The sequence below is a fragment of the Oryza glaberrima genome, chromosome 9 (assembly GCF_000147395.1).
Source record: "Oryza glaberrima chromosome 9, OglaRS2, whole genome shotgun sequence".
Lineage (NCBI taxonomy): Eukaryota > Viridiplantae > Streptophyta > Magnoliopsida > Poales > Poaceae > Oryza > Oryza glaberrima.
This window is the reverse complement of record NC_068334.1, coordinates 18,217,124-18,278,071: the sequence shown is the minus strand read 5'-3', so window position 1 is coordinate 18,278,071 and position 60,948 is coordinate 18,217,124. Positions and strand designations below refer to the sequence as shown.

Sequence of the window (60,948 nt, the reverse complement as noted above, 5' to 3'; positions counted from 1 at the left end):
ACACTTCCTTCAAAATCATTAACCGAGTATGACAATTTTTGGATGCAAGCAGAGTGCTAACTGCTAAGAAGTTGTAATCAGGGCGTGATGTTTTCATAGGAGAAAACATATCCTCCATTGCTGGAGTACAAAACTGGATTACCTTCCAAACTTTTCCCATAAGACATAACAAAAACCCATGAACCCTTCCCAACAGATCATTATTTAACGAACCCCAGCAGATTAGTATTTAGCATGACAAGAAAATGGAATTCAGTAGCTGCGAATGGGGCACACAAGAACAAGCTGGTCCAATGGCGTATTCACTGATCCTAATTAAGAGGCACAACCTGGGGGTCAAAGCTACTACAACAATGCACTACCACTAACAACCATATATGCTCCAATGCATCTACACCTTTCAGTCAGTATTGGTCACAAGTGAGACAATGCTTATCACAATTACCAATTTTCAGTATAGTATGGAACTATCAATCAGAAGTTGACAAGCTTATGTGATCTCCCCATAGCAATAGGATACAATGTAGTGAATCATATGAAGCCAATGCTGATTATTGCTTGTGCAACTAAAAATGCAGAAAAAAAAAGGTAAAAGCTATCTACTGCTGTTCGATTAGACATCTGTACGATTCCACGGGGGCGGCAATTGCAGTGTTATTGTTCAACATCAGGTCAGGGGCGATGGGGATCAGGGTGACGTACTCAATCCTCGTCGATGAGGCGATCACCGGCCGCGGCGTGATCTCGCGAGGTGATCAGGCGGGGGCGCGCGCGCGAGGTCGATGCGGTGAGTCCTCATGGTGGCGATGCGGGAGGGAACGGTGGCCTGCAGGTTTTTGAGGAGCCAACCTTCGACTTGCGGCGCGCGTAGCCTCCGATGAGGCGGCCGACGCGGTGGATGCTCTGGGCGCAGCGGCGAAGCTCCCGGTTGGCGTCTGGGTCGCGGAGGTCGTTGAGGAGGAGCGGGATGACACCCTCGCTCACGACGGCGAGGAGGGCGTCGAGCTTGGACAGGTTCTCCACGAGGCGGAGGCCGACGATCTTACACCCATGGTCGGACGACGCGGACTCGAGAAGGTGGAGGAGCGCGGGCGCGTGCTTGAGCTCGCGAACGGCGAGCACCTTCACCGCGTGCGGGTGCGGCTCGACATTGCTGAAGAAGACGGGCTCGAAGTCCGCGAAGGTGGAGACCGCGACGGAGAGGACGGAGGCAGAGGTGGCCGGCATGGGGGAGCGTCATCCGGAGTCTGGATCTTCGTCGTGACGCTGGGGGCGCGCGCGGGCGCGACCGCGAGCGAGGCGGCGGCGCTCATCTCCATCGCGACTGCGGCGACAGAGGAGGTCTTCGTGGCGATGCTGGAGGCGTGCGCAGGCGCGTCGGCGACGGAGGAGGAGGAGGCGCGCGCGGGCGAGACGACGGCGCGCGAGGTCTCGGCCTCCCCGAGAGAGGCGGCGCCGCTCTTCTTCTTCATCGCGTCGAGGTGTGGGAATGGCGGAGAGGACGCGGTTGCGAGCCGGCATTTTATAGCCGGTAGGGAGCCGTGCTGGAGAAGAAATTCTGGAAAGGAGAAATCAAAATTTGAATTTCGCCAGGGGAGCACGAGAATATTGAGCAGTTGGCCCAAGTGAGCGGTTACAGCTAGGCCTCAGCCCAACCGTGCTGGGCAAGAATGTCCCCAGTGGCCCATTTTGGGGCAAAAAAATTGAGTAAATTGCGTTCTGGGCCACATTTTATTATCTAAGTTTCACTTTGGCCACCTTTAAACCTTCTATCTTTTCAATTTAAAATAGGTAAATTTGCAGTTTGGATCACCCCCAAACGATTTTTTCAGTACACATCAACGACCTTAAACACATCGGCTCTGGTATACGGGTTAACTCATCCATGCATGGTCGATGTATTTGCCAAAAAGAAAGGTAGATATGGCGAGAAAAGATGTTCAGGGTAATCCAAACCATAACAATGCTAAATTTACCTGATCCATATTGAAAAGATAGGTTTAAAGGTGGTCCAAAGTAAAATTTGGGTAATAAAAGATGGTCAAAGTGTAATTTACTCAAAATTAAGCGTGGGCTTCTATAGGGGGCTCGTGGGCCGGGCCTTGGCTATTTGCAACCTCTGCGGCCTGTACCGAGTTCGGTATCTTCCTTCTCGTCTCGCCTCTCCAGCCGCGACGGCGCCGGCCTCCGCCGCGCCGCATTCTTCCTCCTCCGGCGGCGGCGCAGACCGAAGCCGAGATCGCGCGCGGGTGGATGCCCTGGATCTCTACCCCCTCCCCGACCTCGCGCCTCGATCTTCGTAGGTAGGAGAGGGGCAGGGAGGAGAGAGGTGGGCCGCCTCGGGGTGCTCTCGATTTCCTCGGCTCGATCCCGCGTACGCCGCCATGGCCCTGCTCGCGCTGAACCGGCTCATCTCCATCCGGCGGGAGCGCCGTCGCCGGCGAAACAAAGCCCGCAGTAAGCGCTTTCCCCTCGGCCTCTCTGCACTTCATCTCTCCGGTGCGTTGTGTGTGATGTGCTGCTCGGACTTTTTTTGGGAGATTGCGGCCAGTATTTTTCCAGAATGGAAAATTGGATTGGTTTGGTGAATTGTTTCTCTAAAATTGGAAGAATTTGGTTTGGTGAATTCATCAGCATTCTCGCGCAAAAGTTGGATAAGGAAACATTTTGGATTTCTATATGACTCGTTTGTGAGGTTGAATCTGTTGTTCTCTTCTGTTAATGTCTGAAATTATCTATTACAATGCATGATATGCAGAAGGAGGATCAATTACTAAATCGGTGAGAAGGAAGTACTCACCCTGCCAACAAGATGATGATTCCCAGGGTGGTAAAATGATGACAAATTCAGGGGTAACTCTTCCAGAGGTACTGCACTGCATACACTGTTTTTTTAAAAAAAAAAATCTATGAATTAATTGGAACATTTCAAAATTCTACTATGCATTCCATTCTTAAGTATGTGCCCTTGCTAGTGTCCTTTTAAGACTCTAAAGAGGACCAGAGACCTACCTAAACTATATTAAACTACCAACACTGTTAAAGGAAAACAGCTCTACGCAATGCTTAATTTATGCGCCATTCTAATGCACAACATGCCTATCTAATGCAACGCACCTTGAGAAATCATGTGCAGTACTCCTGGGGTTGAAAAAAAATGATACGCCATATGGTTCTATTCATGTTTCTCTCTAATCAAAGTAGCCATTTAGGTTTATAATTGCAATGTTGAAATGTTATCCCATGATGGTGTCTGCAGGACATCTGGAGTTATATACTTTCCCTGATGCCAATGCGAGATGCTGCCCGTGCTGCAAGTTTGTCTCGTGCCTTCCTACGATCCTGGAGATGTCATCCCAACCTCACCTTTAACGAAGATGCACTAGGATTGAATGATAATGCTTGTGAAACAGATTTCACCAGCAAAGTTGACCACATCCTTAAAAACCACTCGGGCATTGGTGTGAAGAGATTCAAGCTTTCAGTCCACTGCAAGTTAGATAACTGTGATTATATCGATAGTTGGCTTCAGTTTGCCATTACACCAGGGATTGAAGAAATCACAGTTATGCTGTCTGGAAACAAGCCACAGTTCAACTTCCCATGCTCACTTTTCTCTGACAAGATTGCATACTCAATTCGGTGTCTTGAGCTTGGCAATTGTGCCTTTCATCCCACAATTGAACTTGGCCCATTAAGAAACCTCAAAAGGCTGCATCTGTCTTGTGGATGAGTTAGCATGCCTCCTTTCCAACTCGTTTGTTTTGGAGCAGTTGGAACTCAAGTACTGCAAAAAGATAGTCAGCCTTAAGATGCCTTGTGTGCTGCAGCGGCTTAACTGCCTGAACGTTTTGGAATGCAAGAGGGTTCAGGTGATAGAGAGCAAAGCCCCTAACCTCTCCAGTTTTTCCTTTAGTGGAAACAAGGTAAAACTCTCACTTGTGGAATCATCGCAAGTGAAGAATCTATACATGTGCAGTTCAAACATCATATGTTATGCTCGTTCAGATCTTCCATCCATTGTGCCAAATGTTGAAACTCTTGCCGTAGCTTCACACTGCGAGGTATAAACTAAACTTTCATTATTATAGACTATGCAAAATGTACAGTATATACATTGGTTATACCTTTGAGTGACTATTCTGAGATATCTTTATGCAGATGGTCGACACACCAATGCTACCAACCAAACTTCTGTACCTCAAGCATCTGACTATTTCTCTTTTTGCATGGACCTTTTCTCGAGCCTATGACTATTTTTCTCTGGTTTCATTTTTTGATGCTTCTCCTTTGTTGGAGGTATTCGTCTTGGATGTAAGGCTCTGTGCAACGTTCCCTTCATCCACAAAAATATATGTTACCACGGTAGAAGTACTGATTCAAGTATATGTCTTTTTTCATCTTCAGATATATCAGGAAAGCATGGAGCATGAATCAATCTTTGAGAGTTCCTCACATCTAAGACAGATGCCAGAATATCACCATGAACACCTCAAGTCCGTGACGATCAGCGGCTTCTGCTCCGCGAAGAGATTGGTCGAGCTAACATGCCATATTGTTGAGAACACAACGTCACTTGAGCGCCTTGAATTGGACACCACTCATGGCAATGCTAGGTGTTCTGAAGACAGTTCTGATGAATGCTTTCCTGTGAGCCAGGGTGTTCTCACAGAATCCCCTAGAGCAGTCTTGGCTATCAGAGGATACATCGAGGGGAAAATTCCCACCAATGTGAAGTTAAATGTGTTGGAACCATGCAGCCGGTGCCATGCTGGTGGTGGTTAGGTATTATCTAATCCTAATTACTAGCCATTGTGTAACTTTTTGATGAACCATAACCATTTGTTTTCTAAGTTATCACAGTAGTTATTAAATGTTTGACTCTCTGTAGTCAGTAGCACAAACCAAGTTTATCTAAGGCCCTGTTTAGATCACCTGACAGAACTTTTCACCCTTTCACATCGAATATTTGGATACATATATAGAATATTAAATATAAATGAAAAAATAACTAATTACACAGATCGCGTATAAATTACGAGACATCTTTTAAGCCTAATTGCCCCATGATTTGACAATGTGGTGCTACAGTAAATATTTGCTAATGACGGATTAATTAGGCTTAATAAATTCGTCTCACAGTTACAGGCGGAATCTGTAATTTGTTTTATTATTAGTCTACGTTTAATATTTCAAATATGTGTCCGTATATCCGACACGCCAAAACTTTACACCAATAGATCTAAACACGCCCTAAGTGCTAGTCAGTAGTGATCACCATAGACCAAGTACGAGTATTTGAATGACATTGGTTGCATCGGTTGATAAGCCATAGAAAAATAAACAAGACAATGGTGAACAATAATTAGGGTGGGGTCTTTATATTTTATTCTTAGCTGTTTAAAAGCCAAAGGTTAAAGAAAACAAATAATACCAAATTTAGTTTGAAACTTAAATTTTGATGATTGTGGCTTATAAGCTAACAAACAAACAAACGATGAGAGTCAATAAAAGACTCAAGCAGTACATCTATACATGCACAGTTGCACGCTACAAAATCGTATCTTATTCTGTTCTTCCAGGCCACAAATCCGTCGAGCTCACACTCACTGTTCGTCTCCCATCTCGACGATGATCTTGCCGGTGGCGTGCCCCGCCATGCTCCTGGCCCAGCCCTCCTCCGCCCTGCTCAGCGGGTGCCTCGACTCGATCACCGCCCTGAGCTTCCCTTCCGCCACCATGCCGGCGACGAGCTCCATGTCCTCCTTCGTCGGCGACACGAACAGCGGCACCAGCCTCTTCCTGGAGAAGGTCACCCTCTGCCGCAGCGCCGTGGCGAAGGCCGCGGCGCCCGGCGTGAGGTCGACGACCACGCCGGCGTCGGCGAGCACCGGCGCGAACGCGGACCACGGGAGCCCCGCCACCGCCGCGCAGTGCACCACGGCGTCGTACCTCCGCCCCGAGGGGCTCCGCAGCGCCGCGCCCTCCGGGGTGGCGTAGCCGAGCACCTCGTCGGCGCCGAGGCCGCCGACGAGGCCGGCGTTGCGCGCGCCGCAGGTCGCCGTGACGCGGTGCCCGGCGGCGCTCGCCAGCTGCACCGCGAAGTGGCCGACGCCGCCGGACGCCGCGGTGACCAGCACGTTCTTCTTGGCGCCGCCGCCGCCGCCGTCGCCGGCGTCTAAGCTGACACCGGCGGTCCTCAGCGCCACGAGCGCCGTGACGGCGGCGATCGGCAGGCACGCGCCCACGGCCGCGGACACCTCCGGCGGCCGCGGCGCCGTCCGCGACGCCTGCGCCACCGCGTACTCGGCGAGCCCGCCGCCGCCCTGCCATTACACGGATCACAGCAATATTATCACGTCGAAATCAACACAAACTAATCTACTCTGCCAAAACTCATATCATATAACTAACAATCTTACAGGGAAATTGATGGCGATGACCTTGTCGCCGACCTTGAAGCTGCTCACGCCGCGGCCCAGCTCCACGACCTCTCCGGCAAGATCATAAACTGTTCGACCATCCATGAATGCATCAGTGATTAATCAACAATTGACCATTTCAATTAGCAGTTGGTGTGCTATGCCAATGCCATGCATGTTTTGATCTTGGATTACTACTACCTGGGATGAAGGGGAACTTGTTGGGCATGAACGGGCGAGCGACACCTTTCTGGAACTTCCAGTCGACCTGGTTGATGCTGCCGGCCTCCATCTTGATCAGCACCTCGCCTTTCTTCGGCGTCGGGATCGGCACCTCCACATGCTGAAGCAGTAGCACCCACGGTACAAACCAACACAATCAGACATAATCACATATGCTTGATGCTTTGCTTAATAGCTAACCATGGACGTTAATTGAACGAATCATTGTATACCTTGAGTGCTTGAGCTCCACCGCCGTACTTGTCGTACTGCACGGCGCGCATCCTCCGAGAAGAAGTGGCCATGGCCCTTGCCCAGAGGTGAAACCGGTTACAGAAATTCCTAACCGACTGAGCCTCGTTTTCGTACGAGGGGTACCGTTCTGCGACTGAGAAGAGGGAATCGGGGGCAATTTGCGACAGTAGCTGCCAGGCGCGGCCGTACTTATGGCAGCGGCGGATCGAACTAGTCTACCATCGAGAGATAGATGGAGAGAGGCCATGGGATCGGATCGCATTGGCAGTAGCCTTTGTTTGACCGGCGGCTTGGCTCCTCGCCGAGGCGAGGCGGCGGCGGACGTGGCCGCGCTCCGCACCGCACGCCGGTACACTGCAGTAGTAAACTAGTAGTAGTACTTTACTGCGGCTTAGGCATTGACGACAATTCAGTCGGGCCAGTGTGTAGACAACTCAACATGAAAATTTCAAAATAGGAGAAAGTCCACGTAACCCAACGACGGGTCAAGTTTCGTTCGTTGGCGTCCCTAAACCGTAGAATCAGGTAAAAATTACGTTTCAACAATTCAACTTCTAAAAAGGATACAAATTAAGTCACTCGATACTATTAACAGCGGTTTCGGCTAGCACGACATCTACATGGCTTGCTGACTTGATTTTAATTCCATGTGACGTTTATGTGCACTTACATAACAATAGAAGCAAAAAAAATATCAATGGAATCCACATGGTGCCTCCTCACTCTCTCGCCTCTTATCTCCCTTCACCCATCTCCCCTCCTGTCTTTCTCCGGAAATGCTTTCTATTAGACGTCTGACGCAATAAACAAAAATTGGACGGGCAAACTATTACCTCCCTATCCACTCCATACATCCATACATATTATAATGATCTTCAAAATAATTTTTTCTTCTGATTTACTTATCCAATCTGTGATATGATCACACCATTATATTTGTTATAATTAAATCTTTATAACAAGATATCACATCATTACATTCCAATGAAAGAAAAATGTATGTTTCAGTCCGTTAAGTTTAATGTTTCAGACGCAGTAGCAATATGTTTCAACATGAGTTTTCATTGTGTTTCATAGAAAAGTTAAATGTTTCAATAACTGATTTTTTTTGTTTCACCACGTATAACTCAATGCTTCGCGCTGAAAAAATATGAGACACATATGCCTCCACTCTCTCTCTCGTACCATTTTATTGACTTTCTCCCCACACCATACATGCATATAACTATTTAGTAATCTTAAAAAAAATCTTCCAAACTACTTATTTGATGAGCGATTCGATCACACCGTTGAATTCGTTATAATTAAATCTTTATAACAAGATATCACATGATTATATTATGATGAAAGAAAAACATGTGTTTCAAACAATAAAAACGTAATGTTTCATACGTGATAGAAATATGTTTCACCATATGACTTTATTGTGTTTCACAGAATTTTTATATGTTTTAGAGGCTGGATTTTTTGTTTCACCATGTATAACTTAATGTTGCACCAACGGTCAACTGAAACATTTGTCCGTCCGATTTTTTTTACAACATCAGACGTTCGATTTGTAGCTCTCTGCATCTCTCTCTCTCTCTCTCTCTCTCTCTCTCTCTCATGTGGCCAATGACGTTGGAATGCGAAGGTGGTGCGGCGGCAACCCGATATGCTCTTTCCATCGGCAGGCCTCGTTGGGCTCCTCATCTGGCTAAACCGCTTGGATCTTCCCTGGGAACCTCGATAACCCTATAATTGAGGAAAGCGAGAAAAGGGAACGAGATGGTGTGGATGCTCTAGGCTTGGTGGGAACGAGAAAGCTCAAAATTGCTCTCGATACCACAGAGAGATTTGATTTGTACTAATTTTAAAAGTTCGTGGACGTTCTATAGCCTGTTTTATAGTTGAGAGATGCGAATGAAACTCAAGACACGTAGTTGAGGACGTGAAGTCGACCTTTCCCTCTAAAATAGTACTCCATCCGCCCTAGAATATGTAAGGTACTTTGATCGAATGGGACACATCCTAGCTGTTCAGATTTGTAGTATTAAGATGAGTCTCATTCGGTGAATGTACCTTATATTTTAGGATGAAAGAAGTATGAACGAGTTAACAACGCAAAATGGGCTTTATTTCATTCGGACTTTACACCATGGGCTCATTCCAACCATAAAGAAGGACCGGAAAAAGTACATTGAAGGTCCCTCAACTTGTCATCTTGTTACAAAATCGTCCCCAACCGCAAAACCAGATATCCGGCGTCCCTTAACTAATCAAAACCGGTCACAATTGGTCTTTTGGTGGTTTTGACCCCGGTTTTGTCTTACGTGACAGCTGAGTCAGTGTGGGACCCATATATCAGAATGCCACGTCATCTCTGTCCTCCCTGTTCTCTTCTTCTCTCTCTGCCTGCTGAGCGCGAGCGCGAGGCTGTACTGGACTGCAGGCGAGCAGAGGTGGGGGAAGACGTCGGCGCCGCGGGGGAAGCAACCGCTCCTGGAGCACCTCGAGGGAGGAGGGGAGCTCGACGGCCTCGAGCTCGCCGGCGGGGTCGGAGGAGAGCGGCGCCTCCGTACTCCGGCGGCGGCGCGGCCGCCTTCGAGGAGAGCGGCGCCTCCGTCGCCCCCATCGCCGTTGACCTCGCCCCCATCGTCAAGTCCCTCCGCGGCCTCGACGTCGACTGCCAGGACCTCCCCCGCGCCGGGCTGCCGGGCGTCGACGGGGCGATGTGGAAGAGGAGGAGGACGGCGCCGCAGTTTTTCTCTTGCAATCTTTTCTCTCAGTTTGATGTCATACGCAGTTGGCTCTACATTTAGGGATTCCTTTTTTGTATGAAGTGAAACTATCTGTTCCCCGTTTACCAGGTTCATTCCGAGTGCTCTGATCATGAGGTTTCAGTTGAAACTACTAAGAGCCAGAAGCATCATCTCAAGAAGGTATAGGTACAATAGAGATTTCGTTCCTAAAATCTGTTTGTATACTATTGTTCTGCGGTTTGAATGAAGTAAATATGCTCAGCAGTTTGTTGCAGATCAAGCATAATGATGTGATGGAGCCTGGCATGAGAATTCACCTTCCTGTTTCAGTGGCAGAGGGCGAGATTAGAGATGAGATTGAGAAGGCCTGTCATCCACAAGGTAATCAATTTAGTGTATTTTTTGGAGCTTACTGTTTTTAATTTACATCATTCAGAGTCATAATTGTATGCAAAATTTTGAAATTTCAGGATTCTGCTATACTTGTGCTTAACAAGCCCACGAAAGTGCCCATGAAGGGAAATTTGCCAGTACATAACAGCATGGATGTGCTTGCAGCAGCAGCTCTGTTATATGGAAATGAAGAAGGTTCAAAATTGGTGAGCTCAAGAGTCTGTTCATCATAGGTCCTCATGTATAACCATAAGCTTGCACTGAAGATTTTTCTCGATGGATTTTGTGTTTTGACCACAGGTTCATCGGCAGCGGGCGTCCCTCCTCCTCGCTACTGCTGAGCGGGGTAGCGACCGGCGCGGGGGTGGTGGCCGGGGACCTCGCCCTGCGAGTGACCCCCATCCCGGCGCACAAGATGGCTCCGCTCCAGGGCCTGCGCGGCGACCGTAACGGCGAGGAGAGCGACGACGGCGAGAGGAGAGAAAAGGAAGAAGGAGACCTGACCAGTGGGCCCAGCCTATTTATTATTATTATTATTTATGGATGAAACTCCCACGTAAGCACCACGTAGTATGAACACCTAGTCAAAGGAGGCACGTAGGCGCCAAGTCAGCAAAAACCGATAACAATAGCACCGAGGGATCTATTTTGCACCAGTTTTTGGGTTGAGGGATGATTTTGTAATTCAGTGACAAGATGGAGGACCTCCGGTGTACTTTTTTCCAAGAAAGACCATATGTCCTCAAAACCCTTAACAGGCCGGACAAACAGAAGGCCAATCGATGTCGCCTACAAGCCCAGCAACGTTGCCACTCGCCCCCACGTAGACGCGTGAGACAACATCCACCGACGCGTGATCAAGTCGTCGCCCTTCCTGCTGTCGTGCGTGCGTGCGTCGTGCGGCAGCGGACCGCGTCGATGGCGCAGTTGTCGGTGTTTGGTTGCGGTGTCCGTCCGTGTGCAGTGCAGCCAAAATGACGTGCGCGTCAGGGTTCACAATTTCAGTGGACTGATTGATCGAATACATAAACCACTCAGATTTTTAGGTTAGATTAAAAAAAATTAAACTGAATTTTAAAATTTTGATAGAATTTATTCAGATTTTATTGGTTTTTGTCGGTTTATCAATGGATTCAGCGAAAATCCAATGATACTTAAGGTGAGCGGATTTTGATCCGGTATCAGAATTGTGAATCCTATAGCCACGCACACTCTAAAGGAGGAAGGATGGATCAGAATTGTGAACCCTATAGCCACGCACACTCTAAAGGAGGAAGGATGGATCAGAATTGTGAACCCTATAGCCAGGCACACTGTAAAGGAGGAAGGATAAGGGGAGGGGGGTGATTTTGTTCGACGAGAAAAGGCAGGAGGACGAGGGATTGTGCGTTTCTTCTCGCTTTCCTCTCTTTAGCTGCATCATGTTATTCCTCCTACTAGCTACTCCCTCCGTCTAATAATATAAGGGATTTTAAGTTTTTATTTGTATTGTTTGACCACTCGTCTTATTTAAAAAATTTGTGTAAATATAAAAAACGAAAAGTTGTGCTTAAAATACTTTGGATAATAAAGTAAGTCCAAAAATAAATAATAAATCTAAATTTTTTTGAATAAGACGAGTGGTCAAACAGTATAAGAAAAACTCAAATCCCTTATATTATAGAACGGTTAGAGTAACAGTGCTACTGCCAAAAGCCAAAAGGATAAAGAAACAAAAGCGATGGAAACTTCCTACACATATATGCTCGTTGCACATTCTCTCTTCATCTAGGCTGCGTTTGAGCGCAGGAGAAAGGGAGAAAGATTGTTTTGTTTTTCGCGCACACGCTTCCTGAATTACTAAACGGTATGTGTTTTGTAAAAAATTTCTATAGAAAAGTTGCTTTAAAAAAGCATATTAATTCATTCTTAAAGTTTAAAATAATTAATACTCAATTAATCATGTGCTAATAGCTCACCTTATTTTACGTATCTTCCCAACCTCCTTAATCCCCTTCTCCTCAAACACACCACTAGTACACACCACTGTCAAGTGTCAACACAACACATGAAGTAGAGTACTCTTTATTCTTTGCACGGTTTTATGACAGCTCGCATCTAATTAAAACAATCCTTAAAAATAAAGGAGAAAAGGCCCTAGTGAAAAAAAGAGACAAAAACAATCGGTCGATTGCAAAGCCACCTTCACCAAATGACCAAAGTGAACTTCTCCCCCAAAACGGAGGATCCAATGACCCCTGAAACGAAAAAAAAAAAAGTAGGCAAAAAAAAAAACAGAGGATCCAATGCACAAAAGCAGAGAAGGCAATGGGCAACGGCCAATGCCACAGGTAAAAATATACAAATCCACAGGCTTTCCCTGTAATTTTCACAGCCTTTCCCTGTAATTTTCTCCCATATCGCCTTTCTCCTCGCAAGCATGTGTCTCCTCTCCACTTTGCACTTGGCATTTGCACCCCAGCTTTGCCTCTACCTCACTAGTAGTAGTAAAAAAACGTTAATTACATTGTTTACTCGAAAGCCCACAGGATTAACCGCTTAACCCAATGCAACCGTTGTCAAGGCTAACCCTAAACACTTTAATTTAAAACTCCTAGTTAAACCCCCCTTCCAGAAGACATCCCGCTCCAGTTTCCCACGCCACCGTCGAACACCTTCACCCATGGCGTCCATGGCCGCCCTCCTCGTCGTCGTCTTCCTCGCCGGCTGCCACGGTGAGCGCCGCCGCCCACCACCTCCGCCTTCTCGTGTTCTGACTTGAGATATGGCTAAATGTTTTTTTTAATTTTTTTTTTGGCTGGGGGTGGGGGTAGTGGTGGCGCAGGAGAGGAGCACCGCGGCGGCGCATGGCATCGGGGTGAACTACGGGAGGGTGGCGGACGACATCCCGCCGCCGGCGAGGTCGGTGGAGCTCCTCCGGGCGGTGGGGGCCGGGTCGGTGAAGATCTACGACGCGAACTCGAGCGTGCTCCGCGCGCTGGCGGGGACGCGCATGCGGGTGTCGATCATGGTGCCCAACGAGATCATCCCGGGGCTCGCCGCCTCCGCCGCCGCCGCGGACAGGTGGGTGGCGGAGAATCTGGTGCCCTACTACCCGGAGACGCGGGTCAAGTACCTCCTCGTCGGCAACGAGCTCCTCTCCGACTACTCCATCGCCAACTCCACCTGGCCCCGCATCGTGCCGGCCATGGAGAACCTCCACGTGAGCCTCCGGAGGAGGAGGATCAGCAGCGTCAAGATCAGCACCACGCTCGCCATGGACGCGCTCACGTCGGGGGCGTTCCCGCGGCCGCCGTCCGCCGCGGCGTTCCGCCCCGACATCGCCGGCGACGTCGTGCGCCCGCTGCTCCGGTTCTTGAACGGGACGAACTCGTACTACTTCGTCGACGCCTACCCGTACTTCGTCTGGGCCGGCAACAACGACACCGTCCCGCTCGAGTACGCGCTCTTCCAGGGCGGCGGCGGCGGCGGCCGCTACGTTGATCCGGGCACGGGGCTCACATACACCAACATGCTCGACGAAATGCTCGACGCCGTGGTGCACGCGATGGCGAAGCTGGGGTACGGGGGCGTGAAGCTGGGCATCGCGGAGACCGGCTGGCCCAACGGCGGCGACTACGAGCAGATCGGCTGCAACGCCCACAACGCCGCCATCTACAACAGGAACCTCGCGGCGCGGATGGCGAGGAGCCCCGGCACGCCGGCGCGGCCCGGCGCGAAGATGCCGGTGTTCGTGTTCTCGCTCTACAACGAGGACCTCAAGCCGGGGCCCGGCACGGAGCGGCACTGGGGGCTGTACTACGCCAACGGCACGGCGGTGTACCCGGTCGACCTCGCCGGAGCGCGGCCGCTCCGGTCGTACCCGCTGCTGCCGCCGCCGGAGAACGACGCGCCGTACAAGGGCCCCGTGTGGTGCGTGCTCGCCGGCCGCCGCGGCGAGAAGCTGAACGAGACGGCGGTGGGCGACGCGCTGGCGTACGCGTGCGGGCAGGGGAACGGGACGTGCGACGCCATCCAGCCCGGCGGGGAGTGCTTCCGGCCGAACACCACGGCGGCGCACGCCAGCTACGCCTTCAACTCGTACTGGCAGCAGCTGAGGAAGACCGGTGCGACGTGCTACTTCAACAACCTCGCCGAGGAGACCACCAAAGATCCAAGTAAGCCTGAAAAATATCTGGAAAATTTTACTCCATTTTTGCTCAGATTTCGATTGATACATGCAAATGCAATTTATGATTTCCATCTTTAGTGATCTAGATTGATGGATGAATTTACTTTGGATGCTGGTTCTTTAGAAATTAGAATTCTGTAAGGTCTAGAATAGATGTGGCGTTTTGCTGGTGAGGGAATAAAGGCGATGTCTTTATGGCATTGGTGATGAACGCTTGAAAGCTGGTCAAGCTTGCAATTTTTTGTGAGCATTACAGCACTAGGCGATGTCTTCTCGTTTAGTTGTCTTTTCTGATGATTGGGTTGATGAAAACAAATAATCTTACGTATCTCCTGGGATTAGGTTTGATTATTTAAATGACTTCTGAAGTCAGTGTCAACTGGAGAAGGATGAAATTTCTAGGACAGTAGGATTACAAGTGCATTGTCAATAAGAAACTATTTGCTGGAATCAGATTACAGGTGCCCAGGATATAATTGTACCTGATAATATTAATCAACAGCACTTCAGTTGACCCAATACATTATGATCTCGATCCCGATTGGTTTTGATTTTTGAATGTTACTAATTTAAGCATATCTAATGCTAGTGTTTTCAGATAGGTTCATATTTAGAATTTGGGTTACCGTAGCTTGTGTAGTCCTATAATTGGAACTCCTCGCTAGGATTTTGGAACATACATTTGGTACTTAATTTAAATGATAAAGTATAATTTTAAAGAATGAAATTTCTGAACCATGTTGAACAATGAGCATATGTTGAACACTACTGTAGAAGCTAATTCATTTGTTCATGCTAATATAATACCCCAAAATTCCCCATTAGTCATTTGCGTAGTGCATATACAGTAGAAGGCATCTTTATTAGGATCTATTATGATGTTTGTCTCTCCCTGGCTCACTTCCAAAAGATTTTCAGTCTGCACATTTGTTCTGAAAGATTCATTCATTTTCAGTCTGCACATTTGTTCTGAAAGATTCATTCAGACGAATGGAGCTGACTGCTTGGCTGTCATTACTGCGGACAAAGTATGATCCGTGGGTTGCCTTCCATCCAAATGCCACAGTACATGCTCGCATGCTTGTGAACTTGGACCATATATTGATTTGGTCAAAAGACTCAAACCCACCTGCACATTTCGCATAGCCTTGAGTAAGGCCAACTGCAAGCCTGCAACCTGCATCCCTGCAAAGCATACACAGGCATTTGCAGGGCCATGACTATAAACTGTTCTTAGACAGCTGGACATTTGGGAGTGGGGAAAAATGCTGAGACACTGCCTCTTTATTTTTCTCCTTTACAACGTACTTCCTCTGCTGACAAATATTTGGCGTTTAGAACAAGGGTTGGTCAAGCTTCTAGAACTTTGGCCATGAATAATTTCTCAAATGCTTAGTTTTGCCTTCAAAAGTACTATCATAATATTATAATATCATTAGATTTTATAAACTTGTTATGATATAAAATTGATTATCAAAGTTTCAAAAGTTCGACCAAATCTTATCCTAAACGTCAAATATATGTGACATGATGAGTATTCTCTAGCAAGTTCTCTGTGTGCAGAAGAAAATAGTCATTTCATTCATGACAGTGTAAGCATTTTAGGTGGGACGTCAGTGTAATGCTCCCTTCCATAGCTAAACATCCTTGGACACTAGCTCGTGTATGTATGATCTTCTTCTGTTCTTTAGCATCTCACTTAGCTTATAACTTGGTAAAAAAGTAGCCTTGGTGGATGTTGCTTTCGACTCAAAAGAAAGGTCCTTTGCTAACTCAACTAGGAGAAATCAGGATACCAAATCTGCTAATGGTGCACTCTTATCTGTTACTCTTGGGCACGCACTTTACCATTTTCTGCAAGCACAAGCAACTTATTCGGTGTATCTTAATATGCTTCTATTTTACACTTCAGTGGTTAACCTGCCGTGCTGATTAAGTGATTAGTTCGAATCACTGATTTTGTTGTGTGTGTTTTTTGCAGGCCACGGATCATGCAAATTCCACAGTTCTTTGGACTAACTGATTGCATGGGAGGACAATATGAAAATGAACAACATTGTTCTCGATTTATTTTATTTTTGTCAAACCTGATTAGATTTAGACCCAGGAAGTTAGGTAGTTGAGTACTTCTGTATCTGCTCATCGTCTACAAAACCTGTGAACTGTGATGTAACAGCGAAATTTGCGGTCTGTTTTTCTGTGGCTTAATCAGTAGAAGAAGATCTGTGGCTTAATTAGAACGAAATTTTCAGAACTGAACCACCTGCCTCTGCATGGGCCTCACATGGGCCATACATGGGCCTGCACCTGCCTCTGCAACCGAGCTAGGAGTAGCAGTTCTGCCACACGGCCCGTCTACAAGGATGGTGTTGTACTGTGTCACTCATCCTTCGAGTTTTAGTTTTTTTTTTTTGTAATATCTTTTAATAGTTTGCACATCATCTACAGAAATATTTTGATGTATGCAAGTTATTTAAAAAGAATCTTTTATATTTTCAAACAAAAAGAATCTTTGAGTGTAACACTTCTCTTAAGAACAAGTACTACTAGTAACTATAGCAAGGCCAAAAAAGACAAATCAATTCAGTTAAAATTGCCAAGCTGAATTTCAGTAGTACATGTGATCGGTGTTCCAGCCAAAAAAAAAAAAACATGGAATATTCATGCCCTTTCCTTTGTCACACTGGCCACTACGATTGGTTCAACAAGGACATGAGCAGAATAGGGCCATTTACATCGGCGAGTGACTCAGCTCACACAGCGACTGTTACTGCTCTGTCCGTGCGCTGCAGAGAGATCACGCACATTTACATCTCAAAGACCTTTTTTTTTTCCTTCTCTGTGCCTCTAACTGCACTGTACTGCTTGTCAGTTACTCGACAGCAACATCCACCGATTTTTTTTCGGTTTTCATGAAAAAAAAAAACGCTTCAAAACCAATGGCTCCATGTAAAATCTGGTCAAATTTTGTATTAAAAAAACAGTTTGATTTTTATAAAAACTTTACTAGGAAACGAGCGGTTTCTATTCTCGAGCCGGCTTGGAAGTGCAGTTTTTTCGTGAAAACTGGTTGGTTTTTGTCGGTTTTATAAACCCTAACTGCCACCCTATGATGATCTATCCATCTCTGAATCTCACTCTCACGACCAAAGTTTTTTGTTGTTGTCGTCACAGCTGGAAGAAAATGTGATTAAAAAAGAGAGAAAAAAACAGCCGACGAAAGAAGCAGCTTCTGATTGCAGAGATAACTACCACTGCAAGAACAAACTAATGGTGAGGATATGGTTGGCTTTGCTTGGCGTAGGTGTTAAGATTCAGAGATTCCTCCGACCATGCGAGAGATCTATCTTTGCTACTGCCTAATTGCCTATAGTGGCCGGTATAATGACCAAGGGGGTTACCTGTCCACTTCACTTCACCATAAGCTGCAAAATGCAATGGCTGCAATTGCATCACCACGTCTTACAAACGTACTTATTGCGTTCTGAAATAATTGGCACTTATACTATTCAAGTTTATTTCTCCTTTTTTCTATAAAATTTATAAATGTTGAAAATATGTTATTCTATCAAAGTGTGTAATATCATAAATTCAACACGGCTGTAATCAACGGTGTCGGTTATTCGATATTGGAGGGGGTATTCTTGTAGTTTTTTTTTTTAGATAATGAGTTCGCAAACATGCATTGCTTGAGATGGAGATAATCATGAGATGGTGAATTGGTGATGACTGATGACTGGTGATTTGGGTTTATGTTTTCTTAAAAGAAAAATTGGATAACCACCTCAGCCACTTCAACTGCTAGCTAAGCTAGACAATAGACAGATGTAGAGATGGATAGATGTGTAGCCATAGATAGCTTCTTAAAGCTCCAACACACTTATACCTGCAACAAGAAAAGAGCACAAATTACTTGCAAGTGAGCTAAAGTCCGGTAGCTAGCTAGCTAGATACCAACACACACATTTGCTGCCGTAGCTTACTAGATTATGGTGGTGTTCAACGAGATTAGTGTGGTGTTGGTTGGGAACTACCTTTCTCAGGATTAGAGAGCCATCATTTTTGTTCTGTGATTCCAGGTCAGTGAGCAGTTAAGCATTAATTGAAAAAAAAAAAGAAGAGTTGGACATTGACAGTTTGACACATTGTTGTTATTATTATCTAATGACTCCTGCAGAAATAGAGCACACTGCACCCATTCCGGAAAATCTCATGGTACCTTTGTCATTAATCATGCTGAGCACAGCACACATGGCTGCAGTGATTGCCCTGTGAAAATTCCTACTCCTGGCTACTACCCCTGCTCCTGATCCAATCAAGACGATGATTAAATCAGATCAAAGTTTGTGCTTTTCCAGCAAAAACACAGCTACTGCAAAGATAGATTTCAAAGCCATTTTTCTGAAAAGTTGCAAAGAAAAAGGGGTACAAGTGCCATGAACTAGTTCATGATGGGCCAGCAGCAGTGGATATCATGAGAAATAGATGGCGCTCTCAAAATTGCAAATCAATCAAGTGCCATTTTTAAGCAACACGTCAAACTGTGCAATGAGTAATCTGCAGGCCAAACAAGCTCATTTGCTCTAGATGAACTTCCAATGCAAATTACCAACACAACAACAGGCAAACACAAATTTCAGAATCCAAGATTATTCCACTAATCCATAAAATAATGCACCACTGAACCTCACATTTTGCAAAGAATTTAGTACTCACTAATTCTAGTATATTAAAACTCCTAATTAAGTTATCCTGACTCCATTGGAAAGAGTGAAAAGCACATCAAAAACCTCAGCGAACAAAAAGAAACAAAAGGCAAACGCATCATTTTAGTGGAGCCCCACCTTCACGGGCTCGCTGGCCGGTTCACCCACATCCTCAGCCGTCCATCACCCCCACGTCGGACGGCCAGATCTCCCGCCACGTTTCACCCCCGCCGAGACGTGCGTGTGGCTTACAGGTGGGTCCCACGTAAGTTTTCCCTCCACGAAGTGCCCTAAAAAAATATATAACCCCAGCGAAAAATTTTCGCGCTCACGCACGCACACACGCGGCGCACATGGGCCGCATTGATTGCGGCACGGCCCGGGCTGACCCACACGCCCACTGACGTGACGGCCCCACCTAGAGGTGGCCCCACACGTCATACTCTTGGAGCGGGTTTGGGTAGGGCTCCACGTTGCGGTGGGCTTTACTCCAAACCCCCCGCCTCTAAAAGGAGGAGGAGTTTAGTAGTAGCCTCTTTCTTCTTCCATCCATCGCCGCCGCCGCCGCCGCCGCATTCGCCGCCGTCGAGTCGTCGTCGTCGCCGGTCACCGCCGCCATTGGCGAGAAGCGGAGAAGGGGAGGGGAGTGGGGGGCATATCAATGGAGGGGGAGGAGGGGAGGAAGGGGAAGGAGGCGCTGAGCGGGGGGCACCTCTGCCACGTGTGCGGGTACCAGTACCCCAACGCGAACCCTAGCGCGAAGCTCCGCCGCTCCCACCGGAAGAACTGCGGGAAGGCGCCGGCCGCGGACGAGCGGGAGGAGGGGGAGGAGGCGGACGCCGCCATGGAGCGCAATGCGGGGGAGGGGCTCCTGCCAGGTACGGTTTATATTTGGTGTGCTTCTCCTTGGATTGGGTTGTCTCGGGTTCTTGGGTTTTTGATGGTTTCGCGCGTTCGTGTTCGCTGCAGTTAGAGCAGGAGGAGGTGAGTCGGAGGGGAATGCAGGCTCTCCATCGCTCGGATCTGCGAGAGGAGATGCTGATTTGGTGGAGGTGAAGGAGATTGCAGGTATAATCTCTAGTATTTTTTTTTCATCGGTAATTTTCTTTCTTGCTTTCTCGTTTACCGCTCAATCTATCTCGTGTATCTTGCTGGTAATTTTTCTTTGTTGCCTTTTCGTTTACCGCTCAATCTCGTGTGCTATATTAAATTCGAGGTTTTCGTGTGGGGTTCGTTGCAATTATCCTTGATTTTGCCTGCTTGCATTGTGAGATGTGAGAGCTGACAAAATCGATGATAGATCGCGATGATTGCTGCTAACTAAATCCGCAATCTTTCATAAGCTTTGCTTCTGCTGCGTGCAACGTTGTGCTTTTTGTTGTCTTGCTTGGTTTGTTGCTAGAGAGGCTGAAAAAGGCAAAAAGTATGGCTGCCTTTTGCTCATCAGTCCCCCCCTTGGAGAGGGACAGGAAACTCACATGGCATAGTGAGATGGTACTGTTCTGGGGTACTGGAGTAAAGGTCCGTGTGGTTCTTGGTTAGCATTAAAGCTGAAAGCATTGGTACTTTCTTGTTTTCTTTGGAGTTGGAGAGATACTTGTGTGAGAATGATGTAGAAATAGTTGGAGTGAATTGTTTTTCTGACTTGCAAACTGTAGATCTGAACTTTGCTGAGTCACTTGGTGTTGAGTGTTAAATAAAGTAGTAAATTCAAAGCGCTAATCACTGAGATTCAAGTGTTCCTTCCACCGTCTAGCACCTAGATTATCTCTCCGTGTTTCACGGCAAGTTGGTGGCTTGGTAATGTTAGTCAGCAGTAAGAAGCCTTTGCTTGTCTTTGTGGTCATATACTTCATTGGATTCTTTCTCGAAACTGGCAGTCAGACAAGGTGAACTGATTTGTTGGTTTCTTGGTACATCTTTCATGCTAAATATCCGACATATCTGTCATTACTCTTGTTGGTAGGTAAGATAGCTTAGAAGCTGTCTTCCTACACATGGTCTTACACCACATGCTATCCTAGTGACATGTGCGTTTGGTTTGCTATGCTGAATTGTTTAGTCTCCTTATGTGGATGCATGTCTCTTGAAATTTTGGTTGTATCCTTATTATAATACTGTGAAGTCATCTACTTGGACAGATCATTCAGGGTGTTGACATGAGTTTCTGTAATTTATTACCTAATTGTTGTGACTAGTCCATGTTTTTTTAAAGGTCTGTGGCCATGTTGTTATGTTGTATCGTCCATTAATTCTGGAGTCATTATGCTGCTAAGTTTCTAATGACTGCAATCCCATTATACTATTTACAGCAAACTCGTCTTTCGATTGTTTTATGGGCCCGATTTTCAGGGTTAGTCCTCTATATCAATATAAAGTTAGCTAGGGCAAACTTGTGCAGCAGTTACTTAAGACTGTGTTATTAATCAAATTATGAATTAGGCGTGTACAGTCTTCTGTGAATAGTAAATTATGAAATAGGTGTGTACAGTCTTTCCACTTTTTTGCGGTGATTTTTTATTGTCTTCTGTGAAACCTCTCATTTTGCTCCTATTAGCAAATAATGACAGTGAAAAGAGTGCTACTGTGGAAATACTAAATATATTAGGAAATAAACCTACGCAATAAAAATAGCTTTTATGGGTCTTATTTACACTCTTTAGTTTCCGTTAGTAATAACTCCCTATGTCCACAAGCTAATTTTGGTGCACATCAGGAATTTAGAGACATTTTCTCCCAATAACCTAGTATAGCTCACGTTATTAACTTATTAGAACATATCCTTTTCCACAATAACTTAGCATGAGTTCTTAACATTTCCTGTTACTTCGTCTAGTCTTTTGTATCCTTCCATGCTTTTATTGGAAACACCTTTAATGGTTACTGATTTATTATGCTGACAATCCTAGTAAAATATTAATGCTTTTGAGTTGTTTTTGATCATTCCTGCCATCCTTTGTTTCACTAATAAGTGTTCTTTTCCACGTTACTTATTATTTCATGTTTTAGTTCATCTAACAATGTGTTGGTTTGATTCTTTAATAGAACATGCTTCTCCAAACGTTACCGGAGTTCAAGTCATCACTGGTTACTGCAGTGAAGCTGGTGTGATTAATTGCGCAAGTCATTCTGATGAAATTACAAAAGAAGGTATGAAAACTAACTTATGAAGGCCTTGCACCAATGAAGTCAAAATTAAGTTGCAGAACATTACTCTGAAATTTCACCACTTGCAGTTGGACGTCCGGCTGAACGAGAAGATAGTCTTGATGAGTACCAGGACGCGTCTCCTTTTCTTCATCAACCAGATTCTGAAGTTGGTGCAGCAGTAGCACATAAGTCAGATTTTTCTATTGAAGAAATTAAGAATTTGGATAGTGTTTCACCAGCAGCAAGTGTAGCAGCAAATGAAATTTCTGTGGAAATGGATGGAGTATCGAAAGATCAGTTATCAGGACAACCCAATATGACTGATTTATCTGGTGAATCCATAGTTGGAAAAGAAGTTGAGCCTACTGTGATGCTTGAGAGTTCAGATGAATTCTCAGTTAATGTTCACAGTGATAATACATATATTGTTGACAGCAAACCTGATAAGACATCTGAGTTTATTGGTGATGTCAATGGTTCAACTTCATTTATTTCTGACCTAACATCCCAATCTACAAGTCCCATAATGGTTGAAAGCTTGATGGAAGATAGCATGGATGCTCTGCACATCATATCTGAAGTATCACCAAGTTTGGAAGAAAAAGCAGGATCAGCCAATGTTGAATCTGTAACAGAAAATTCCAGAATTGACTTTCTGCAAACTGAAGATCAACTGAAGCTCACCAATGCTGTAAATACCTTGACAGATTGCTCTTCACAGTACAAGTGTGTTAAAGATACTTTAGATGCCCAGCTGCCTGTTGAGAATCCGTTCCTGGGTAATTCAGTATGTTCTTTAGATGGTCATCAGAGTGACCATGTTGTTACTAATATGGATAGCATGTGGGGTTCTGATGATGAAGATATTTGTAGTGAAGGCATCAAAGCGAAGGGCAGTGAGTTGGGTTTTTCTTGTGAGGAGAACCCACAACATGTCGAGTTGGTTGATAAAGCAGATGAAAATCCTTCTGTAGAGAAGCCTAATGGATTATCAGAAGAGGTGGTCTGCAGCAAAGAGATTGGCCCTGAGGCTCCTATTATAGGCCAGGTCTCTGCAAGTCAGCATGTTGCCTTACTAATGGATCAAGTGTCCACAAAGAATCCGTTCATTCTAGATGATACCAGGAGCGACGACTTATTTGAGCTTCCAACTGAGAATTACCATTCGGAAGCACAAAATGTTGCTGAATCAAAGCTGCAAGTTGACTTTACACCTCTGCCATTGGATCAGCTGATAATTGCGGACCAAACTAGCATTGCTGAAGGCCAGCAATTTGTCATCTCAGGTTAGGATTGTTTTACCGTGGATTATGTACAAGCCAGTAATTCTATTTCTGCTGTATGTTTTTTAATGTCGTTAATTCATTGCTGAAATTTAATGCGTCCAGGCTATATATGCTTTAGTCTAGCTTTTATTTGACAGCCTGTACATGTTTGTTTGGTTTTTAAAGAAAATTGGTAAAAATGCTAAGCTGTGGAGGGAATTTATCTAAAATGTCACGTGGTTAAGGTGTTCAGGCAAATGATATTCTGCTTTAGTGCCTTACATGGATATAAAGAAGTTAAATCAACAGCGGTAGATTCTTAAATTATATGTACTACTTCCTGCATAAATGCTCACTCACGAGTCATGACGATGGCTTCACTTGCTTGCTGGAATTCACAGTAGACTTTTAAATCCTAATCTTGTTAGCAGTATTTTCTTGGGGATGGCTACTGTACAAACAACTTTTATCATAGTTTTCCTCTCTTTGCATGGCACATGTTGCCTTGTTATCACCTCTGGAGAGAATAGTGGATAATGGTAAAATGATTGTGAATACAGAGCTAGTTGCTCTGTATTGTCATATGTTAAAATCGTTTCAATTCTCCCTATTCCAATGTTACTGTATGACTTTCTTCTAGCAGACGTTACTAGTTTTGATTACATGGTATCAGTCACTGAAATTTGTTGCTCATTTCTGGCAGGTGATCGTGTACCAGCTATCTCAAGTACCTGTGGAAATGAACCTGCAGTTGGCACAGAGGATGTGTCTGTCAGTAGCACTTCTGATCCTGCGAAGAACATTTCCTTGCATGATGCCTCAGTGAACAATAGCCCACAGGAAGACGGGGAGCCTACAAGTGGCATCAATTTTGTGCCATCTGAAGTATTTCTTCCAGCAGAGTTTAGCACAATGCCTACTTCTCAGGATATCAATGCTCTCAAGAATGATGGTAACGAGAAGACGCCACTTGAAGACATAAGCACCAAGGATATGACTGCATCACTTAGTGAAGATAATGTTGAAGAAAAGAAAGAGACCGAAGGCACTAGTGTGAAGGAGATGAATTCAATACTGAAAGCAGACAATGTTGAAGAAGAGAAGTTGACTGATGACACGAGTGCAGAGAGGAATGCAATGCAGCACATAGATGACGCTGAAAAGAAGCAGGCTGCTGACACTGTTTCGAGGGAAACGAGTGCTCTACAAAACATAGAAGAAAGGGAAAACGTTGAAGATACTGGTGCTAAGGGAGTGCCGGCAGTAGGGAGCTTGGAAAATGCTGATGCGGAGAATCAGACTGAAGACACCAGTGCAAAGACAGAATGTAAATCAGATAATGCTGACAACAAGAAGCAGAGTTACGACACAAGCACAGAGGAGATGAATGCCAAGAATCAAGCTCAAGATACTTCCTCAAAGGAGATGAACACCATACAAAACACATGTAATGCTGAAGAAAAGAAGCAAACTGAAGACCCAGCTGTCCAGGAGGGAAACAAGCAGAAGGAAGGCATCTCTCCCACAGTAGCGAAGCAGAGTTCAGAAAGAGTTCATGTCCCTCTCAAGGTACTCCTAGCCGAGGCGAGTGTGGAGACGAAAGAAAAGAAAACCACTGCCAAGGAGCGTGTTTTGTCATTCAGGCGCCGAGTATCGAAGGACGACTCATCGTCGGCCAAGTCCGGGTCCCCAAAACCTGGTGCTGATGACAACAAATTCTGGAGCTCTCCAGCAAGATTGCCCGAGAACAATGCTGAGAAGAAATCCAAAGTAAGGAAGCAGCCATGGATGCCGTTCATTTGCTGTCACTCGGTGCACTAAGCCTGCCATCCATCTTCAGCAGCACAAAGCTTCTCCAAGCTGCTGCTATACACCATGTGCATGTTGCATCTTGAGTTATTATTGATAGCACTAGTAGTAGTAACAGTAGTAAAGGGCTTGGCTATGCTACGATGCTCTTTCTAGTATTTGCATTGGTCTACATTTGCCGCTGTAACTAAAGCTCCCCACATCTTTTGTGTAGATAGTCCATGCAAGTAAGATTGTTTGGTAATGTCGAGCTGATACTTGCTGATCTGCATTGATGTTCAGACTTTGTGAATCATGTGCGATTTTGATGTTCATAGTAAACTTGCTCGTGAATGGATGTGGATTCAGCCCTGTGCGCTGCATTGGATCTTAGACACTGTTTGAAACAAATTTTTTTTTCTTTTAACTAGAAAAAAGCCCATGCGTTGTAACAGGTAAAATCTATTCAAATCTTATTATGGTTATATGGGCTGTGTTTAGATCCAAAGTTTGGATCCAAACTTCAGTCCTTTTCCATCACATCAATCTGTCATACACACAACTTTTCAGTCACATCATCTTCAATTTCAACCAAAATCCAAACTTTGCGCTCAACTAAACACATCCATGGTTTAGTTTAAATCTTATTATGGTTATATGGTTTAGTTAAGATGAAATTGACTGTTGGAATTCGCTTGGATATATATATTTTTAGAAAATCATGAGCTGCAGTTAGGAGTCCGTTTGTCTAAAGTTAGCACGTGAGTTTTCTTATACGACTCATTCTGTATTAAATTGGAATTCGCTTGGATATATATATTTTTAGAAAATCATGAGCTGCAGTTAGGAGTCCGTTTGTCTAAAGTTAGCATGCGAGTTTTCTTATACGACACATTCTGTATTTTCAAAAGAGAACGAACTTAAAAACCGACTCAAATATGGATCAAATATAGATATGTATTTTCAAAAGCGAACAAATTAAAAAACCGACTCAAATACGGATATGTATTTTCAAAAGCGAACGAAATAAAAACCGACTTATATATGGATGACGTACCAAAGTACCGGTAAAACATCTTCAATTTTTATAATAGTAACGACTTATGCGAGAATTGAGCAACTTTCTATAATAGTAACGACTTATGCGAGAATTGAGCAACTTTCTGGCATACTTGTACGACAATTTTGTATAGCAAATTTGTGCGTTCCATTCCACAAAACTTGACTACGCCATGTTATTATCTGATTCAGATTTTGGAATCACTTTTTTCTTGGCAACTTTTAATAATAAACTTTGTAGTAGTAATTCGTCCATCAATTTCAGTCTTTTTTTTTTCAGTCTCCATCGTCTCACTCAAATGACGCCTACGTTGTGATACAGTGTGGCCCAAACACTTGTAGAAGTTGAATTTAGTCTTACATATTCATGGAGTGATATATTTTATATTAATCTATGTTGTTAAATTTTTGTTTTATTTTTTGATAACTATTTATATACTCCCTCCGTTTCATTTTAAGTGCAGTTGTAGTTTTCTGTGTCCGACGTTTAACCGTTTATCTTATTTGAAATTCTTTTAGGCAAAATTTGCTAGTATTTTTGTTGTTATTAGATGATAAGACATAAATAGTACTTTATGTATAACTTATTTTTTAAAAAAAATTTAAATAATACGGACAATTAAATATTAGATACGGAAACCCGCAACTGCAAAATGGGACGAGGAGTAACATGCAAGCGAGTGGACCTAAAAGTGAACTTATTCCTATTCGGATTGCCGTGCGGGCCAATCAGATAGAGTTTCGGCTTCGGCTTTGTTCCCGCGACCGTGATCGATTCCGAGTCGGCGCGGGAGATATCCATCCCAGTATAAATCTTACGAGCGGCGGGCGCTCCTCCTCCTCCACAGATCGCTTAGGGTTCGCGTTGCAAATCAATCAATCAAGGCGCGTGAATTTCTGGGACGCTCTTCATCGATCGATCCATCCATCCGTCAGCATGTCGGCGATCCTCATCTGTAGCGTGGCTGCAGCGTCTGCTTCAGCCAATACGTCGGCGGCGATGAGGAGGACGCGCCGCGCGCGAGATGGCGGTGGCGCGCCGCCGCCGCCGCCGCCGGCCGGGTACTCCGCGGCGGCCACGGCGGCGAGTGTTCCGGCGTCTCTCCTGTTGATTCTGGGGTCGTGTTTGGTGGCGGCGTGCATATTGTTGTGATCGCGCGACGGCGACGTGAAGCCTCTTTGGCGGTGGCGCGCGGCGTGGCGTTCACGACTAATTTTGATCGGAATTTAAGTAGTAGTTTCTGGGATTGATTGTTTCTCCCATTTTTATTCCTTTTGTTACTGCTAAGTTTTATATATGTCGGAACAAGCTATAGGAAGATTAATGTCTATATTTAATCAAGATATATTGTTTTTTTTCTGATTTATATTAATATAGGAAATATTTATGACCTAGAGTAAGTGTGCGCTTAAAAAAACACGAATAATATGGAATGATCTAATATCGAATAATTAAAAAGGTTAGACCTCGAAGAAATCAAGTGTGAAGCTAGCTATCCGTGGGCGTTTCTCAGAGTGTGTGCTTACACATTGATGAATTGGTCGAAGAAATCAAGTGTGCGTCGATGCGATGATTCTGACGTCGCTAGTAGTAAACTTGCTCATGAATGTGGATTAATTTTGGCATCTTGCGTTGCCTAGCTTGGAACACGAGATGTTTTAACGATGCAAATTCCCGTGTTAGATGATGCCTACTAATCTGTTCCGACCCTGTTTCTGAATAGCTGGGCCGAGTGGCCCACTCTATGTACATAAAAATCTCTCTTAACTATGTTCTACATGGTTAAGCTTCTGACGTTGCTTCTAAATCGACTATATTTCTAAATGGTTCAGCCGGCTCTGTTTCTAAATGGTTGGTTGAGCCACGGATGAAGAAGCTGCCTATTAATCTCCCGACTTCTGGCAGCGTTCGTTTATCCAACAAACTGTTGGATGAAATTTTGGATTATCGTGGCACGCTTTTTAAACTATTAAACGGTGCGTTTTGTGCAAAAACTTTCTATATGAAAATTGCTCTAAAATATCATATTAATCCATTTTTCAAGTTTTGTAATAATTAAAACTCAATTAATCATACGTTAGTATCACCTCGTTTTACATGAAACGTTTAATTTTTATCTTCATTTTTCATCTTCAGGAGATTCAAACCAATCGACTCGAAATAATGGTTGAGCCGTGGATGAAGAAGAACAACGACGCATTCGCTAAGTTTCGAGTAGTTTCCTGGTGATTACTGATTAATTGTTGTTCTTTCCCTTTTCTTTTGATTCTGATTATATATATCGAAATAAAGAAATATTATTGTACTGCATGGATATAGATGAGTTTGACGCACATGCATCACTTGCTCAGAGTAAAAAACTAATTCTGAAATGTCTGCTGCACGGCTTATTGCGTGGCTGTGAACGTCCGCACCGCCAGTTTGGTGGTGATGAGGCACCCACGAGCATTCGCGCTACGTCGACAGTTTCGCGGCCACGTTGTCCAAGGTTCCGGTGTATTGTTACACGGTTGTGGCGGCTTATTTCGCCGTGGCAGCGGTATTGGCGCGGTGGCCATTGCTCAATGATCGTTGAAGTAGGAATTAAGTATGGCCAATTGCTAGCTCTAAAATTTGATATATCATATATGATCTCTCTAAATAGCTTATTCATACAATGGGACTGATCGGAACTGCTGGCTGCTGCAGCCATCACGGCTATGGCCCTTTTTGGCTGCTGCTGCTGCAGCTGATTTTTAGCTCTCGCAGCCGTAGCTGCTGCAGCAGCCAGCACTGCCGATCACACTCAATAGTTTTATATAAATTATATATCGCATCATTAATACTTTGGTCTACGTATTACACTCACGTAATATCTTGAAGCTCATGTTGTAGCTAGATATAAATTTATAACTCGTTTTTCTTCTCACCTCTTCTCTCTTATTCACATGTGTTTAAACCTATACTGGCTAGTACAGTACTTGCTCTTAGATTCATTGAGCGTGTGATGCTCTCTCTACGATAGCGAAGGCGACACAAGCCGCAACGCAGGCGACGGCCTTGGGCTCGCTGCACAGAACCGACCGCGACGGCCCATGTACTTCCACAGTCTCGCAGGTTCTCGGCCCAATCGAGACGTTCGCGTGGGCCGTGATTTTACCGGCCCACTCGCGGCGGCCCATCTCACCGAGCCCACCGCCTAGGGTTCTCGCGCCGCCATAAGAACCCCTTCATTCCCCACCCAGCCGCCGTTCCTTCCTTCTCCCCTCCCGCCGCCGCCGCCGCCCGCCGCAGGGGTTCGCGAAGGTAACGTGCGCTCCGGCTCGCCGCCGCGTGGTTTTCCGGTGACGTTCTCCTCCCCCCCCGTATCCCTAACGCGGCTGTTTTTCGCGTGCAGATGGCGGTGCCGTTGCTGACGAAGAAGATCGTGAAGAAGCGGGTGAAGCAGTTCAAGAGGCCGCACAGCGACCGCTACATCGGCCTCAAGGTTTGCATCCTCCCCTTCCTCAAATCCCTCGCTCGCCCCTCCCAGGATGCAAGATGCGCTGCTGCTACGCGCGAGCCGGATGCATTTTTTTTAACGGTGTTTCTGATGGTATAATGCATGCTAGAGTGATGTTGAAATATGGTCATCCGATGCTTAGGAAAACAGTTTATATGCCTCTAATTTGTAATTGTAGCTTAGGCAAGGCTACTCTCAAATGAGACGAGGATGTTTGTTGATATCTCTCGCTACTAGCTAAATTGATTCTGTCTAAAGTCTAGACATGATGGCTAATCATGTAAAGCTAAGATTTACACATGTAGCTTGAGCATTGTGCTGTCTTTGTATGCCTAAAGACAATGGATTCCGAATAAAAAGGCCATCTAATGCAGGCTTACTCATTTACATGAAACTTTCGAATTGAGATAAAAAAATTGAATTGGTCGTGTTTTTGATTTTTATGTTTGATGTTCAGAGTGAAAGGAAATGATGGCTTAGTAAAAGGTCTGAGTGAGAAAACATTTTCTTAAGTGAACATTGGGGGTAAAGGAAGAGGGCCCTAGCTCTTGCACTAGTGTAGCATTGTGGCTCTCGCAACCTCTTCTACAGCAATTACTTCATTGCTTTGTGAAGTGGGTTGGATCAAAAGGCGTGGGCTTCATTCTGAGTATGAATGCTTGCCTAGACTTCTCCCTACATTTTTTCCCGATGTTCACTTAAGAAAATCCTGTTTTTTGCATGATAACAATCCTTATGTCTGATCCTTTCAGCGAACAACTTTTGCAGTTGCATATATTAGTGGGTGAACTTCTTAAGTGCAGGACTTAAGTTCTTATTATCGTGTTACATATGAAGTTCCTTATATGAACTGTCATTTGGATGTACTCTCCAAAGTTGCATAATTGATAGTCATTAGTATTTAGTTATGATAATCATTTATGTTGTAATCCCCATCGTGTGCACAGTATACCACTCAAACAACTTTGTTTTAAAATGAACTGCTTCTAGAACCAAAAGGCTAGCTGCTTATAGTTGTATTCTGTGTTTAACTAACAAATTATGGATGTGTGAAAGGATAGGTTCATAGGATAGGCTAGCTTTTAGGATTTTGGCATGCTGATGATTTGTTTCTAACTTGAATACACTTCTCCGCTTATTTCTTTTGTGTGCTGCCTTGCTTAAATTTGGTGTTCTTTTTACTTCCCTATATGTAGACAAGCTGGCGCAGGCCAAAGGGTATCGACTCCCGTGTCAGGAGAAAGTTCAAGGGATGCACTTTGATGCCTAATATTGGCTACGGTTCTGACAAGAAGACGAGGCATTACCTTCCCAACAAATTCAAGAAGTTTGTCGTCCACAATGTCTCTGAGCTGGAATTACTTATGATGCACAACAGGTAACACATGCTGCCGATTCAATTTAGTGACTGAAGTTGAGAACTGAATATTCTGAAGTTCTATGCTATGCTGTCCACTCTTACAAACCTTGCTAATGGTTAGGATTAATTCTTGTTATTGCACATTTCATACAAACAGGACATACTGTGCTGAGATCGCTCACAATGTCTCAACGAAGAAGCGCAAGGAGATCGTGGAGCGTGCTGCACAGCTTGATATCGTGGTCACCAACAAGCTTGCCAGGCTTCGCAGCCAGGAGGACGAGTAAATTGTTACGCTGGTTGAGCTGTTTTTTGGTCGCGTTGTTTGTAGGAGGAACATTACCCTGCTTCGAGAAGTTCACCTAATCGTTGTGTAATTTTCTCATGTAAACGTCCTTAGGATTTCAGTAATGAGCTGTGCTCCTATAATTATTTACTGTACTCGACTTACCTTTTCCCATGTACACTGATATCGGCAGTCAGATGAGAAAATTGCATGCTTTGGGCACTATAGTTCTACATTTTTACTGCTCTCTGATGAAGCACTAATAGAGGATAAATAATCTCTTGTGATCGTCGAGGACCTGCTGAATGCGCATCGCATTGCTGCGAACCTGCGATGTTTGGAACATGAATAATCGTTGATGGGCTCTATATTTCCTCCGCATTCCTTTGTAAATTGTAAGAGACTACAAGTCATAATTTGCCATTCTACGATGTATAAATTGACACTGTAAAATGTAAATTGCAGATCTCAACGCTTAAATTTATTCAATTGAGTTATGATTATGAAAAAAGAGATGTAATCATACTTTGCCGTTAAATGCTTCGGAAGTTCGGATCGGTCGACCGAGCAATCGGGTTCTCATGCAACCACCTGCACCCTATTATCTTGCAATCCCTTTTATCTATGCATGTATGCATCTAGCAATATTTAAAATATTTTTTTCTCCTAATCTATTTATTTCATCTATGATCGATCAAACCATTTTATTTATGGCAATTAAAAACTTTGCATCAAGACATCACACGATTTTATTCTAATAAAAGGACATAAGTTTGGAACAATTATAACCCCTCAATTCATAGCGATTTGTTTTAACATCTATTTTCACTATGTTTTAGATTTTCTTTTTAAATGTTTCAATGCCTGTTTTCTTCATCACGTAGAGGTTAATATTTTATTCGATGATCAATAAAACATTTGACCACCAATTTTTTTTCAAAGGAAATGGGACGATCATTTGTAGTTTTCTCCTAGTTTGTCACGTCGGATTTTGTAAAAAACTGTTTCTACTACGTGTATAAATATTTTTCCTTGAATCAAATCAAACTACTCTGACAACAACTAGTTTATACTCTGCATCTAACGAACATTAAAACCCAAATCAAAACAGCCCAAGAGATTCAGGAAGAATAATAATAATAAAAAAAAGGCCATGCTGCCGCTCTATAAACAAACAGTCACCCTTCGCCCTCCTCGCGGAAAATCCTAGAAACAGAAAGAAATCGCACTCATGGCGAAGCCGCAGCTTCTTCTGGTCGTCGCCGCCGCCGCACTGCTACTCGTCGGTAAGTAGCCTCGATCCATGGCCATGGGGGGCGCCCCTCACCCCCAACGCAGCGACATCTCTGATCCGATCTGAGCCTGACTCCTCGCCTCGTCTTGCAGTTGCAGCCTCCGCCAAGAAATCCGGCGACGTGACGGAGCTCCAGATCGGCGTCAAGGTAACCCGCTCCTCCCAGGGGGATTACCCTGCCCTCTCGCCTGTGTTTCCAGGCGTTGGTTCTCTTGCGCTCAAAGACTGTTTGTATTCTTGCTTGGGCTGGATCGGCTCTAGTTGACTGACGCAAGAATTGTTTGTTTAGAATTTCGGATTTTATTGGGTCGAGGGGCGCGTGCTTCGTGCGTATTAGATCATGTCGCTGTATCGCGAATTGTACGGGAATTAGTTTTTGGTGGAAACAATTTGTGAGGGGTGGTGTTGTGAGGCGGGCGAGTTTGCCTGATTCAACTGGATTCACATCTGAATCTATAGTTCTTTCTTCTTTTTTTTTTCATTGGAATGCAAAATGTTCTGAAGAAAGCGGAAAATTGAGGCTCTTTTGTGGAATTGATTGGGCAGGTGTTACCTTGGGTTTTGATCAAGGTTTTCCTTCGGGAAGTTTAGCCTTCTATTACTGTATTTCCTGTACATTTTAATTGCTATCAAAATTAGTTCATGGAGAAATGAATCTCTGCGTGAATAATTGCTTCAGGGCTTTTAGGTTCCGTAGTTCTAATATCCCATTTGCCATCGAGTAAAGCTACTTAACAAATCGTAGGAGGAACTACAAACTAATACTCCCTTCGTTTCTAAATATTTGACGTTCGTTGACTTTTTTAAACATGTTTGACCGTTCGTCTTATTCAAAAAATTTAAGTAATTATTATTTTTTCCTATCATTTGATTCATTGTTAAATATACTTATATGTATACATATAGTTTTACATATTTCACAAAAGCTTTTGAATAAGATAAACGGTCAAACATGTGCTAAAAGTCAACGGTGTCAAATATTTAGATATGAATGGAGTATTACATAGTACCTTCCTGTAAGGGACAGGGCGTCTTGAACATATGACCTCGGACATAAATTTATTCTCTACCATAGGATAATCTGAAATATTGGTGTTACGCTGCCATTTCTTATAGGAAAAAAAATAAAACAAAAATTTAGCTTGCCCCACGCAGCATATCTTCAGAATTAGTACAGCCTTGCCATGGAAAGAACATTGTAATTGTCACCACATTGGTCCAAAAATATGCATTTTATTTATTTTGATGCTCTAGAGAAAACGGTAGCCTTTTACAAAATAAATGGCTCTTTCAAGAAGCTGGATCTCAAATTTGTGTGCCATATAGAATTTAGATAGTTTACATATCATATGCTACTTTCATTTTGATATATTTATTTTATTGGGCTCATATAGTCATATATTTGTGTTGTGACCTTGTTTCACTTGCAGCACAAGCCAGAATCCTGCAGCATTCAAGCTCACAAAGGTGACAGAGTTAAAGTTCACTACCGTGTAAGTTTGATATTCTGCTGTATGGCCTGTTTTGTTTTTATTTACTGGCATCACTTTATTTATGAAGCCTGTAGTTCACTTGGCCTCTGTCATCCATTTACAGGGAAAACTTACTGATGGAACAGTTTTTGATTCTAGCTATGAAAGAGGTGACCCAATCGAATTTGAGTTGGGCACTGGCCAAGTGATCAAAGGTAATAGTAATGGTCCCAATCAATAGCTAGCTACTCATTTAATTTTAGTATTGTTTAAAATTTCAATGCTCCATTGTCTATCTAAAAATTTCAATACTCCATTTGTAGGGTGGGATCAGGGCATTCTGGGCATGTGCGTTGGCGAGAAGAGGAAGCTGAAGATCCCTTCAAAGCTCGGTTATGGTGCTCAAGGGTCACCGCCGACCATCCCTGGTATGTCGTTTTGTAGTTCTTGTCTCTTGAGTTTATGCCGCTGTCAAGTTAGAATGGTACATCCTTTTCAAGAGAAGTTGTGTATATAATAAAAATAGTTTATCATACAACAGCACATGGCCACATTGTCTGAGGGAGCTGCTGCAATGCTATATTTTTTCTAGTCGGGACTTTTTCACTACATATATAATATATCTGATCTGATCTGGTGTTGTTATGTTCCGGCCTGCAGGTGGAGCGACTCTCATTTTCGATACCGAGCTTGTTGCTGTCAATGGCGAGCCAGCCAGCAAATCCGATGAGGACGATGATGACAGCGAGCTTTAGATAGCCAGGATGGTTCACATCTTACGCGCCAAAACAAAGTCTAGTTGTCGAATCAAATAGTGAGTAGTGAAATGCAATGCATTTCAAATTCAGGACCCCATAGAGAAATCAACTCTCTTTTTTTTTTTTCACCATGACCTTATCTGCTATTTTATAACATAAGCTTCTATTTAACTTTTAGCCTTTCTGAACAATTGCATGATCTGTGATGCATCTTTTGTTCCAAATTGTAGACTTGTTTTGCGCTTCGTTTTGTTTGGAAAATGGTTACAAACATAACTGCTGTGCCGGTTTGGCTTCTATGTGTGATATAGCATCCGAATTGTATGAAGTTCGAAGTGGACATATCCAGGCTAAAACCTGATCAGTTTGATTTAATTTGAGTTAATTTAGCTTATACTCCCCAAACAAATTCTGGTAAAGAATAGTACCACATGATTAAGGAGATCAACAAACTTTTTCCCAAACAAATACAAACGGAAATCCGTAAACCTGATTCGATTTGCATCAGCTGCCACCGCAATGTAGCCTTTCAGGGGTGAAATCCCAGATCATATATGCAAACTAAATCCGTGAAATTTCTACCCCCAGACCCTCAAACTAAATCCGTTTAAATAACCAAGAATTGCAATTAGAAATTGCATAAAGATGTTCACAGAAGAGGGAGGCAAACAAAATGCTATGATTTGCTTGCATTTTCTTCAGTCTACCGCACTCTCGTTCATCTCGGTGAAAATCAATTCAATTCGAATTCTCATTTCCCAATGTCAAATCTCAGCAAAATCTGGGCCAGAAATCTGAACTCAAAATCTTAGTTGGGCCTTATCGGCCGTGACGGCCCATTACAACTCAGCGCGCCTATGGACTCCACCATTCTAGGGTTCCTGGATATAAGAAAACCTTCTCTCCTCCCGAACTCCTCCACGCCGCCGCCGCCGCCGCCACCTCGCCGCTGCTCCGACCGGTCGAAGGTGAAACCTCTCGTCGTCACAGATCCTCCTCCTACCCCCCCAAGCTTCCGGTTTCCGGCTGTGGTCGTCGTTCTCACATCTTTGGAAACGGGTTTCGCGTGCAGATGGCGGTTCCATTGCTGACGAAGAAGATCGTGAAGAAGCGGGTGAAGCAGTTCAAGAGGCCGCACAGCGACCGCTACATTGGCCTCAAGGTAGTAGCTCTCCCTCTCTCTCGCCGTTGCTTGTTGCTGTGTGATGAGAGAGCCATGTGGTCTGTTCTTGGATGGATTCCATAGCTTTCCCGGTTGATTCGTGTGGATCCAATTTTGTTTTGCTTATTCCGTATAATTAAAAGCCCCTGGATCGTTTTGCCTTGTTGCACAGTAGATTTAGTTCTGCAATTAACTGTAATGCGCGGTGTTTCGCTTTCATTCAGGCGTGTAAAGCGTTCGTGTGCAACAGGATGAATCACTGGATTAGTACATTGCACTGCGACAATAGTTCATAATATTTGCAAGAAATTACAATATAGTTTTGGCTGTGTAGAGTTCTAGGTAGTCGGTGTTGGATGCCTTGCCTGTCACGAGTGTATAGAGCCACAATATATAAGCATTTAGACCAGCTTTGTCTTGTCGACTAAATTCATTGCATCACTGAATTAGTTTGTATATTTTTCGCAAAAAGTCATATGGAGTAATATTTGCTAGGCAAGTAACAGAGATTCAGTACGCTTGATCATTGACACAACACAACCAGTTATCTGTTTTGGTTTGGATCATATTTTGGTGTTTTTTGTTCTTAATATGTTTCGTGCTATGTTTGCCGAAGCAGCAATCTGATTTGTAATGGTTTACTTCTACCGTTACGTGTAGACAAGCTGGCGCAGACCAAAGGGTATTGACTCACGTGTCAGGAGGAAGTTCAAGGGATGCACATTGATGCCCAATATTGGATATGGTTCGGACAAGAAGACCAGGCATTACCTGCCCAACAAGTTCAAGAAGTTTGTGGTGCACAACGTCTCAGAGCTGGAGCTGCTTATGATGCACAACAGGTATGCAACTTTGTGATCTTCATCACAACAGTTGATTCCGGGAGCATCATCTATTTCCTAAGTTCAGTGTTCTGTTGAGTTTCTCAATCAAGTATTATTTGCTAACACTTGTCTTTCTGCAAACAGGATGTACTGTGCTGAAATTGCTCATAACGTGTCCACGAAGAAACGCAAGGAGATAGTGGAGCGCGCTGCTCAGCTTGACATTGTCGTCACCAACAAGCTTGCCAGGCTACGCAGCCAGGAGGATGAGTAGTTATTTTGGACTTGGTTTTTGCCTGCAGTAGACTTGCACATCATGAATATTGTTCTACGTATTTGTTTACATCAGGATCCGAATATTCTGAGAGCAATTTGCTATCTGGAATTATTTGTGACTCTGGCAATGTATGATTGCCATATTACTATTTTGAGTATAGCAATTTTGACGTGAAAGAAATGTCGTTGTTTAATGAATGTTGAAAAATATATTTCCATGAATGCCCTGTCACTTTTCTTTCCTTGTGCAATTATTTGCTGTTGAAAGCATGACTCAATGTAGAGTGACGCAAATTAAGATTTATGACGGTTTTGTTACTGTTATGCACTGGAGAAGAAGATTTTCAAGTTCAGATTCATGTTTCTGCCTGCCAATTGGAAATTGGGATAAGCATTGTCACCTGAAATTTCACCCATTGTAGCAGCATTGATTGGGGATTTTTATCTAATGCATTAATATCAGATAGCCTTGACAATGCTTGTTGAATTTTCTGGCTCCATTTCATGCTGATCGATTAATATAAGTGATTCATGCTGTGCTTACAGTCACCTTCTGGTTGCCACACTGGCATATCCATGATGTCACTTCAGCATGCTTGCAATTGAGACAACATGCCCTGCATCTTCTCACAGAATATAACTTCAGTTAGAGTGTGTTGCAAAGAAAAGTTCATTTGTTGGAACCTGTAATCTATTCCAGCAGCGGGCAATTCAGAACTCGTGTAGTCGTGTAAACTAAGTTTCTCTTCTTTCTCCGATTTTCAACTCTTCAACCAATAGTAGTAGCGTGTAACCATTGACAAGACATCAAATACCTCAAATTTTTTGTTAACTCCAGTCCAGTCTGCTCCTCATTTCTGACAGAAAAATGCACATTGGCCCTGGAAATTCAGAATTAGCAGTCTTGTTCTGTTAGTTCAGATCCACCAAACTTTTAAGCTGTTGGTTCAGATCCAACAACCTCTAAAACCAACAGCAATGACAGAATTAAGGGGCAATAAACCAGATGAAGAAACCATAATTTTATATGGCAAGGCACAAGTTTGGTAGTAACATCCCATTGCTGTTATGATACTAATGAGCCCATTTGCTGAAGAAGATCCTGTCAACTTGCAGCTGCATTTTGCAAGGCCTGCAGGAAAGATGAGAGAAGCTGCCCAATTGATGGCCATAATTTCCTCCTAACCCTTCCCTGATGAAACTGGAATTATTGAGGCACTGAACCCAACCTCCTTGCAAGGCTACTTGATTAGGACAAAAAAAAACAATCATGAACAGCAGCAGCCATTGGATTCTTTTACACGGTTAGTTAGTCAATACTGCTGAATAATTAAGCACCCTAATGCAGTAATTAGTACCGTGTTTAATCATAGTACCATGGTTGCTTCACCAAGACACCTACTGGTACCAGTCCAATTTGCAGCTGAGCTGGTGGCTCTCGGACACCAACCACTATACCCTCTAGCACCGGCGCCGGCGCCGGCGAGTCGGCGACACCAACTCCGGCGAACAGCCGGCCGTGCCGGTGACAGTGAATTCAGCTACTCCTGCTTCTGGTCAAGCTGGTCTATGATCTTATTTAATTTTCTTTGATTGCTTAACTGATAGAATTAGAGTAACGATGCATGTGACTTTGCAGCAGCAGCAGGCAGCAGCATCGAGGGTGATGTAATTAGAGTAAGAAGCATGCAATTAGCTGAACATACATGCTGCCACAAAAGTCTTAGATTTCCTTGGCGAGAAGGGGAGCAAATCCATTGCATTTGGTACTCCGCTCTGTACTAGATGTTCTCGTTTACTTGGTAAGTGCTCCTGTGCCCTCTTGTCTCCTCTGTAGAGAGAGAGAGAGAGAGAGAGAGAGTAGTACTCTTGGGGAATGTATTGAGTAAGGTTTTAAATTATGAGATGTACAAATTTTATGGTTCTTGGAGGGTACTATAGGGTACCTTCAATTTAAGTAAACATCCACGAGTATATGCAGTAAGTTCTTGGGATTAAATCATAAGAAAATGCAAGGTCCTAAGTAACCGAACTATGGTCAGAGCTTTTACCACTTAACTTTTTTTTAAAAAAAAACACAAGTATAATATTAGATACCACAAACCTCGCTATATCATTTGCGTATACTCATAACATACAAGTTCTGAACAATAGTTACAGTCAAATTTAGAAATTCCTTTTGCGGATAAATAGTACATATACATGGTAAAACAGAAATGTTTTACCTGAGGGAGTACCAGCCAAATTCATCCAGACTAGGAGTATAGCTTATTTCTCGGAAGAGAGCACATACTTTAAACAGACCAATGCATACATGTACGGTGCATAATACCTCTAAGTATTTTATTTTTCTCTAAGAAAATTCTAGTAGAACATCAACTTGCACTGCACTGCAGTCTGTGCAGATCCAGCTAAGAGCAAGTTTAATAGTATAGCCCACTACTAGCTTTAAATCATCTATAGTCAATGTAATAGCCAATTCATATAATAGTTGCTTACTATACTATTAATATCTGGTCACACCTGTCATACACACATTACATCTTAGAGTCTGTACTGCAGCTGGCTACAAATATGTAGCCCGCAACTCTTCTCTCTCTTCCTTTATCTCTTTAGAGCAATCACAATGTATGAAAAAGGTGACCTTAAGGCAATGATTGCACTTGTAAAGTGAGCTATATACATTGTGGAAAGTAGCATTAGCTTAGGGTGCACCTTATGCTTAAGTTCTACCACAAGCAAAAAGAAAATATTTTTTCTCTCTCATTCACTTCATGAACAAGAGATGAAACAATTATTTTTCTATTCTATGTGGGTCATCTTGTGGCTAAATTCTAACCATAGCATTGTGGGTATGGCTATAACAATGGCTCACTATTCATATGACTCACTTTAAGGTTACACTACACCACAAATATCGAGGATGCCCTTAAAATATGTTTATAGCCGGCTTATAATGTGCTATTGTACCTACTTTAACCCTCTCTCTGCATATGTTTCAGGTCCCATTTTTTAATATACAATTAGAGAAATCTTCCAAAATCTTCAGTGGTAGTCCAGGAAGGAAGCACTAAATATTTTGCAGGCACAGGTTTGACGATCAATCACGGGACCAATTTAATTTTGTTTACTTATGCGTGTTCATCGCCGGAGATGGCACAGCACAGGGGCAAAGTTTGGCTTGGCCTTCTTCTTGTGTTGAATTGTCAGGGCATTGATCCGTCGCTGTCTGCAGCCTAGTACTGTTCAGATAAGAGAGCCTCTGCATGGGAGCTATGAATGATTAGATTTTTAGCTTTGTATGGTTGGAGAGTAGAAATCTCATCAGTGGAGTGTAAATAAAACTGTAACTAATCAGGTTTGTTCAGAGCAAGGAAGTGAAAAGGTAGAACTCTATATAAATTTTCCCATTTCTGACGAAATTCAGACTTTTCGGTGCACCGGAACCTTTTCATTCGGAAGGCTAGATCTCTCTCCTTTGCTCATGGAATTCGGAGTGTTTTCAGTAGGGTGTTCAGTTCATCAAAGCAGGGTGTAAACCGGTAAGTAATCAACTTTGTTCAAAGCAAGGAAGGCTTTGTTTAGTTTCAAATTTTTTCTTCGAACTTCCAACTTTTCCATCACATCAAAACTTTTCTAATCACATAAACTTTCAACTTTTCTATTATATCGTTCTAATTTTAACCAAACTTCCAATTTTGACGTGAACTAAACACACCCGAAGTGAAAAAGCTAAAATCCTATTCAAATAGTCCCATGTCTGACGAAATTCAGACAAATTTATTTTTAAGACTACCTGAACCTTCATTCAGAAGGCTATAGAATTCTTCGCTTTGCTCATGAAATTCAGACTGTTTTTCAGGAGTATGTTTCAGAATTCAGACAGTCTCGATCATCTAGAAGGGATAAAAATAATCATTTGATATGGGATTCAGACGACCAAGGTTAGCTGACCTTAACACTGCATGGTTAGCTAGCGGTTAGCAGTTATCACAGCAAAAATCCCGGAGCATTGCCGCCGCGTCGCCGAGCAAAAAACCCTTCTTTCTTCCAGCTTGCTTGCTTGCTTGTTGCCAAGGCTCAAGCACTGAGACAAAGCGACACACGGTCCTGTTCGAAGGAGCTAGACATCATTAGACATATTATTAGCAGGATCATTAAAACAAATTATTCATTCTATACTTTTTAAAAAATATTTTTAAAAATTATCTTAACCATATTATTTAGATAAATTGTTTTAACTATTATTAAGTTTACTTTTAATATTTAAATTAAACCTATAATCAAGCAGATGATTTATACAACAATAATCCACTGGATAATTTAAAGCAAACATGACACTAGAAACAGCTAGCAAGTAACCAGTTTGGTGATGATAAAAAAAATACCGACTTTTCTATTTTTAACTAGTAATTTAAATTTTTAATTCCATAGCTATTGTATATTTAGAAAAATCTAATAAAAAATTAGACTATTTGAAAAGCTAAAAATTTGGAGAGAAACTGCAACGGCGAGAAGCTATGAAAATTTGGAGAGAAACTGCAATGGCGAGAAGCTATGGTAAACTAGCCTAAGATGCCTAGGTAAAGAATCAGGATCCTCTACCTTGAAAGTCCCTATGTCTTTTGAACTCATGTGACTTTAACACTGCACATGGATTTGGCAGAGGCACGATGACTTCGAAGGTAAAGGATCTGAGACTGTTTGGGGAGCTTTTGGTAGCTGCAGCTCCCCTCCAAACATTTCAAAATTTTATCCAGATCCTGTGAATTCGTAGTTGTAGAATTTAGAAAATAAACTAAAAGCGAGATTCTTAAAATTTTAATCTTTCTCACACAGGCCCTTTGACCCAACAGCCAACAGGTGGTGTAGTGACTAGTGAGGTGAGGGAGGAGGGGCGGTAAACGCGGGGTGGTGGTGGTAACCCGCCGCCGCAAGCATCCGTCCCCCGCCGCGCCGTCTATATAATCCTCCCACCCCACCACCACCACCCTACCTACCTACCGTCTCCTCCATTGGACTAGCTCCTCTCTCCCAATTCCACTCCTCGCTTCTCGCGCAATTCTTGCGGGTTTGTGTTTTTTTTTTCTTCTTCTTCTTTTGGTTTCTTGATCGATGGACAGCGACTACGTTGCCGGCCTTCTCATGAGCGCCGCCGCCGCGGGGCTCGACCTCGGTGTGCTCGACGGCGGCGGTGGCGCTTTCTTGGAGACGCTGTGCGGCGGGCCCGGCTTCGCGGAGCGGGCGGCGAGGTTGTGCGGCGGCGGCGGCGGCGGCGGAGCTGGGCTCTTCGGGCTGCCTGCGGCGGGGAACGCCGAGCGCGGCGGCTGCTCGAGGGAAGGCTCGTCGGTGTCCGACCCTGCGTGGGCGCACGCCACCGGCGGCGGCGGCGACAATGCCAGGAAGAGGAAAGCTCCGGCGAGCGCCGCCGCCGGGAAGGACAAGGACGCCGTCGTGGGCGGCGGCAGCAGCCCGTGCGAGGTGGGTCGAGCTCAGCTACAGCGAATTCCACCATGGAGTGACTGATCTTGATGCTGAACATGTCCCGCTCCATTTCTTCTTTGGGTTTGCAGGTTGGAGAGGCGAAGGCGCCGGACTCCAAGAAATGCAAAGCGGAGGTGAATCCCAAGGTGGAAGAAGCCGCCAGCGATGGCTCGGTGGGAGACAGAGTGCAGAAGCAAGGAAAGGGGAAGAACTCATCCAAGCCGGCCGCCGAGCCGCCCAAGGACTACGTCCATGTCCGGGCACGGCGAGGTCAGGCCACTGACAGCCACAGCCTTGCAGAGAGGGTAACAAAGCACACTGAAATCTGTACAAATTCATGTCAAATTTGGGGGTTGAGTGGAAATTCACACACTGTGCTTTGTGGTTTGATAGGTTAGAAGAGAGAAGATTAGCCAGCGGATGAAAGTGCTTCAGGACCTGGTGCCTGGATGCAACAAGGTATCATCAGATTCCTGAACGATAAACTGTCGCGCCGAAGTTTCAGTTGGTACCCTATGTGTTGGCTAATTTGAAGAGATTATCCTTGTTTTAGGTGGTTGGCAAGGCACTCATGCTTGATGAGATCATAAACTACGTGCAATCGTTGCAGCAGCAGGTCGAGGTTAGGACACAGCCAAAACATTTGGTTATGTTGCTTGGTCAGATTATGAAAACTCTGATAGTAACAATTTGGTACCATTTCAGTTCCTGTCCATGAAGCTCGCGACCGTGAATCCGCAGCTCGACTTTGGCAACCTATCTACACTCTTACAGAAAGATGTGAGCTTTGAGTTATCCCAATTCGCGTGCTTCGGGTCCATTAGCAATATGCTCCTAACACGCGATTTTTCTTTGTAAAATTCAGATGTTCCAATCTTGTGGCCCTTCGGTGAATTCCGTATTTCCTTTGGAAAGTGCCGGTACAGCTTTTCCATTTTGTGACCAAGCAGATTTTTTCCAGTCATTTGGTCTGGGAGCCATGGAGAACCAATGTAGCCTAGATCTGGCAAACACAGCTCTACCCCACACAGGGAGCACACAGTATGCTTTTCAGAAGCAGGTGATTGCTGCCTTAAAAAACTTGCAATCTACGGAACAGATGGTATTAACATGCATATATGATGATAACTCTGTTTGCCTTTGGTTTTCTTTTCAGCAAAGGGATCTCTGGGAGGATAATGCTTTCCAGTATAACGACGAACAAAGCCAGGAGGATGCGGTTTCTGCACCGAATTTCGATGGTTCGTGTAATTGATTATGTTCACTTGTATTGCATGCCTTGTTCAGTATGATAGACTGATAGCCTGTATGGATCAATTGACACAGGTCAGTTGCAAGCAGCAGATCACACAGAGATCGAGTTCTAGATGATCAGTGATAACAGCCAATGATTTTTGTACATAGAAAGCATGAAACCAGTTGCAAAGTGAAGCTTCTAAGCTAACTGTTCTTCGAAATTTAGGCCCGAGGGAACTGATTCATTTTTCATATGCTGGATGTACGGCTACTTGATTCTTCTCATATTTGTGAGACAAATATGATCTACAAAATAGTAGGTTATGTACTAGATATGGTGCAAATATTACAAGCACCATCTCTCTTCCAGTATGTACGAGCCGGCTGGTAATAGCCTGGTATTGCCATGATACAGTGTACTGTTGATTTTGTCTTGAAATGAAAAGGTATGTGCTATTTCAACATGTCAGCAGTGCTTCTGCTCCACTTTATTTTGTGCCCCCACAAAGACCCCGTTCTTTTCAGATTATTACCACGGATTATTTGCTCCATACTTCTAAAAACATTTAATATTTTAATGATCCTCATAATCAAGTAGATTATCCATAAGCTTTAATCCACCAATCATCTAAAAAGACGGCTTTTGTTCAACTTATATTGAAAGGTGAAAGATTAATGTGTTGCAGTTGAGTAGCCATGAATATTACTGGAGCAATTTTTCTCAATAAGATGATTACTTAAGCAGTTCCACTGATGTTAGACTGCAAAACTGCAAGTTATATATATAAAAAATCTCGATTGCAATCGGTGGAGAAAGTTTAATCTCACAATTAGATAACAGTAAGTTTAATCTCGAGTAAAGTGCATAGGTGGTCCTTAAAATTGTAGGGTTGTGTCATCTAGATCCCTAAACTCTCAAAATGCAGATTTGGGTCCCAGAACTTGTCTAAGTGTTATAGGTTCCAAATCGACATAGCCTCTCTACTATCCTACGTGGCGCTGATGTAGCATGCCACGTGGACGTGATGTGTCTTTTTCTTTCTTCTTTTCTTTTTCTTTTTTTGTTTTCTTCTCATTCTTCTTTTTTTCCCTTTCTTTTGCTCGGGTCACAGAGAAAGAAGAAGAAAGGAAAAAAAAGAGAAGAAAAAAGAAAAAGAAAAGGAAAACTTTTAAATGTCCACGTGGCATACCATATAAGCACCACGTAAGATTCTAATGGGGCTGTGGTGATTTGGGACCTAGATGGCATACTATAACAAGTTCTGGGATTTGGATATGCATTTTTGAGAGTTTAGGGACCTAGATGGCACATCCCTACAAGTTTAAGGACCGCTTGTTCACTTTACTCTTTAATCTCGCTAGTCACCATGGACAGCCAACACATTTCCTTTTCAGCCAGCTCACAACGCAATTTCATCCGCATAGCCAAAATGGTTCCAATCGATTCATCATCTTTCATGTCTTCATTTGCGGGCAAACAAAACGGCCGTCGTTTTCCCCCAAGTTTGGCAGGTTAGCCATCGCTTTTTTTCCTCGCTGCCTGCTGGATCTCATTTCGTGGTACTCAACTGTGCAGCTGCCGTCATCCATGCCGCAACTGAATCATCCCCCCACATTTCTGACAAAATTTCACTGCACATTTTTCTGATTACTCCAGCCATGCTGAACCAAAACGAAACTAGAAGATGTCAGTTCTTTGTCCATTCATTCAATCTTGGTAATTCTCCTTTTACTTGAGCAAGGGTTCATTCTTCTAAATTTCCCTGTTCTTGTAGTTTTGTAGTGTCAGCATTCAGGCTTTTGCTGTCTCCCTGTTCTTGTGCCTGATTTGTAGAGGTAACTCGGAAAGACTGATGAAGTTTTTACCGATTCTGTAGTTAGGTTTCCTGTCGCTGTCAGCTCCCGTTTCTTACTCCCCTGGAGAAAATCCATTCAATTTTGTACTACTATTGTAAAATTTTTGTCCTCTCTGAACAATGGACAGGCTGTTGAAAATTGATAGCTTAGATGGTATACAGCTCATGACAAGATCTTATGCAGTATCAGTACTGGAAATACATAATGGTAACACTGTTACTGTATCAAAGACTTGAAGATTGAGGTCGTCCTTTTCTTACAAGAATACCTTGATGTGATACTCAAAAGTGCCAGTTGTCCAGTTTCTGTAGAACAATAAAAATAATTTGTGATCTTCCTGAAAACCTGTGCTTGCATAAGCAAATAGCTCACTGAAAGTTGCTGTAATTTCAGACAGTTCTCACATTCAAAGCTCATAGCTTAGTACAGTTCCAAACAAAATTCCTGTCACCTTCCACTTGTTAATAATCACCTCTAATTTACCATGTTCACTCACACTAACTAGACCTGCCTACTTAAGCCAGGTCATTTTCCACTTGATATCTGTCTGCATCTACCACATTTGGTGATATTAGGCTTACTCTGATCAGAAAGCTATCAATTATCAAACAATTTGCATTCCAATCTGCAAGACTGTTTGGGATCATCACTGCACATACTGTTCATCAGGGAGCCAACTCATTAACTCAAACAACCGCAATTTGCTCACCATAACCAAAGCTGACCAAACCTGACAGGCCCATAATCCCCTTAATTAATTAGTGAAGCCATCGCACAATTTTCAGAACCTCATGATGCAAGAGAGGCAGGATGCAGTGAGCATCGCCATCGCCTGCCGAATTTGCCGATTCATGTGATTAGCCCTCCAAAAATACATGTATATCCATTGAGCTTTCAAAGTTTCATCCATCCTTGATCCTTCCATGTTGCTGTGGCTCATGAATAAACCCTAACCAAATTGGCAATCATGGCGAATGCGTGGTGAACCAAACGACCGGGTGTTTGGTCTTCTCTCGCTCCACATTAAACTCTTTTGTTAAAATAACGGATTAGATTAAACCCGGCCTCTACACCTTTGACATTAAACTCTTTTGCACCGATGAACAGTGGTCTTCTCCTCTTTTCCCCTAACATCTCCCTCAATTCGGCTGCGAATGAGTTGGACCGAAAAAGATGACCTCGATCAAATGTTGCGGCAGCTATCATATAATTGTTTTTAATACGAATGAAATAAAAAATTAAAATTATCCTGATCTCTATATCATGTGATGCACATAGCCATGCGGATATCGTATTATCGTATATATGAACCAGGAGTGTGTGTATATATTTATATATGAATATATATGATCCATAAATCAAACACATTGAGCAAAACTGTAGCAAACCGATTGGTGATGATGCGATCACTGTGCGCGAGATCTGAAGCCGATCGGATGGATGGCCTAGTCTCGATACAATGAAGCCTAGCTATCACATCATGCCATCGATCGATCCGTGCAGCCATCATAAAATTCATATAGATGTACGCATTCCCTGAAAAAAATATACAGTATATACTTAAAAAAAGATTAGAACATATGAAAATTATCGTTCAATTCTATCGAAACAATTCAATCAAGTTAAATAAAATTAAAAGTTCAGAAAAGAACACATCAGATTAAAGCGCGGTGGATAAGAGCAATGATTACGAGAAATGGAATGATCGTTTCAGACGGCGACGCGACGGCTGCCTCTCCCCCTCGCCGTCTCCATCGAGCCGATCTCGGCGATCGATCTCGTCTCCCCGACAGTAACTCGGATCATATCATCAGTTAATAAATTTCACCTTCCTCACAAGAAGGCTTTGGGTTAGGAAAAAAAAAAAGATTTGTAGGTAGAGAGGTCACTCCAAATTTTTTTTAAGAACAAATTATAAGCATGTTAAAAATTGAACACGAGAATTTGTATTAAAACCACATACCCATATTACTGCACTATCAAGTACTCCTACATCTCGACGGCGTACTTGTATTAAAACCACGTACCCGTATTACTGCACTATCGAGTACATCTCGACGGTGTTGGGTTAGGGTTTGCGAGAGAGATGTCGCGTGGGATTTGGGTTGGTCCACGAGATGCGCCACTCATGAGGGGGTCAGATTGAGCTCATGGGCGCCCATGTGTAGGGGGTCCTAAACTGTTACGTCAAGCCCAAAAAGCCCTAGTTTAGGCGCTTAATTAGCAACTAGGGCAGGGGAGGGTCGCCATGGATGGGTGAGTGCATGGCTGGCCGCGATGCAAGCAAACCGATGACGACGACGATGAGCTAGCGGTGACTGCTACTACCAATCTTATCCACGTGAAACTGTCGACTTGGGCGACGTGGTCAGCTTCTCCGTCGTCCTCCAAACCGGTGTGGCCTTTTTTTTCTTGATTGATCATGATAACTTGGTGGATCAATGAAGCTGCTAATCGCTTTAATTTTCTTTTTTCAATTACATGGAAGATGCCATATAAAGACCCACGAATACCTCATCCCTAACACACGATCAAAGAGAGAGACTAACAACAGATTCCTACCCTCAGTAAATCATAGTAAAAGCACGCTCACTCGTGTATCTCGAACTCACGGGACATCAGAATTTAAACATTAATAGTAACTCATTCACGACTCCATTACCATATATATACTACCGGTGTTTTTCAGTGATAGTAATAACTTGGATCGATGGAGGTAGAGGAATGTTGGAATGTTGCTTAATTTGCCTTGTGAAAGGGGTAGTACTCCTTCCGCCCTAAAATAAGTTCATTTTTCACCCATCACACACATACTAATACAATGCCAAAAAGGGTAGAATACCTCTATTTCATCAAATCACAATACAAGCATTACTCATCACTTTATCTCTCTCGATACAATCATTACCCACATTCACAAACTCTGATACAATGATTCCTTAAAAGTGAAGTTATTTTAGGATAAATTAGAGGAATAAAAAAATAAACTTATTATGAGACGTAGAAGTATTAATTTGCCTTGTTGGAGCAGATGTATAGTGAATTGCTTGGAAAGACGAAATATTGCATATATTTCACAAGAATTAAGCTAATTCAGGCCCCTTTGAATCAAAGGAAAAACCATAGGAATTCTAGAGGATTTTTTCCTATGGGAAATAATTGTTTCCTATCAATTCCTTTGAAATTCCAATGGAATGAAACTTACTAGAGCAAGTTTGGAGGAAAATAAGCATGAGGTCTCACCTCATGTTTTCCTCTTCATGTGTCTAAGGTTCCTATGTTTTTCCTGTGTGCTAATCAGACGACAGTGTGTTTCAAAATCCTATAGGAATCCAATAAGTGTGGCATTCAATTCCTACGTTATTCCTATTCCTCTGTTTTCTCAATCCTGCGATTAAGGGGGCCTTTGGTGTACAATCCTTGCATTCCTAGGGAACCATAATGAGTATGATAGTATCACGGCCATCAACTCATCTACACTTGGGAGCGTACACTTGTCGCTACGCTCCAAGCTCCTCCAGCATGGTCCCTGGGTAGACAGCACAATGCCAATGGGTGCAAGCATTGCCGTGGCTTTGCTTCGGTTGCTGTGACGGTTCATGAAAAACGACCTGGTGTTCTTGAGTTGAGCCGTGTACGTCAGCTGTTAATAACTCGGGTCCGAACCATGTACAGTTCCAAAGTTATGTACTGTATATGCAGTTGACATGACAATGATTTAGTCGTGCACTCATTTGATGCTATAATAATGGATTGATTTACTTGTATTCTCATAAAAGAGAGGACAATAATAACTAACAAGTGTTTCCAGGATCTAGAAAACTTGGAGCGCTCAAGAGAAACCACATAAGTTTATGATGATGAAAAGCTGAAAGTCTTTTTATCTCATTGTTGCTAAAACTAGACAGGTCACTCACAGCAAAATGATGTCCATACGGGCAAATCTAACAGCAACACAAAATGGATAATTTTAAGGTACCAAGGCACTGCCCTACGAACAATGCAGCCATAAGCACGAAAAACTGCAGAAAATTTCACTCGTCCTCCTGGCTGCGGAGCCTGGCAAGCTTGTTGGTGACCACGATGTCCAGCTGCGCAGCGCGCTCGACGATCTCCTTGCGCTTGCGGGTGGAGACGTTGTGAGCAATCTCAGCGCAGTATGTCCTGTTTGCAGCAAATAAGGCATTAGAAAAGGCTTAACCACAAGTATTGTATTTCCCAACATCCCTAAATATAGACGGCTAGTATTGGTTTAGACAGCAGAACAGGAACCGCTATCAATTGGCTCCCCCAACACACCGCTCGTCTAATGCTAGAAAAATATAATTTAAGCTATCTAAGATGTGAACACTTGTTACTGTGGTTGAGTAGATGATTGCTGCTGTGCTATTTTTGTTCGAGGCTCCACCCTAATAGGGCAGTACACACATAAATACTGTTGCAATCAAAGGTTCTATGATTACTCTCAATGTGTGGCACCCTCGAAGTTCTACAAATAAACAAGGTCAATTACCTGTTGTGCATCATAAGCAGCTCCAGCTCAGAGACATTGTGCACCACAAACTTCTTGAACTTGTTGGGAAGGTAGTGCCTTGTCTTCTTGTCAGAACCATATCCAATGTTGGGCATCAAGGTGCATCCTTTGAACTTTCTCCTGACACGAGAGTCAATACCCTTTGGCCTGCGCCAGCTTGTCTACAGAAACAGTGCAAATGAAAATGAGCCCTTGTGTCCACACAAACAAAAAATGACAATACATGGCGTGACTAGGATGCAGACTGAAAACGATATAAAAACTTCATCTTATGGGCTAACCAAAAGGTGATCCACACCTCAAGATGAACATTCCATATAAAACATAAGTGGATGTAAACATGAGCAGAGCACATTTCAGCATAGCACAATTTGATTTTACCTAGATGATTGATCTGGTACAGACTACAGACATTTTCAACCCCCAAAGTATGGTTCATTATACTCGGTTCCAAATCAGTATCAATATTCAATATAATTTGATCTACATTCAAAATTAAGAGGGCATTCTCCTATAAGGCTATAAGCCTATAACTATTGCCAATGACTAGGTTATAGTAACAGCAAGAGAGCATCTGCAGAGTTAAGCATTAATACAGTAAATTTTAGTTTACACAAATGCAAACCAGGTCGATTCTTCTCAATTTCAAGAGCAAGGCATGCTCAGTTCCAAAATCAGTATCACTTCATCACCACAATTTATACCCATTTCCAACCACTACATCACTAGTCTGCTCTTAACCGCGGGTGACAAACTGACAACTATAACTACTATAGCATGCATATCGTATTCCTAATTCCTAAATCACTAAATGATGAACTATAGGAGGATGATCATTAATCGTGTGCGCGCGCATTCCAGGCTGTGCAAGTAAAAGACACTAAACCTAACCGTAAGCTAATAACCGCCATTAGGACATTCTTGACTGAAAAAAACAAAAACTAGAGCCACATTCATCGCTAAGAAGTAGATCCCGATTCCAAAGTCTCTGCTGCTAACGAATCCTGGGCCACCGCGCGAGAAGAACGGCGAGAGAGAGAGAGAGAGAGAGAGAGACTACCTTGAGGCCAATGTAGCGGTCGCTGTGCGGCCTCTTGAACTGCTTCACCCGCTTCTTCACGATCTTCTTCGTCAGCAACGGCACCGCCATCTGCACGCGAAAAACAGACGCGTTAGGGATACGAGGGGGAGGAGAACGCGGCCACGAACCACGCCGGCGGCGAGACGGCGAGGCGGAACGCACGTTACCTTTGCAAACTCCTGCGGCGAAGCGAGGCGGCGGCGGCGGGAGGGGAGAAGGAGCGGCGGCTGGTGGGGGAGCGAGGGGTTCTTATCGCCTCTCGCGAGAACCCTAGTCGGTGGGCTGGCCCCGCCATGGGCCTCCACTGCCACCTCGCGCAGATGGGCCTCAGAAACTCACCCCAAGGAGTAAGTCTATTTTACCTCTTGCCCTTCGGTTGAGTCACCTCCTTCAACCGTAAAACCAAGTATTTGAAAACCGGTGTAAATCGACTCCTTGGATGGTTTCAAAAGCGGATTTGTATTACATGGCTAGAGATCTCTTTTGAAACCACCAAAGAGTTTGGGCTGGTTTGGTTTGAGGCCTAAATTAGGCTTACCAATATTTGGCAATTTCAATAATGTTTAGTATCTATTTGGTTTGAAGCTAAATTTTGGCATGCCAAAAAAATAGGTCATTTCAATAGTGAACTTAGACTATTTTGGCTTCAATCCAAACACAATTTTACCTTACCAAAATTAGTCATGCCAAAACTTGCCAAAATTTGGTACTGACAAAATTTGGTAAGGCCTATTTAGGCCACAAACCAAACCAACCCTTTATTTGTATTGGTTTTCAAAGATGGGGAGGCGATTTTCCAGGGGCAAGATAGGAGGGACGTAAAATGAACTTATTGCACTCATCAAACATCGTGGCCCGCTGGATGGTTTAGTAGATGGGCTTGTTGGCCCGCGTGATGGTCAGAACATGGGCTTGTGGGCCGTCGCGGTCAGTTCGCCGCATCGATCCGGCTGCGCCGGTGAGCGGCGGGCGGCGGCGGGTTCGTCGTCTCGAACTCAGGCGGGCGTGCATCGCGACGGCGATCTTGTCGACGCTGCGGCGGATGGACGGTACGCGGATCTATCACAACATCGACGCTCACGAGGTCTAGGAGCGCGTGCCGGCACGAATCTCAACACGCACTTTTGGGGACAAATAAAATAAGGGGAATGCTAGGGGATGGGATACCGTTTCCCAACGGGATGCTCCTCCTCCACAAACGCGATTCTCACCCATGCGACGTGGCCGAAGCCATCAACGCGCGCCCGTCCCCCACCACAGCCGCGCCCGTCCCCCGCCGCCGCCATCCCCATCCCCCACCGCCGCCACCGCGCCCGCACCCACCGCCGCCGTCGCCGTCCCTCGCCACTGCCGCCACGCCCGTCCCCTGCCGCCGCCGTCGCCGTCCTCATCTACAGGGGACGGCTGCAGGTGGCCGGCCGCGCATCGGGATGCTCCTCCCCCAACGGGATGCACAGTTATATCTACTAGGAATCACCCGATACCTCGTAAGTATCATCTGATACCTCATAAGTATCGCGCGATACATAGTAGAAATCGTCTAATACCTGACATGATATCTCGCGAGTATCACGCGATACGTGGTAGAAATCGTTTGATACCTTACAGGTATCACATGATACCTCGCGAGTATCACGCAATATGTGGTAGAAATCGTATGATACCTGATAAGTATCACATGATACTTTGCAAGTATCACCTGAAACGTGTGTAGAATCGTCTGATACCTGATAGGTATCACACCTGATACCTACTCGGGATCATCCCGTTCGAAAACGGGATTATGTTATATAGCAGCCCCTAATAATAATTAATTAACCTCGCCGTTAAACCTAGAGATTAACTAAGCATAGGGAGAGACGAATACGAGCTGCAACATACAGTATGCTAAAGTGAGAGGTCATTAAACTGAACCTGCAACAGAGGACCGATCTGACAATGGGATCATCACGTGGTTTGCTTCCTTGTTTAACGTAAGGTTAACAGTTAACGGTATCGATCTCCTGACCTGGAATCTACCAAAAGGGATTAACTATTCTCAGATTGGATCGATCAATCAAATGATTCAGATTTCAGAATATTCACGCAAAATTTTACTTACGCAAGTCAAACTCATCCATGTGTAATTAACACTACACAAACACATAAGCACACACACTCACAGTCCCAGATTGGATCAAACTAAATTGCTTAACACAATAGTTACGATGCTGCGTAACTTGATGATCAAACAACATAACGATCTTTTCTTATTTCAAACCAAAATTACAAAAAAAAAATCAAAAGAAAAAAAAGAGAAGAAAAACAATTAATCACCAAGAACTAATGCTTCCTACGGGCTACGTCGTCTAGCTTCGTAAGATCATACGAACGCCAAGAAACCCGCCAATGCCAGGGCGGCGGCGAGCGCCGCCGGAGCCGGCGCGTGCGTGTTCGCCGCCGCGTTCTTGCCGGACGGCGAGGGGGACGCCGCCGTCACCGCGTTCTCGGCCTCGGCGGACGACGGGCCTCCGGCCGCCGGCGCCGGCGCGGGCTCCTGCGCGACGGCGGCGCCATGGCCGGCGAGCGAGAGCCTGCCCTTGGCGTCCAGGTTCTCCTGCGCGAACGCGTGCTTCATCGGCACGCCGCCGGTGACCGTGGAGCCGACCTGCCAGATGTGGTTCACCGTCTCCATCCCGCGCGGCAGCTGCAGCTTGCCGTAGAGCCGCAGCTTGCCGGTGGCGGCGCTCTCGTCGGCGGCGAGGTCGGTGGCGTTGAACGCGATGGGCGTCGACGCGGCGGGGAACGGCTTGTACCCGGTGACGTTGTACGTGTTCACGACGTAGGCGGCGGCGCCGGCGCCGCCCTTGAAGGCGACGAGCGCCTGCGCGCCCTTCATGCCGTCGCCGGTGGGGTTGATCGCCCACGACACCCACCCGCCGCCGCCGCTCGCCGGCGGCTTGGCCACGAACGCCAGCGACAGCGTCGACGCCTTGCCGTCGTAGGTCCAGTGCAGCGTCGCGCCGAGCGCCGGCAGGTCGGCGCACGTCGCGTAGCTCCTCCCCGCCGGGAACTTCTCGCCCTCGCAGACGCTCGCCGCCGCCGCCGCCGGCGAGGCCACCAGCAGCGCGACGGCCAGGAGAACGGCACGCAGGTGCGTCGCCGACGATGCCATTTTTGGCCGGCGTGAGATCTCCGGCAAGTTTGGCTTCTTTCGAAGAAGCTGGAGCACTGTGATGAGAAGAAATGGCGGATGCATGGGCGGTTTATATAGCGGGAAGATCGAGTTGGGTGCAATGAATTTGGCCGCTTTTTAAAATTTGTTTATGGCATTTTGGAGTTGACTTGGTGATATAAACGGTCAGAAACGAAACCGAATTTAAGTAAATTCAACGCATCTGCAGAATGATGCAGCCGTGTAATGGAAAGGAGAAATTTCGAGCCATTTCTTAATTCGTGTACTCTCACATTTTAGAATGTAAAGAAATTGTTGAAGTGAAGGCACGTCGTAGTGCAAATTAAACGGCAGCCGGCAGGTGACCTGAGCATGTTCAGAGATTAATTTACGCATATGTGGTTGATAAATATGATGACTTTGCAGGGTCAACTTGTTAATTGGAGCATCAACAAGTATAATCATCCCTTCTAGTAATAAGGATATGTTTGACATTGGTTACAGTTAATAATCCTGAGCCCTGAACTCAAATATTATATGGTCAAGTAAATCATCTAGTATATATGTTGCACAAACATTATCTCTGAACTCAATTATATGGCCAAGTAAATCATCAGAAATCTCAATTTTGAAACGAGATGTGAAGCTCAATATAGACTATCTGTCCTAAATTTACTACAAATCCAAAATTACCTGAGGTCTGGCCTTGTTTCTTCTTAAAATGAAATAGGACGGCACCGACCGATTCAGCTAAAAAACAAGTTTAGAATTACCTCTCTTCGATCATATTACCATACTGATTATTGTTTCTATCCTGAAACTGGATTATTAAGACTTCTGCAGCGAAAAACAGATAAAAATTCGCAGCAGATTAATCCGTGAAAGCCGTCATAGCTAGTACAGGTTTTTGTGTCCACATGACATGAACGTGAAGCCCAATCATCCGGCAAGAATGAAATGTATTAGTCTCCCATAGAACACACATGCATCATGCATGATTAGTCGCCAGTTGCTACTCATCCTCCTCTTAGCTTGGGAGAGATCGATCGCCTCGGACTTTGCTAAGTTGACCCTAAAACCACGGCGATCAAAAGCATTTTGCCATTTGATTAACCGGGCACCAATAAGATTAGGAGCTTAATTAAGCAGTTAACCTGCGTTCATGGAATAGTTTGCGTCGTCATGACAGGTTGATGACGCAACTCGTCAGTTATGTCAGGTAAATGTTTTGCAACAAACACGAGCCATGAGAATAGCCCATGGGCTGTCTCGGTTTCTGCATGGGCCTGAACTGAAGTCTGAAGATGCATGCACAGCCCATTACCTATCTTTCAGTCTGTTTGAGAGAGCTCCACTAAGCAATTGCAGTTGCATAGTCCAGAAAATAATTTTGAAGCCATAAGTTAGTTATCTCAGCTTCTACGGATTCTCACGTGTTAAAATTTCACCTACTGATTCTTGGAATATAAAGCTCACCTAACCTAAACATATCCTATGATGATCTCTGAAGACTGAAGCTCTCAAGAACAACAGAGGCTGTGTTTAGTTCACACAAAAATTGGAAGTTTGGTTAAAATTGAAACGATGTGACGGAAAAGTTGGAAGTTTGTATGTGTAGGAAAGTTTTGATGTGATGGAAAAGTTGGAAGTTTGGAGAATTATTTTGGAACTAAACACGGCCAGAATAAACTGATCTCTGCACTTGTTGTGCGCATGATCATCTGCTCGTACTTTATCGGTTCAGAATCATCAGCAGTACTAGTACAGAGCATTGACGTTACATGGCACCATCAAGAACTGCAAAAGAACACGACAGTCCAGCAGAAATGGATCAGATACAGAACCGAGTTCCTTCAGAGAGATGAGAGATCTGCTGCTATCATGCTGCATTGTAATTTGTATAGCGATGACATCATGGCGGTCATTCATTCCTTTGACCGGCTACGAAGTAATAACTTCCCGATCCTCAATTCAGCAAACGTGGTGCTCATCTCGAAAAAGGAGGGAGCAGAATGCGTAGGAGACTACAGGCCTATCAGTCTCATACATGGAGTTGGGAAGCTAATTTCAAAGGTACTTGCACTGCGCCTACAGCCTCACATGGGGATCCTGATTAGTCACGCCCAGAGTGCTTTCATAAAGAAAAGATGCATACATGACAACTTTATGTATGTGAGGAATCTGACAAGAAAATTCCACCAAACAAGAACACCGACTCTTTTGTTGAAGCTCGACATAACCAAAGCTTTTGATTCGGTTAGATGGGATTACTTAATCGACCTCCTCCAGAGAAAAGGCTTTACATCTCGGTGGACTAACTAGGTCTCAAACATCCTAGCCTCGTCGACAACAAGGGTCCTCCTCAATGGATGCCCAAGATCGCCTATAAAGCATGGAAGAGGCCTCCGGTAGGGTGACCCCCTCTCGCCGCTGCTATTTATTTTAGCCATCAACCCACTCCACCACCTTCTAGAGAAAGCAACAGAATTAGGACACATGTCCCCTCTTCGCGGAAGAGCTCCCAGATTCCGAACCTCCCTCTATGCAGATGATGCGGCCATATTCGTGAACCCAAGTGTCCAAGACATGACAAATCTCACTGGCTTTCTAAGCGATTTTGGGCAAGTGACGGGCCTCCGAACAAACCTCAACAAAAGCCAAATTGTCCCTATCTGGTGTGATAGCATTGATCTCTCCAGCATCATTGGGATCTTCCCAGCAGGCCTAACAAACTTCCCAATGAAATACCTTAGCCTACCTCTCGTGGTTGGAAGGCTCAAGAAGGTCCACATTCAGCCCTTAATGGACAAGTGCCGAGCGCGTCTCGCTCCTTGGCAAGGCAAAATGATGTCGGCTGCCGCTAGAATCTGCCTAATGAAATCAGTCCTCACGGCGCAGCCCATCTACCACCTAACATCACTAAAGCTACCAGACGGAACCCTAGAGGAGTTGGACAAAATAAGAAGGAAATTCCTTTGGGCGAGGGGCGAAAACATCTCGGGGGGAAAATGTAAAGTCAACTGGAAAAGGGTCTGCAGGCCAAAAGATTTGGGTGGCCTAGGTGTTATGAACCTGCAATATTTCGCATCAGCTCTAAGGCTCAGATGGCTTTGGAACGAATGGGTGGCGCCGGATAAGCCTTGGGTGGGATCTGTGCTACCATGCAATCAGCTAGACAAGGACCTCTTCGCGGCCGCAACAACAATAACGGTGGAGATGGCAAAATTGCACGCTTTTGGAGCTCAAAATGGCTAGACAATCAAAAACCGCAATTGATTGCCCTAGATATTTTCGTGGCCTCTAGAAGAAAGAATAGAACTGTGCATGATGCCTTAGCAGAAAACAAGTCGATACGAGATATTGATGTCTCTCGCATCTTCGAGGCGAATCACCTCCAACAGTATGTCCGCCTCTGGAGAATGATCAGAGATATGAGGCATCTAAGCGAAAACCACGACAGCATCCGATGGAACCTCACAGCAAATGGGTAGTACTCGGCAAAATCGACCTATCGACTATAATTCCTTGGGGCTGCCAAATCTACCTTCTATCAGTCAATCTGGAAGGCATGGGCGCCGCCGAAGTGTAAGTTCTTCTCTTGGCTGGTCACGTAAAATAGAGTATGGACGGCAGACAGGCTGGAAAAAAGAGGATGGCAAAACCAAAAGATTTGCCCACTTTGTTATAATGTTGATGAATCGGCCCTGTATCTCCTGGCCAAATGCAGACTCACAAAGAGGATATGGGCAGAAATGCAGAGATGGACCGAGACTGACCTTCAAATGGACAACTGGGAAAGCTGTCACTCAGTCGAGCAATGGTGGACACTCGTAACGGAATCTCCAAACACCCCACGCAAGCCTCTCAGGACCCTGGTGATTTTAATCTCGTGGGAAATCTGGTGCGAAAGAAACGCAAGAATCTTCCGCAGCAATGCATCTACGCCATCCTCAATTCTAGCAAAGATCAAGGAGGAAGGGAGAGCATGGGTCAAAGCAGGGGTTTCAATCCTGCAGGAGTTCGGAATTTTGGGAAATATCACTTAATCCCTGCTTTTTGCCTCTCCTCTTGCGGGTTATTTGTTTCGTTTTTTTTTTCATCTAACCCTGTATATATCTCGCTATATTTTTTTCCTACTCTATTAATATATTCAAGGCAAAGCTTTTGCCTTCCTTAAAAAAAATGAGAGCACTCAAGTGTTCATCACATACTCGGCTCCTCTGCAACAGTGCAACTCGTTTGGGATCATTTGAGACGGATTACTCACCGGATTGTCAAAACGAATCATTTGCTCCACGTCTCGAAGAGTTTAAAGCACTTATTTTAAGTTAATTTATTAAGTTTATTTATCAAAATATTTAATTTATATTCTTGTAATCATGTAAATAATCTGCAGTAACAATCGGTCCAATACTCTATTTCAAACGCTTTTGCTTAATGAATGAGCTGGTGCAAAGCACTCAAGCAGATGGAGAAGGAAAAGCAGGACGTTGATGGTGTGTCTGGTGGTTAGGCTTCAGGTTGGTAGAAGCTTTTCCATATCCCGTCCGTTGTGCACAGTTGTACTACGGCTGTGTTCGGATGGCTGTCTGGCGCGGCGCACGTAAAACCAAACGACTTATTAGTGCATAATTAATTAAATATTGATTATTTTAAAAAAAATAAAAAAAAGTAACCTCTCGGAACTATTGCGGTCGGCCGAATTTCTCCCTGAACCCGAAAACCAGACATCACTCATCCCGAACTTTTAATACCGGATAAATTACCCCCCTCAATACTGTTTTGAGCTGTTTTGACTGAGAAAATTGACATGTAGCCATTGTCAGGATAGGGTTTCGCCACAATGCCACTTTGAAATGTGGCTTCGTTATAATGCCATCTTCAAACAAGGCCGTATTGCTACACTGCCATTTTGATCAATTTAGGTGATTTGCAAATGTGTTCCACCATGATCTGACAATTTTGCCCCTATGACCATTTCATTGACTTGCTTGGGAGAGATGGATCCCCATCCAATCATCATCTTCCTCCCGACAAGCCGACACCGCTGCCTCCAAACCAGCTGCAGCCACTGCCATAGATCCAGCCGCCGTGGGCTACCCACCACAGAACACGCATGGCGCTCGTGGGTGGGAAGCACACCGCCGTCCGTTAACCCCGCCGTCGTCTCCTCCGATTATTCTCCCATCTCTTCTCTCCTCATTCTCTCTCTTGATCATCTTCTCTGTTCATCTCTGCTCTGAGTCCTCTTGATCCTCTTCTGGGTGATCTTTTTGTATCCGGATCAATGGCAACGATGAAGAAATTAGTACGAGGGATGGCAGGGCCAGGGCTCGTCCGGCTGGTGGCACGGGCGGTGCTCCTCACCATCGTCGTGTTCTCTCTCGTGTCGCTCAGGCTAGCGCTCTCGCCGGCTACGGCGGTGGCCGACAATGGCGAGCTCTACCTGCCAGGTCGTGGGCGCCGTTTCGCGAGAGGCACCACGTCGTCGTCTTCCGCGCCGGCAAGCTCCGGGAGGTCGCCGACGAGTCCGTCGACGTCATCCTCTTCGACGGCGATGCGGTTCAGGTTGGCGTCATCAATCGCATCCACAAGTTCGGCGGCGTCGCTGCCTGTTTCGCCACGTCGAAGTCAACGTTGCAGCTGCCTGACATTGCCTTCGACGTGGAGAAGACCGACGCGTCGATGAGCGCCGCGGTGATGACTGTGTCGGTGGGACCTCACCGGAAGCTCCTCGCATTGCTGGGGAGCAAGAAGGACGCTCTAGGCTCTGGCTGGTCTCGAGGACGTGCTCCTCGAGCAGCGCAGAAGCAGCATCGGCGGCTGCGCCGCGCGGAAGTAGCACCGGCAAGGGCATTTGGGTCAAAGCAAATAAGAAAAACGGAAGAAAACATTTGCAAATCACCTAAATTGGTTGAAATGGCATTACAACAATATGGTCTCGTTTGAAGATGGCATTATAACGAAGTCATATTTCGGAGTGGTATTCTGGTGAAACCCTATCCTGACGATGACTAAATGTCAATTTTCTCGTTTTAACTAGAGTTTGCACACGTGGTGCTTATGTAGCAATCCAGTCAGCAAATAAAAATAAAAATACCTCACTTGGGCCCACCTGTCATACCCCTCTCCCCCCGGTCGCACTCTCTCTCTCTCTCTCTCTCCCGCGTACGTGCTCAGGAAGGCGGAGGCGGAGCTCCCCCAGGTGACGGGCGGCGGAGGCGACGCGAGGCCCGGCGGTTTGCAGCGGCGCGGGACGTCGGCGAAGAAGCGAGGTGGAGGTGGAGGTGGAGGTAGAGGCGGTGCCCAGGGGTGGGAGGCGGGTGGCAGCGCAGGGACAGGCGATGGGCTGGAGGAGGCGCGGCGCTGGCACCTGCGGGTGGAAACGGAGCTCCCGCGGGCGGCGGAGGCGGAGCTCGCCCGGGCGACGGGCGGCGGAGGCGAAGCTTGCCCGGGCGGCCGGTGGTTGAGGCAGTGGCGGCCGACGACGGAGGTGCAGGCTGACCAGGCGCTAGC

General features: G+C 44.6%; 9 protein-coding genes, 1 long non-coding RNA gene and 1 pseudogene across 10 annotated transcripts; 8 read left to right on the top strand and 3 right to left on the bottom strand.

Moving 5' to 3' along the window:
- The first annotated feature begins 2,144 nt into the window (after positions 1-2,144).
- Positions 2,145-5,233, top strand: LOC127785145 (F-box/FBD/LRR-repeat protein At1g13570-like; annotated as a pseudogene).
- A 124-nt stretch (positions 5,234-5,357) lies between these two features.
- On the bottom strand, positions 5,358-7,227 carry LOC127785146 (chloroplast envelope quinone oxidoreductase homolog). The gene is made up of 4 exons (XM_052312569.1): positions 6,878-7,227; positions 6,624-6,765; positions 6,423-6,511; positions 5,358-6,326 (listed from the first exon to the last, which is right to left on the bottom strand). Exons 1-4 carry the CDS (start codon positions 6,947-6,949, stop codon positions 5,607-5,609), a joined length of 1,023 nt encoding a protein of 340 aa, XP_052168529.1. The 5' UTR covers positions 6,950-7,227; the 3' UTR covers positions 5,358-5,606.
- A 2,070-nt stretch (positions 7,228-9,297) lies between these two features.
- LOC127785147 (uncharacterized) lies at positions 9,298-10,763 on the top strand. Its single transcript, XR_008019668.1, has 4 exons — positions 9,298-9,820; positions 9,906-10,021; positions 10,111-10,239; positions 10,334-10,763. It is a non-coding gene; the product is annotated as an uncharacterized LOC127785147 (long non-coding RNA).
- A 1,736-nt stretch (positions 10,764-12,499) lies between these two features.
- On the top strand, positions 12,500-16,690 carry LOC127785456 (probable glucan endo-1,3-beta-glucosidase A6). The gene is made up of 3 exons (XM_052312907.1): positions 12,500-12,747; positions 12,847-14,190; positions 16,186-16,690. The coding sequence occupies exons 1-3, from the start codon at positions 12,696-12,698 to the stop codon at positions 16,221-16,223; spliced, it is 1,434 nt and encodes a 477-aa protein (XP_052168867.1). The 5' UTR covers positions 12,500-12,695; the 3' UTR covers positions 16,224-16,690.
- Positions 16,691-19,556: 2,866 nt separating this feature from the next.
- On the top strand, positions 19,557-25,415 carry LOC127784821 (uncharacterized). Its single transcript, XM_052312213.1, has 5 exons — positions 19,557-19,788; positions 19,880-19,978; positions 21,956-22,060; positions 22,147-23,346; positions 24,029-25,415. Exons 1-5 carry the CDS (start codon positions 19,572-19,574, stop codon positions 25,144-25,146), a joined length of 2,739 nt encoding a protein of 912 aa, XP_052168173.1. The 5' UTR covers positions 19,557-19,571; the 3' UTR covers positions 25,147-25,415.
- A 3,962-nt stretch (positions 25,416-29,377) lies between these two features.
- LOC127784472 (60S ribosomal protein L32-1) lies at positions 29,378-31,526 on the top strand. Its single transcript, XM_052311787.1, has 4 exons — positions 29,378-29,458; positions 29,550-29,639; positions 30,851-31,032; positions 31,172-31,526. Exons 2-4 carry the CDS (start codon positions 29,550-29,552, stop codon positions 31,299-31,301), a joined length of 402 nt encoding a protein of 133 aa, XP_052167747.1. The 5' UTR covers positions 29,378-29,458; the 3' UTR covers positions 31,302-31,526.
- Positions 31,527-32,440: 914 nt separating this feature from the next.
- LOC127784471 (peptidyl-prolyl cis-trans isomerase FKBP15-1-like) lies at positions 32,441-35,152 on the top strand. The gene is made up of 6 exons (XM_052311786.1): positions 32,441-32,586; positions 32,687-32,742; positions 34,025-34,087; positions 34,191-34,281; positions 34,390-34,494; positions 34,727-35,152. Exons 1-6 carry the CDS (start codon positions 32,532-32,534, stop codon positions 34,819-34,821), a joined length of 465 nt encoding a protein of 154 aa, XP_052167746.1. The 5' UTR covers positions 32,441-32,531; the 3' UTR covers positions 34,822-35,152.
- A 529-nt stretch (positions 35,153-35,681) lies between these two features.
- Positions 35,682-37,380, top strand: LOC127784470 (60S ribosomal protein L32-1-like). The gene is made up of 4 exons (XM_052311785.1): positions 35,682-35,792; positions 35,897-35,986; positions 36,647-36,828; positions 36,955-37,380. The coding sequence occupies exons 1-4, from the start codon at positions 35,682-35,684 to the stop codon at positions 37,082-37,084; spliced, it is 513 nt and encodes a 170-aa protein (XP_052167745.1). The 3' UTR covers positions 37,085-37,380.
- Positions 37,381-42,042: 4,662 nt separating this feature from the next.
- Positions 42,043-44,270, top strand: LOC127783881 (transcription factor BHLH089-like). Its single transcript, XM_052311026.1, has 8 exons — positions 42,043-42,567; positions 42,660-42,875; positions 42,964-43,029; positions 43,124-43,192; positions 43,276-43,350; positions 43,436-43,630; positions 43,727-43,811; positions 43,897-44,270. Exons 1-8 carry the CDS (start codon positions 42,202-42,204, stop codon positions 43,935-43,937), a joined length of 1,113 nt encoding a protein of 370 aa, XP_052166986.1. The 5' UTR covers positions 42,043-42,201; the 3' UTR covers positions 43,938-44,270.
- A 5,216-nt stretch (positions 44,271-49,486) lies between these two features.
- Positions 49,487-51,523, bottom strand: LOC127783539 (60S ribosomal protein L32-1-like). The gene is made up of 4 exons (XM_052310729.1): positions 51,446-51,523; positions 51,258-51,347; positions 50,177-50,358; positions 49,487-49,827 (listed from the first exon to the last, which is right to left on the bottom strand). Exons 2-4 carry the CDS (start codon positions 51,345-51,347, stop codon positions 49,698-49,700), a joined length of 402 nt encoding a protein of 133 aa, XP_052166689.1. The 5' UTR covers positions 51,446-51,523; the 3' UTR covers positions 49,487-49,697.
- A 1,851-nt stretch (positions 51,524-53,374) lies between these two features.
- On the bottom strand, positions 53,375-54,477 carry LOC127783537 (auxin-induced in root cultures protein 12-like). The gene has a single exon (XM_052310728.1). It carries the CDS (start codon positions 54,430-54,432, stop codon positions 53,641-53,643), a length of 792 nt encoding a protein of 263 aa, XP_052166688.1. The 5' UTR covers positions 54,433-54,477; the 3' UTR covers positions 53,375-53,640.
- Between the last annotated feature and the right edge of the window lie 6,471 nt (positions 54,478-60,948).

What these genes read in the sequence shown, in the direction of transcription:
- LOC127785146 (XM_052312569.1), bottom strand. Translation starts at nt 6,949, where the DNA reads ATGGCCACTTCTTCTCGGAGGATGCGCGCCGTGCAGTACGACAAGTAC. An exon ending in GTGGAGCTCAAGCACTCAAG is followed by an intron (nt 6,766 to 6,877) that starts GTATACAATGAT and finishes CTACTGCTTCAG; the next exon opens with CATGTGGAGGTGCCGATCCC. An exon ending in TCATCGCCATCAATTTCCCT is followed by an intron (nt 6,327 to 6,422) that starts GTAAGATTGTTA and finishes GTGTAATGGCAG; the next exon opens with GGCGGCGGCGGGCTCGCCGA.
- LOC127785456 (XM_052312907.1), top strand. Translation starts at nt 12,696, where the DNA reads ATGGCGTCCATGGCCGCCCTCCTCGTCGTCGTCTTCCTCGCCGGCTGC. An exon ending in CTTCCTCGCCGGCTGCCACG is followed by an intron (nt 12,748 to 12,846) that starts GTGAGCGCCGCC and finishes GGGTGGGGGTAG; the next exon opens with TGGTGGCGCAGGAGAGGAGC. An exon ending in GGAGACCACCAAAGATCCAA is followed by an intron (nt 14,191 to 16,185) that starts GTAAGCCTGAAA and finishes TGTTTTTTGCAG; the next exon opens with GCCACGGATCATGCAAATTC.
- LOC127784821 (XM_052312213.1), top strand. Translation starts at nt 19,572, where the DNA reads ATGGAGGGGGAGGAGGGGAGGAAGGGGAAGGAGGCGCTGAGCGGGGGG. An exon ending in GGGGGAGGGGCTCCTGCCAG is followed by an intron (nt 19,789 to 19,879) that starts GTACGGTTTATA and finishes TGTTCGCTGCAG; the next exon opens with TTAGAGCAGGAGGAGGTGAG. An exon ending in CCAGCAATTTGTCATCTCAG is followed by an intron (nt 23,347 to 24,028) that starts GTTAGGATTGTT and finishes CATTTCTGGCAG; the next exon opens with GTGATCGTGTACCAGCTATC.
- LOC127784472 (XM_052311787.1), top strand. Translation starts at nt 29,550, where the DNA reads ATGGCGGTGCCGTTGCTGACGAAGAAGATCGTGAAGAAGCGGGTGAAG. An exon ending in ACCGCTACATCGGCCTCAAG is followed by an intron (nt 29,640 to 30,850) that starts GTTTGCATCCTC and finishes CCCTATATGTAG; the next exon opens with ACAAGCTGGCGCAGGCCAAA. An exon ending in TTACTTATGATGCACAACAG is followed by an intron (nt 31,033 to 31,171) that starts GTAACACATGCT and finishes TCATACAAACAG; the next exon opens with GACATACTGTGCTGAGATCG.
- LOC127784471 (XM_052311786.1), top strand. Translation starts at nt 32,532, where the DNA reads ATGGCGAAGCCGCAGCTTCTTCTGGTCGTCGCCGCCGCCGCACTGCTA. An exon ending in AGCTCCAGATCGGCGTCAAG is followed by an intron (nt 32,743 to 34,024) that starts GTAACCCGCTCC and finishes TTTCACTTGCAG; the next exon opens with CACAAGCCAGAATCCTGCAG. An exon ending in GAGTTAAAGTTCACTACCGT is followed by an intron (nt 34,088 to 34,190) that starts GTAAGTTTGATA and finishes ATCCATTTACAG; the next exon opens with GGAAAACTTACTGATGGAAC.
- LOC127784470 (XM_052311785.1), top strand. Translation starts at nt 35,682, where the DNA reads ATGGACTCCACCATTCTAGGGTTCCTGGATATAAGAAAACCTTCTCTC. An exon ending in GCTGCTCCGACCGGTCGAAG is followed by an intron (nt 35,793 to 35,896) that starts GTGAAACCTCTC and finishes TTTCGCGTGCAG; the next exon opens with ATGGCGGTTCCATTGCTGAC. An exon ending in CTGCTTATGATGCACAACAG is followed by an intron (nt 36,829 to 36,954) that starts GTATGCAACTTT and finishes TTCTGCAAACAG; the next exon opens with GATGTACTGTGCTGAAATTG.
- LOC127783881 (XM_052311026.1), top strand. Translation starts at nt 42,202, where the DNA reads ATGGACAGCGACTACGTTGCCGGCCTTCTCATGAGCGCCGCCGCCGCG. An exon ending in TGGTGCCTGGATGCAACAAG is followed by an intron (nt 43,030 to 43,123) that starts GTATCATCAGAT and finishes TCCTTGTTTTAG; the next exon opens with GTGGTTGGCAAGGCACTCAT. An exon ending in TTCTGCACCGAATTTCGATG is followed by an intron (nt 43,812 to 43,896) that starts GTTCGTGTAATT and finishes CAATTGACACAG; the next exon opens with GTCAGTTGCAAGCAGCAGAT.
- LOC127783539 (XM_052310729.1), bottom strand. Translation starts at nt 51,347, where the DNA reads ATGGCGGTGCCGTTGCTGACGAAGAAGATCGTGAAGAAGCGGGTGAAG. An exon ending in ACCGCTACATTGGCCTCAAG is followed by an intron (nt 50,359 to 51,257) that starts GTAGTCTCTCTC and finishes CTGTTTCTGTAG; the next exon opens with ACAAGCTGGCGCAGGCCAAA. An exon ending in CTGCTTATGATGCACAACAG is followed by an intron (nt 49,828 to 50,176) that starts GTAATTGACCTT and finishes TGCTGCAAACAG; the next exon opens with GACATACTGCGCTGAGATTG.
- LOC127783537 (XM_052310728.1), bottom strand. Translation starts at nt 54,432, where the DNA reads ATGGCATCGTCGGCGACGCACCTGCGTGCCGTTCTCCTGGCCGTCGCG.